The following is a 72,089-nucleotide window of genomic DNA, read 5'->3' as shown; positions in this document are numbered from 1 at the left end:
ATTTTCTTTCTCTTTCTTAGTCTCCCTTCCATTTATCCATCATTTATTTATCTATATACATGCATGTTACATACATTTATACTTACAAATATACATTTATACATACATACACAAATCTCCCATCACTAGGTAAAAGGAATTATTATTATTATTTTGTTTATTTAGAAGTCATAAATGAAGAGTGTAGATACTCAATAAGTCCAAATGAATTTAATATTATACCATCACCCTCTTCTAATTCTTAGGACTTCTGAAGTACTGAGTCATCCCAGCATATCTGCATGGAATGGAACTGACAATCTCACTTCACAAGTCCAGTTCACCACTCATTTTCCACATCCTAAAAACAAATTCACAAAGCAAATATCTATTGGCTTTTCATTTAATTCCTAATTTAATTGTATAACAATAATAAGTTGAATTGTGATAAATTTATAAATTTATCAAGGACTTTGATTTCTTTCTTTAATTAAAAATCCTTACTCAGAAGGTACTGATTCCATTTCACTTTCTTTGTCCAGAGGGAAGCTTAATAAATATCAGTAGATAGTGGTGATGTCTGCCACCTGAAAGTTTAGGATGAACTGGGAATCTTGTGTTTTCTTTTAGAGATTCTTCTCTAGGCATTTCTTTTGCAATAACCTAAGTTAAAAATAACTAAAAGTTTAAAAAAATGTGACCTTCTTGCATTAAAAATGAAACACATTTCAAATGTACTACATTTGAAGAATAAACTATATTTCAGAATCGCATGGTGTTTTGTATCACAAAATGAGCTGATAAGGTGCATGTGTCTAAATCTGTAACCACAAGTAGAACAGATGTTGTTTGCCAAATAATACTTCTTTGATGGCCAAAAAGAGACCATCACTCTAAATTCTGTTTTTCCATTAAAATTCAATTGAAAATGTCCATACAAATATATGGTTGAAGCAATTTATGAGAAAACCATGGAAACTGGTATAGATTTATGAGTTTCCCCACAGCAAAGTGTATTTGTAATGGCTGAAGCTTTGGGTTGAATTGATGAGATACATAGGGGAATCTAAACAAGTGACAATGAAAGAGTCCAAAAGCATACATTTTCACTGAAAATAAGACTAAAGGCCATGGCTGATGTGAAGGACACAATGGCTCTTGTACTAAAGCTTATGTATCTTATGAAAAGCACTGAATAGGAAAAATAATATCCATCCAGTTTTGGCTGCCTTCCTTGATTTTGTCAGAGTTATCTATTCTATACTTTCCTTCAGAAGTCATTATGATTGGTAGAACAATATATATCTGCTATCAGAAAGGGTCTCATAGTATAGTTTTTTACCTGTATATAATGAGACAAAGTACTTGTGTGCTGTAAAGTGGCACCTGCCATGGTGTTAAGTATTTTTTATAGAGTGCAGGGTGAGAATGCTATGAGAGACCACATTGAAAGTTTATTTCAATTATAAGTACGGAAGGTACCTTGGGGCAAAACAGCTTAGAAAACCATATAACTTTATAAGTTAGAAAAGATTCTGTTTCATTCAGTACACTCATTTTATAAAAAAGAAAATTGAAATTAAATGTCTTTCCTAAGTTCCAGTTTGAACAAATTATTTGCAGATTTGGGACTAGAATCTAGTTCTCTTTATTCTTGATCTATTCTGATTTCTATTATGCCAAGTTCCTTCCAGATTATAGTTAATTAACAATGTTCATGAAAAATTCTCTTCTTTGACTTTATACATTTAATTTCTGGTTTATTCTTAAGGTTTTATCTTCACTTTTCTAGATTGCATTAAAGAGGTGAAGTACTATTGAAATAAGTCATGAAAATGAGCTCATTTCAAATGTTCAAATACTTTACAAAAGAATTATATTTTATTAAGTAATTCCACAATGTTGAAATAGTGTGCATTTTCTTTTTCCTTTTTACATGTGTGTATATATATATATATACATATATATATATGTAGATGTAGATATAGACACAGACTAATTTCTCTGTATGAATCTATATACATAGACTTAGATAAATATGTGTTTATGTGTGTATATATGTGTGTGCTTATATCAGTCATTTCCCAATAAATAAGATATACTCAGAATTTTTCTATAACACCTAGTGTCAAAATTTCCTAATAGAATAATTTTGACTGTAAGTACATATCACTTTCTACTTTTGTGATTTACTTTTAATTAACAGAGAAAAAGAAAGTTATTGATTTAATTTTACTAATCTTGGTTTTGTTGTCTAAAATAGCATTGTAATCATAGCTTAGATCTGTCTATCTATCTATGATATACACAAACACACATACATACACACATGTTTTCATTGCTTTGATGAGCTTATATAGTTCTGTGTTTCTCAAAATTTGAATATTCAAAATTTCTTATGGATCAGTATATTATATTATCCTTTCCCTTCCCTTCTCTTCTCTTCCCTTTCCTTCCCTTCCCTTTCCTTCCCTTTCCTTCCCTTCCCTTCCCTTTCTCTCCCTCCCTTCGTCCTCTCCCTTCTTTCCTCTTTGCCTCTGTCTTCCTCACTCCCCCTCCCTCCCTCTATTCCCTTCCCTCCTCCCTCCCTCCTTCCCTTCCTCCTTCTCTTCCTCCTTCCCTCTTTTCTTCCTTCCCTCCCTTCTTTCATCCCTTCCTCTCTTCTTCCTTCCTCCCTCCCTTTCTCCTTCCCACTCCCTCCCTCTCTTCCTCCCACTCCCTCCCTCTCTTCCTCCCTCCCTTCCTTCTTCCCCTTCCTACCTTCTTTCCTCCCTCTCTCCCTTCCTTCCCTCCCTTCTTTTTCTCCCTCTCTCCCTCCCTCCTTTTCTTCCTTCCTACCTTCCTTCCTTCCTTCCTTCCTTCCTTCCTTCCTTCCTTCCTTTCTTCTTTTCTTCCTTTCTTTTCTCCTTAGCAGAGAAAATGAAATCAAATTAAGAATTAAACAGCTTTTATTTTCTGCCATCTCAGTCATACCAATTCCCTGCAGCAGTTTTATCCTTTCTTTGAGCCATCATCTTTCTTCCAGTACAGCTAAATACATACACAAACACACAGACACACACATAGTTTTATTGTCCATAACTTTCCTTACCAGCCAAAGCTCATTGTGAGCTTTTAGTATTCCTGACCCTTTTAATAAAGGATCTTGCCTTACTTTTTATTTATTATCTGTTCCCTGACCCTGCTTCTATTTTCTCTATATATCTTTTAAATTATGTTGGTAAATTCTTGATGTAGCTGGTGTATTGAAAAAACTCCTATTTTTCCTCCATATCAAAATAATTTCCCTCTGTACCTTCATCTTTTAATTCTTGACATTTCCTTATTTCTCCTGAACTTATTTCCCTTGTGGAATTGTATTCAATGAGCATTAATTAAGTATTTACTATTTGCAGACATTGTGCAAGTGCTGTGTATATAAAGACAAAAGCTAAACAATCCCTGCCTCAAAATACTTGTCCTCAATGGAGGACATAGCAGGAACATATGTAGATGTATTTAAGATACATACAAATCAAATACAAGGTAACATTGGAGAAAAAGATAGTTGAGGGAGTTCTGAAAGGAGAGGAGAACTGGGAAGAACCTTAGACAGAAGGTAGAATCTGAACAAAGTTTTGAACAAAACCAGTAATTCCAGGAGACCAAGGTTTCTTTTTCTAGGCTAGATGCAAGGATAGATTTAAGGGAATCCATATGAGCAATACATAGAACAATGGACCTGGAGTAAATAAAGCCTAAATTCAAGTCTACCCTCTTACTAGCTATGTCTTTTTTTAATAGCTTTTTATTTACAAGATATATGCATGGGTAATTTTTCAGCACTGACAATTGTAAAATCTTTTCCAATTTTCCCCTCCTTCCTCCATCCTCTCCCCCAGATGGCAGATAGACCAATACATGTTAACTATGTTAAAGTATATGTTAAATACAATATATGTATACATATCCATACAGTTATTTTGCCGCACAAGAAGAATCAGACTTTGAAATAAGGTACAATTAACCTGTGAAGGAAATCAAAAATGCAGGTGGACAAAAATAGAGGGATTGGGAATGCTATATAGAGGTTCACACTCATTTTCCAGAGTTCTTTTGCTGAGTGTAGCTGGTTCTATTCATTATTGAACAAATGGAACTGAATTGGTTCATTTCATTGTTGAAGAGAGCCACACCCATCAGAATTGATCATCATATAGTATTGTTGTTGAAGTATATAATGATCTCCTGGCCCTGCTCATTTCACTCAGCATCAGTTCATGTAAGTCTCTCTAGGCCTTTCTGAAATCATCCTGTTGGTCATTTCTTACAGAACAATAATATTCCATAATATTCATATACCACAATTTATTCAGCCATTCTCCAATTGATGGACATCTACTCAGTTTCCATTTCTGGCTACTACAAACAGGGCTGCCACAAACATTCTTGCACATACAGGTCCCTTTCTCTTCTTTAAGAACTCTTTGGGATATAAGCCCAGTAGTAACACTGCTGGATCAAAGGGTATGCACAGTTTGATAACTTTTTGAGCATAGTTCCAAATGGTTCTCCAGAATGGCTGGATGTTAGCTATGTCATGTTGAGTGAAGCATTAAACTCTTGTCTTGTTCTATTTTCTTGTCTATAAAATATGGATGATAATCACATTTGTCTCCCAGGGTTATGATAAAGATAAAGTGAAAATATTTGTAAAGTGTTTTGAAAACCTTAAAGCATTATATAAATACTATTATTAGTATTAACTTATAACTAAAATTTGACATTTCATTAACCTGAAACTAAAATTTAGAATTTACTTCCATTATGGGTGAAAACAAGGTATTGCAAGGCTTATTTTTTTAATTGTTCAGTCATTTTTTTAGTCATATCTGATTCTTTATAATTCTATTTGAGATTTTCTTGTGATTCACGTGATTTGACATTTCCTTCTGTAACTCATTTTACAAGTGATTAAACTGAAGCAAACAGGATTAAGGGACTTCTCAGGGTCACATAGTTGTAAATATCTGAGATTAGATTTGAACTCATGAAGATGAATCTTCCTGAATCCAAACTTGGTACAGTATTCACTCCACCATTTAGCTACTCCTCACTTGCTAAAATAATCGATTAAATTAAAAAAAAGTTTAAGAAACTTTTCAGTAGGTGTAAGAATGGATGGAGACCATTTAATTAGGTTTGGGTCCAGTTTTTTTGAGGGAACAAATATGGTGGCTGGACACTGGTGAGAGTAGAAAGAACACCTATATTGTAAGGAGCAAGTTATTTTTCATTTTTGGCTCTCATTTTCTTGCTGCCAATCAAAAATTCTTCCCATCCTTTTCACAAATCCTTTGAAATCTGTTCTTCCCAGGTCTAAATTGTATATCACCTTATCCCTGGATTACTTCTTTCTTTATCAAAAATTCTTCAAGATGGTGCTTAACTCCATTTCCCCACAAAAAAGTTCCATCATTTCCATTCCTGATAACACTACTCTCCTGTAGTGAAAAATAGATCCAAAATATAATTTTCTCTTATTGGTTTGTTCACCTTTTGAAGGATGAAATTATCATTAAGGTGAATTAAGAAGTTATTAGCTGCTCTGCTCTTGGCAGAGAGTGAGAGAGAGCTACAACAGATGTCTGTATAATTGAAGTCCCCCAGCATCACTACAACAATACTCTGTGCCAGACTCATAATATGTTTCCTCAACTACTCATCTATTTCCTCTTTCTGTCCAAGTGGTCTTGCTACATTCTGTGCACAAGGTCAATAGCTTTGGTACAGAAAGTTTATCTTCTAATTTTATTTTCTTTCTGTTTTAACATTTTATTCATTATTACATTCTTTCATTTGAGTTTTATCTATCTTTCACTACTTACAGATTTATTTAAATCTTTACCTTGTATCCCAAACCATTAATTCTCTTTTTTGAACTATTTATCAGACCTAATTTTATTCCATCTGGATGCATTTTATTTTTTTTTAGTCACCCTGGGTTTTTTTGGGTCAGTGTTATAATAACCATTCCTTTTCTTAGAGATTTCTCCTCACAATCCTTTATCTCATAATCCTTTATTATATTATTATGATTTTTTGATTTGCTTATTCATTTGTGTAGTCTTTTCTGGTATTCCTGTAGGATTTTCTTTTTTCTTTTTCTTTTTTCCAATTTCTTTTCCTCCCTTTTTTGTCCTTTTCGTGTGTGTGTATATTGTTGTTGAGGTGATGAAGAGGAGCTCACTTAAATCATGACTGCTCACTCAATTATATTTTCAGTACACTATAGTGTTAGACCTGAGTGAAGAAGATGACTTCAAGTCTAGCCTCAGATACTTATTAATTGTGTGACCCTGAGCAGATCACTTAATCTGTCTGTCCAAGTTCTCTCAACTATGAAATGGAGATAATAATAATAACACCTATCTACCAAGGTTGCTATGAAGATAAAATGATGAAATATTTTAAGTTCTTCACAAACTGTATAGTACTATATAAATATAATTTTCATTGTTGTTGTAGTTTTATAGACAAGGAACCTGAAACTCAGAATCTGGATCTTCTAAGCTCAATATGGTGTGTATTTTCATTTTATAACAAAATATCCAGGGGGTGAAAAAACATATATATATATATATATATATATATATATATATACATATACCCACATATATGCACACATATGTATATATAAACTTGTAAAGAATGGGGATCAGAGAGAGAAATCATAAAAGAATTCCTAGGACATAATGGAAGAGAAAAGCTTCAAAAAAAGGATGTGGATGGAAGGAATGCATGCTGGTCAAGAGAGAAGGCTATGGGGTGAGCATGTGGTAACAATTTCCCCAAACTTTTTCAATGGGAGTAGCACCTCAAAAGTTCTAAATGCAGGGAACCTTCTTTTAATGGTTCCTCTTGTAGTTCTGTCACCAATCTACTATTTTCATCATAGTCTCAAAGTTGTTGTTGTTGTTGTTGTTGTTTTTTGGCAAAATACATTTTAAAAAGTATATACATTCTTATAAAACCAGAACACTTTCTATTTGAAGGCAAAACATTTTGAAAGACTTCATTGCATAGTAGATAAATCACTGGACCTAGAATCATGAAAACCTGAGTTAAAACGTTGCCTTAACTTATTAGCTATGCATAAATTAGGTAGACAAATCACTGAAACTCTGTTTCAGTTAAGATAAGAATACTCTACCTCTCAGGATGTTGTGATGATTAAATGAAATAATATTTATAAAACTCTTTAAGGAGTAACTATAAATGTTCCTTCTCTCCCTCCTTCTTTCTTTCCCTCTTTCCTTCACTCATTCCCTGCATTTGTTATTACAAATATACATATTAACATCTATACAAATCTATATATATATGCACACATGCATACATTTAATTGTGCATATGTAATTTTCTTCAATAAACTGTAAGGTTCTTGAAGGCAAGGACTAATTCGATTTTTCCCTTGAATTCTTCTTGACACATTATAAGCACTTAAAAGCTTATTGAAGAAGTGCATGCATGAATAGGTGAATAGATATACACAAAGAAAGTTGAATTCATATATCTGAATATAAAATTTTTGGAAGAAATTTTTTATTTCCAATTTATTCAGTCTATTTTTATATTCTTATTTTTAATTCTGTTTATTTGATTTTTTATCTCTTTTATGATTATATCAGCTAATTATTTACCCATTTTGTTGATCTCTTAAAATTGTTCATTGCTTTGTTAACCTTTTCATTTAAAAATTCAGTTTTGTTTATGTCATTTTTAATTTTCAAGAGATCTTTTTTGTGCATTTGTTGTGTTTGTCAGTTTGGGGGGAATAATCATATTTTATCATGAATTCTCTTTTTCTTTCATTACTGCTAGTGTTTAGGGATGTAAACTTGAGATGATTTAGATGCATATTAAAACATATTGGATGAATTATCATTGTTATTATGTTTTATACAATTTCTCATTGTTACTTGGATTTAGTATTTGACCTGATCAATATGTAGTATGTATTTTGTAGTCTCTATTTAGCTCTGTATATTTGCTCATATTTCTTTTTATTATCAGTTTCATCATTCTATGATATATAAAACATGTATTTGAGTTTTCTGACTTTCTGCATTTTATCCCTCAATAATGTAATATAGTAGCCAATAAATCTAATGTGAGAGGTGCTGCTACTGTACTTTGTTTTGATTTCAGATTTCATTGGAGGAACATGTTCAATTCTATGCTTCACATTTTAAGAAGAATATGGATATATTATAGGGAAATGACCAGTATGTTAACATGGTTGGAAATTGTCATTGATATAAGATATAGGAATGTTAGCCCTAGAGAAGAGAACACTTAGTAGATAATTGTGTGTACTGTAGGGTACTCTTCCCTTTATTTTCTATCTCTTTATGGGGACCTCATCCTTTCATCTTAGGAAGAAGTCTTAGCTTCTGTCCCGAATTTCAGTCCGACATTAATTCCTTTTGGACATTTTGAATTAAATGGCCTAAAGAAGAGGTATCAAATACATGTTGACAGTGTCATAGTCCACAACACTTCTGATTGTGTCCAAAACAGATTCAAATGTATTTGGGGAATATCCCACAAAGTAAAAAAAAAATAGAATATAGATAATATTAATAGGTTGTTTTATAAATAAATAGGTGGCTTGCAGGTAACTTTAAGTGTGGTTTAGTGGCCTTGTTTCTATTTCAGTTTGACATCACTGTCCTAGAGGAATCTCAGACTCAACAGGTCAACATGAGGCAGTTAGGTGACATAGTGGATAGAGGGCTGGACCCGAAATCAGGAAGATCTGAGTTAAAATCCAGCTTGGGATAATTGGTGTGTGAACCTGAGAAAATCACTAGATTTTATCTAGCTTCAATTTCCTCACTTATGAAATGAGTATAACAAAAGCACTAGGAGTATATTTGCAACCTCAGTGTCATTTTTGCTTTCTCAATCTCACTTCACATATGCATATATCAGTTCCTAAGCCTTGTTGATTCTATCTCCACATTTCTTTAGTTCAGGTTCATTTCTCCATGCACACGATCACCATATTATGTCAGGGCCTTACCATTTTTCCCCTGGGCTATTTCAATAGCTTTCTGATTGGTCTGACAAATATGACTTTGATAAAATTCTTTCTTTATGAGGGAAGTATAGAACAGAGAAAGAGAACTAAATAACAATATCATCAATAAATATTGATGCAAAAACATTTTTAAAATGCACTACTTCCTAATGATATGAATCCCTGCCAATCATCTCTCAAACCCATTCCCTACTTCATTCTTCATCCTCATCCTCCTCAACCTTCCCACTCAAAATTTTCAACCAAACATCCATCCCATCCACCCTCTGGAACATCTGTTCTAGGGGCAACAAACATTCCTTCATGCTTAATCTTTTCCCTTTTCCATTTCCACTTACTAGTTATTCCTGAAACCTTGAGTTCCCAAGATAACACACCTCCATGACTACACTTTCCAGTATTGGCTACCTCTTCACTCAATTTCCTCAGCTCAAGAGCTGAAGGAGGGAGATGTAACATGGTCCATGGTCCCTATTGTCACTTCTAGGATTTCCCTCTACTCTTCAATCACTCAGTAATCTTTCTTCCTTTGAGGTTCTGGCTATTCATATTGACAATCCAATCAAATCCCCGGTAGTTCTTGTCTAGAGACCCCCAGATTACTCTTCTTCCTTTCTCAATAATTTTAGTAACTGGCTCAGAATTTTCCTTTCCTTCCCAACTCCCGGATTCATATTAGAAGCCTACAGCATACATTTACCCAGTTTCTCAACCTACTTGCTTCATGACATGTCTCTCTCTATCTTATCTTGGCCACAAACAAAGATGGTCATACCCTTGATATCATCATCACTCAAAAATCTGCCATTTCTATGTTCAAAAAATTTAAAATCCTCTTATCTGACCATAACCTATTTACTTTGTACCACTTAATCTGCTTTCTCTTACAAAACCCTTTTCTTCATCCATACTATGATTTCTAATTTCTTGATCCTTCAGTTCTCTTCTAGGTCATTTCCCTTGCATTAGCCATTCTCTCCTCTTTTTCTTACCTTCATTTCTTAATGAACCAATTCACACAATCTTCCTCTATTGAATTTCTAGCCCTTTTATCATATTGTTGATTACAATCTGCCAAGACTCAACTTTAGATTACTCCAATTTGTTACCTTTGTTCCTACATACATGCTGCTGAATGAAGATAGCTAAATTAGCTTTCTATGAAATTCTATAGCATTTATTTTCAATGCCACACATTTTGACACTTCATAATATGCCCTTTATTCTGCAGTTTCTTCAGAAATTCAATCTCCTTTATCATATTTTAAGTTATTTAAAATCAAAATCCATATCTTATATTTTCCTTGTATACCCCATAGCACACAACTGAATTCTGGCATATTCTAAAGTGATCAGTGAATACTTGTTTGATTAATTGATGTAAACACTGCATTTACACACACGAAATATGCTGTTTGTTATAAATGCCATTCATCTTGAGTTGCTTTGGCCAATAATAGAGACAATTGAAACATAAATACTCACATGTTCTTGCCTTGCCCTGACACAAGCAATGTTTGACTGTAGTCTACCTTATGGCCTTGGAAGATAGTTTTGTTTTTAGTGCTGGCTTTCAAACATTTTGCCAGTGCACAAATCATGCAGTGAAGACTTTTGAAATAATTTAAAAACTCTATCTTAAGAAATATGATTTTCCAACTTAGAAATTTAGAATTGCTTATTATGATTTTAAACTTATTGTCCTATTTGCTTGTAAATTACAGAATTATAGTTATAATAGAATCCAAGTGTCATATAAGTCCCCCCGCCCCCAAATGGCTATAAATGAACTGGAGTCTTTACCAGAAATGATGTGTATAATAAAAGATATAATTGAGGTTATATAACAACAAATTACCAGTTCAAGAAAGTATATATTAGTAGAAGAAATTATATTCATGTCCATCTTTATTTTCTTGTAGGTTGTTCTTTTATTTTCTGCTCTGTACCTTTTTTACTTTATTCTCCCCTCCCTCTTTTATCCCTTCCCACTCCCAAGTAGGCTATAATTAAGAAAGTATACATTTATGTACACATATATAAATATATACATACACACATATACATATGTATATACATACACACACACACAATGCCCCTGGCCACATACACATCTTTCCTATGCCTTCTAATCCTAATTCTGCTCCTTAATTTACATTTTTATTACTTAATCTCCATCCTCTCCCCCAGAAATCTTTTCCTTGTCTTCTTTCCTCACCCTTTTCTACTCTGTTTGCCCTTCCTTTTCCCCTTATTTCTTTATAGAATTTGAAGATTGCTATACTCTTCATGGTATATATGTAGAGTTTTCTATTTAATCCATTCCTGATGTGACTGTGTCCATCTTCTTCTGTACCTCATTTATACAACATGATTACCATTTTTACCTCAAATCTGCCCCAAACTTTTTTTTTGAGCTGCTGTATTGTTGATATCAATCTTAAACACATGGTATACATTTCCCATATATAAAACCGCCCCAAAACATATACTATTGGTAGATTTTGAGTTCCTTAAATTTATCTTTGATATTGTCTCTTATATGTTACATTTTCTATTAACTTCAGATTTGGTTGATAAAAAGTCCTGAAAATCTGCAAGTTTGTTGAATGTCCATTTTTTTCTCATTCAATATTATAGATAATTTTGCTGGACATATTTTTGGTTTCTAGCCTAGTTCTTTTCATTGTCAGTAAGTATGATTCTAGGACCTGTAGTTTTTTATTGTAGTTGCTGACAAGTCATGTACAATTTGAATTGTAATTCCTGTGTATTTGTATTTCTTTTCTTTTTTTTTTTTTTTGTTTCTTGCAAAATTTTCTCTTTCATCTGGGGGTTTCAAAACTTGGCAATAATATTCCTGTGTTTTTAACAAAATATCTAATTGAAGTGGTGAATGGTAGATTTTTTTTCTATTTTTACTTTCTCCTCATATTCTATCACTCCAGGACAATTTTATTGAATTCCTTCCTTCTTTCCTTCCTTCCTTTCTTCCTTCCTTCCTTTCTTCCTTCCTTCCTTTTTTTCTTTTCTTTCTTTCTTTCTTTCTTTCTTTCTTTCTTTTTCTTTCTTTCTTTCTTTCTTTCTTTCTTTCTTTCTTTCTTTCTTTCTTTCTTTCTTTTCTTTCTTTCTTTCTTTTTCTTTCTTTCTTTCTCCTGGCAATTGGGTTTTAAGTGACTTTCCTTAAGGATGCTCGCTAGGAAGTATTAAGTGTCTGAGACCAGATTTGAACTCAGGTCCTCCTGACTTCAGGGCTGATGTTCTATCCACTGTGTCACCTATCTGCCCTGCAATTCTAATTTTCAAAGAGTTATTTTCATCTTTGAGACTCTCTGTCCTTTTGTATTTGATTAACTTTTTTTCATAATCTTGTTTTTCTTGGATGTTTTTTATTTTAGTTTTTCCTCACTGTTTCTTATTCTTTTGAATATGATCTTTTCCTCTTTTGATATTCAACTGTCTAAGATCTAGGAAAAAATATGTCCAATAGAGAATGAAATTGATGTATGAGGTTTAAATGGGAAGAGAAGACATCTGGTGGCAGGTATCAAACAACTGACACTTCTGCTGTTGTTTATTCTCCCCTCTTCTTCCCCCCCCAAAAGGCTTAAAGTATTTCTTCTTTATCTTCACTTAAAAGCCTCTAAGGAAAGGATAGAGATTTTGGCTGTTAGTATTTCTTGGATGAATATTCAGTTCTTGCTTAGCAGATGATTAAAAGGCTTTTTCATCACTATACATAAGATGACAGGAAATAGTTATAGGATGATTGTACATCATCTGAATTGGGGAAGGAATACATCTGTGTGGGCAAATTTACTAGACTTACCTCAACATGGATTGGTGATACTGGGCACAATCTGGTTCTTTCCTACATTTCCATTCTTATTACATATTCCATTCCATTCCCCTACTCCCTCTACATACTCAGTGGTCCAGGACACCGGTCTTCTTGCTCCTTCTTACAGATGGCATTCCATCTCTAACTCTGCCTTTTCCCTGTCTATTCCCTACTCATGAAATGATCTTCTTATTCACCTCTGCCTCTTAGCTTCTCTATTTTACTTCAAGCCTTTGTAGCTGAAATTCTCTCTTCTAAAGAGATTTTACTAGGTCTTCTTTATCACTAACAGTTTCTTTTCATTATAATTATTCTCTTTTGGCTCAAATTTTTTTTATGGATCAACAGATGTTTATTTGCTTTGTGAATTTCATTAGATGCCTATCAATATTATGTTATATAGAATAATCTAGTTGAGGTATAGGTTGGATTAAATAGATTCTGAGATCACTTCCAACCATGAGATATTGTGAGTAAGGGTTCTGCTAAACTAATGTAAATGTATGTTTTAGAAGTAAATGTATTATTAATAAATTAATAACATATTAATAACACCCAAATAATACATGAATAATTAATAAATAGCTCACATTTATTTAGTACTTTAAGGTTACAAATCACCATATATGTTACCTTGTTTGATCCTCGCGTCAGTCCTGGGAACACTTTTAATTATTTTAGTTTTGAAGATAAAGAAATTAAGGAGAAAAATTTTAGTGACTTTCCTAAAGTCACAAAGCTACTAAATATCCAAAGTAGGATTCCAACTAAAGTTCTGATTACAGGCCTAGCCTACATATGTGTGTAAATATCTATACATATTACATACATACATATACATTTTCCAAATTACATGCTAAAACAATTTTTGACATTTTTAAAGTTTTGAGTTTCTAATTTTATTCCCTCCTCTTGTTACTACTCCACTAATTTTTTTTTTTATATTGGAGATTTTGTGCATGACAACTTAGCAATTTAAATCCCAGTCTCTAGATAGATGGTATATTTTTACTCAAAGACAGATCCCTCAAAATTTATTACAGATAAAATGCTTATTTGATACTATAGCAGCCAAGATTGGTGATGTGAACCAACACAGCTATGATGGGTACAGGAAGTTTAAGGGATTGCTGTGTGGGCAGCACTGCTGGGCCTGTCTCAGTGCCAGGAGTCAAACAGAGGAAATAGATGATTCAGAAGGAAATGGCACAAAGTGCTGCAGAAGTAAAGAAGAATGAACAAAGATCTTTTCTTTCATCATACCTTTAACATCAAGTCTTTTGAACTTAGAAAACAAGCATTTATTAAATGTTCTCTATCTACAAGAAATTATGCTAAATGATAACAATAAAAAAAATTAGTCTCTGCCTTGGAGAAACTCACATTCTAATGGGAGAGACAACATAAATACTGAGGCACGTACAACATCTATGTAGTATAAATGGAAGATAATCCAAAGAAGAATTCACTGGGGGTGGAGCGTGGAAGGGAAGATGATCACAGACCAGGAGAGACTTCCTGAAGAAGGCAAAATTAGAGTTGAGATTTGAAGGAAGTTCAGGAAAGCAGGAGGCAGGAAGTAGGAGGGGGAGCATCCTAGGTATGGAGAACAACCAGTATTTAGGCTCATGATCAGAAGATGAATTGTATCCAAAGAACAGCAAGAAGGCCAGTGTTGATGGATCAAAGAATGAATGGATAGGTGGAAGGGAGTAAGGTATAAGAAGACTAGAAGGGTAAGAAGGGACTGTTATTAAATACCTTTAAATGCCTAGTGGAGAATTTGAAATTTAGTCCTGGGGACCAAATGTCGGGAGGCAGGAGGGGCACAAGAGTTTATCACAGAGGTGAAATGGTCAGATTTATGCTTTAGAAAGATTAGAATCGCAGCTGAGTGGAATAGTTTTTCAAGTTTTTCAAAACTTTTAAGACAGTTTTCTTTCCCTGATCTTCTCTCTCTCTCTCTCTCTCTCTCTCTCTCTCTCTCTCTCTCTCTCTCTCTCTCTCTCTCTGTAAGCAAAGTTCTTTTCTCCTTGTTCCTATGACCTATCCCTCTTCTTAAACTGATTATATTAGTTAATATGTGAGACTAGGTAAAAATGCCAAGAGAATGTATTTTTGAAGAGTTATGAGGGTAATTCCTTAAACTCCACCTGAATACCCATTTCCCCCACAAAATAGGAAATATGTGACAATGTAGAACTATCTCTTCTCATGGAATTTGACTATCTACTGACTTCTTGATTTCTTGGTGATCATTTTAAATGAATCAACTAATTGTATATCTATTTCAGAGTTGCATTTTTCCATCTAGTACACTCTAATGTTTTAGGTAAGTTAGGCAATATAATAAGTATTAACAAACCAGAGATTCCCTCTAATGGACTCATGGTGCTTAAAAAACTCTACATAGCAAGTTGTAGATTGTTGTGATGAAACTGTATGGAAAGGTTTACTGTTCAGTTAGAGCTTACACAGCAGTTGTGGAATGCTAATTATTGACCAATCAATTAAGAAGCCATTAGTAAGTGCTTATATGCAAAAATGATACAAAAGGAGTTAATATTCTCCTGAGGGCAGCAAATGTTCATAGGTAAGAGCATAGTAATAATAGTAATTATTATTATTGTTAATAATAATTTTATGTAGAAAAGCACTAACATTGGAGGAAGTGAGATGTCTAAAAATGCCCATTAAGAGGTACTTTTTGAGCTGAGCCTTGAAGGGAGCTTCTAAGAGGCATAGTTGAACTTTGAGACTCTTCTAGGCATGAGACCTATGCAAAGTCATGTAGGTGAGAAATAGGATCTCAGGTGTAGGTCAGTTTGGTTGAAATGTATTGTGTATAAGGAGCATTGATATCCAATTAGCCTGGAAAAATAAATCAAAGCTGGATTTTGTATATCTAGCCATGTCAAACAAAATAATGCACATTTTGTTTCAGAAACAGTAGCCACTGAAACTTAAGTAGTGGAATTATATGGTTAGATATTTATTTTAGGAATATGTTTGGCAACATTGTGGGGGATAGATTGGAGAAAAGAGAGGCTACATGCAAGGGTACCAATTAGGAGATTTTTCTAACAGTTGCATATTGGTGGTGATGAAGGTATGAATTAGAGTAGTAGTCATGTGAATCTAAAAATAAAAAGATGCATATAAAAGATATTGTGGAAGTAATAGAAAAGATCTGACAACTGATTGGAGGAGGAGGTCTGAGTTAGATTGAAGAATTGAGGATGACTCATTTTTAAGTTGTGAATCTGGGTGATAAAAAATGGTGGTGGTCTTCCAAAGGGAAGTAAACAGGAGAGTGAGTTTAGGAATAAGGATGATTTCTTTTTTAGATCTGTTGAATTTGAGATGATCTTGAGACATTCAAGAGTATATGTTTTATATTGGACTACTTGCCATCTAGGGGAGGATGTGGGGTAAGGAGAAGGGTGTATCAGAACACAGGGTTTTGCACTGTTGAAGAATTTGTCCATGCATATGTTTTGAAAAATAAAAAACTTTAATAAAAAAGAGTATATGTTCACCAGGCTTTTGAAAATATGGGGTTGAAGCTCAGGAAAGAGTAAAGTCAAGACATATATATGAATTATTTGCATAGAGATAAAAGTTGGATACTTACCAATAGAGTAATTGTAAGGAAAAAAGGGAAAATGCCCCCAACTAGAGAATTGGTATACAGTCCCACATGGAGATAGAGCATGGGAATGATCCTAGAAAGACATTTTAAAAGGATAAATCAGACAGATAGAAAGAGAACTATAACAAGGAAATGTTATAACCATAAACAGAAAGATGAAAGAGTTGAAGTAACAGTTGATCAACATTGTTGAAGGCTTCTGTGAAGTAGAAAGAATACTGAAAAAAGACCATTGATTAGTTTTAGCCAAAAAAAAGTATTATTGGTAACACTTTAGATCAATCTTATGTCTATCTGATTATTTACAAGATTGTCTTTCCCTTTAAAATGTGAGTTCTTTATACATTTAATACTTAAAGTTCCAGGCATATTTTAAATGCTTAATAAATGCTTTTTGACTGATGGCTGATATTTGATTCAATTGACTTTGGAGAAAGCAGTTTCATATGAGTGTTTGGGACAGAAGCCAGACAGAAATGTATTGTAAAGTTAGTGAGAGGTAAGAAAGTCAGAGTCATTGATCTAGAGAGTTTTTCTCCCCCTGGAGGTTGTGAAAGTGAAGATTTATAAATGATGGTAGTTTAAGGGGATAGTCGGATCTAGTCAATATTTTTTTCTAAGGATGGAGGATATCTGGGCATATTTGTAGGTAGCAGTAAAGGAGCTAAAGTATAATCAGAGGTTAAATGTGAGGGAGAGAGCCTGGAGGTTGAGCCCCAAAGATCTCTTTAGATCAGGATTTCTTATCTGCAGTATTCAAAGCCAATTGGATTCACTAGGTCTGCCATCAATATAGTGATCCCCAGGAGCAGAAGATCATTGAGTTGTCTAAGGAATGAAAACTGGCCCAGGTCATTCTCTGTAAAAACTGGGTAGTGAGATTAGCTCTTGAGGAGATCCCTTGAATTTTCAGCATGGATGGGACAGGGAGACTCAATATTAAAAAAAAATAGATTAGAGGTTATTATCCTTTTGAGAAATGATCCAACAATGTATTGGTAGGGGGGGTAGGGAGAAGAAATCAAAGGCACAATTTTTGGATGGGCCTTAGCAAAAAGAAGAGCCAGCTCTTTCTTTGAGACTGGTGAGAAGGATAAGAGAATCAGGGATGGTGTTGAAGTGATTTAAAGAATGTAAATGGGAAAGATATTTAGCTCTTGACAGGTGGATTTAATTTTTTTTTCAGTGAAGTATATGATGAAATTCTTTGTTAAGAACAGGTGAAGAGAGGGGGTATATGTTTCTTGAGAAGAGAAGTTCAACAAATCCCTTGTTGGGAGTGAGGGTCATTTGGGAAAGAATATAATAATTGGCACATAGCAATTAGGACCCTATTGAGACAACAGGATTATTTAGAAGATATAATTTAGCATGCTTGTGTAATTTCTTCCACTGGTGTGCTGTAACATTTGAGCTAGGAATGGAAAAAAGTAGATGGTAGAAATAATTCAAGGCTGAAATTTAGAAACAGATGAACTCTGATATGACAAGTGAACAAAAGATTAAAGAAAAGAAGTCAAAATTGACCTGAATAATTAAAGATTTAAGATTTTTAAAAATGGAATTAAAAACTACTCACATTTTATATAATACTTTAAAATTTAAAAAGAACTTTATATACATTATCTCATTTGGTCCTCAGACAAACTCTGCAAAATAGCCTGAGTATTAAATTATTTCCCATTTATAGATATGGGAAAGCTAGGTGGTTTTTTAGACAGCACTGGACATGGAATCAGGAAGACCTGATTTCAAATTTGGCCTCAGACTATGCATGTGACACTGAATGATTCACTTAACTCAGTTTGTCTCAGTTTTCCCATATGTAAAATGAGCTTGAGAAGGAAGTAGCAAATTACTCTCTTTGCCAAGAAAATGTCAAGTGGGTCCCATCGAGCTGGATAACTTAGATGATTCAACAAGAACAACAAATTTATAGATGTAGAAACAGCTTTGATAGGTTAAGTGTTTGACTCAATAGCAAACAGCTAGTAATTTCAAAACTGTGCTGTTTCTTTGGGTTTCCTTCTGTTCTTTTTTGTTTATCTTCTATGTGGATATAAGCTCCTTGAAGAACCTTTTTGGTTTTTCTTTACATTATTTGTAGCCCTAGAACCCGAGTAGAAGGTGCTTAATAAATGCATATTGAATGATTTACTGATTCTCCAATTAGAGCCTATCTGTCTCTCTCATACAATCCAAGTGATTCTTAATTTATATCATTTATACTAGCACTTAGACTTAGTGACCACGGTGATTATAGTCCTGCTCTAATTTCCTTTAATTAGACATCTGAAATATTTTGTTCATTTCTTGGAACCACACTTTAAGAAAGACATTGATAAGCTTTAGAGCATCCTAGCTGAAGGTAACAAAAATGTTCTTCCTGCAAATCTTTCCTGATTTCCCTAGCTTCAGATGCTTCCACGTTATATTCCACCCATTTTGTATATATCTGCTATGCACATTTTTTTACACATTGCCTCCTCATTACAAAGTGTGCTCCTTAAGGGTAGGCAGGGACTGGTTTTGCCTCTCTGTGTATTTTCAATGTTGCTTTGATCAAAATATAAAATAGGCTAAATTAACACTAAGTATAGTACCTGACACAAAATAGGTACTTAATAAATATATATTTATTGATAAGAGCTAGTTGACTGCTCAATTGCCTGGTTGAAGGCAATGAAGTTGAAGTTCATGACCTATAAGGGTCAACTGAAGGAGCTGTGAATGTTGGAGAAAAGTAACGTAACAAGTGCCTTCATGTACCAGAAAAGCTGTCATAGGGGAGACATATTAGCTATATTCTGTTCAATTAGAAGAAATAACTAGGCTTAATGGGTGGAAGCTACAAAGAGAAAGATTTATACATGCAACCTGTTAACAATAAGAGTTATAAAATGGAATATATTGATTTGTAGTGTGTTCCCCTTCACTAGAGATCTTTGAGCAAATATTGGCTGATCGCTTTATAGATCAGGAAGTGGCTCCCTTATAACTCAAAAATTCATATAGCTCACACTTTCCCACTAGCTTATAGATTCCTTTTAGAAAGATAACTTGTCATACTCATTTGTATCCCCTTAGTTTCTAGTTTAGGAGCAGAATGGTTGCCCAATATCTGGAGGGAGTGGGCTTGGACTTGATTTATTTTAGTATTGGTTCCACCAAAGTTCAAATGAGGTTTGACTGCCAGATGTCCTATTCTCAGATACTATTAGACTGGATTCCCAAAGTTGCTCTCTTTGCTCCTTGGAGGAATTGATACTGGACCAGTTATAAAACCTGGCAAGGATGCAACTTTTGTAATCTTGATCTTCTAGGGGTTTTTACTCTTCTGACTTTTCAAAGCTTAAATTGGCTGGGCTTCCAGATTAGTCTCCTCCACCTGAAAGAGAAAGACAAATATTGAGATAAAAGACTGAGACCTATTTTTCTAGTGTCATTTAGCCTTATAAAGAGATATGGTCCAAGGCGTCTTGCCTTTATAGCATTATTTATCACTACATGCCAGCAGGGACATAGTCAAAGAGCAGAGATTCATTAAGAGAGAACCACTGAGAAGAATGGTCAAGGCTCTCATCAGTTAGTACCTTCTGATTCTGGCTACTGTGTTATCTGAAATAATTTCTTCTAAATATGTGGATTGTTTAACATCAACAAATTACATAATACTTACAGATGCTCTAAAGTCTGCCAAGGCACCTATATTACATATCATTATTCTCCTGGATGCAGATTCCTCTTCCATGTGGGGATTTGCACCATCAATACTCTGAACAATTTTTAGCTCTCCACTGTTTAAATATCCAGTGTATATGCCATGAACAGCATTAGAAAGGTATTTGGGGTAGATTTCTCTTTATAATCTGATTTACCTTTGCCATTCTATATATATAAGAAATAGCCCCCCATAAGTATAGGTAAACATTTAAGCTCCTGAAGCTGAGGTCAGACATTAAAAAAGTTTTGGGGACCTTAGCCCTTAATGTGGTACTTTTTATAATGCAATTGATAGACTAACAGAAGCTGTGTCAATAAACAAATAATTCAAGCAAATTGTTGGCAGCTATCCAGTAAACTAAGTCACTATAAATAGTGTGACTAATTAAAGTTCCACATTCTACTTTTTATATTTATTTGATAGAATTTATTTGGGTAATTCATACAATATGCCATTTGGTATAGTGCAATAAAGGGACATAATCCTTCTTGGGATAAACTTTTGAATTAGATGTATTATAGGGTTAAGTGAATTGAAGAAGTCAGGGTGTGAGTGAGTTAGAGTATGTGTGTGTGTGTGTGTGTATGTGTGTGTGTTTTGAAGAAACTGCATAGCTCCATCTTGAGCTGTTTTTTATTTAATTTTAATTTTTTAATTTTTTTCTTTTTTTATTGATGTTTTTAATTTTCAAAACATATGCAAGGATAATTTTTTAGCATTGACCTCTGCAAAAACCTTATTTTTCGATTTTTTCCCCCTTTTCACCCTAACCTCTCCCCTAGATGGCAAGTAATCCAATATATGTTAAATATGGTAAAATGTATATTAAATCCAATATAGGCATACATATTTATTCAATTATCTTGCTGTACAAGAAAATTCAGATCAAAAAGGAAAAATATGAGGTAGAAAATAAAATTCAAGCAAACAACAACAAAAGAAGTTAAAATGATCCATACTCAGTGCCCACAGTTCTCTCTCTAGGTGTACATGGCTCTCTTCATCACAAGATCATTAGAACTGGCCTGAATCATTTCATTGTTGAAAAGAGCCAGTTGATCTGTTTTTTATAGACAGAAGTTTTTAAGTCATTTATGGATCAGATTGAGTATAAAGGATCCTTACAACAACAACAAAAATCATTCCTGCGCACTTGCAGTTGATCATAAAAAAAGGTATTGAATTGGTTAGCAATATAAAGACATAGAAAAGTTCATTTATTTTTTAGCAGAGCTTGAGGATCTACTTAGATAAAAAACAACAACTTTATAACATGGAAAGATCATTACTAGGATGTTGGATTTGAACAAACACAGTAGATTTTGGTGATTATCTTTTCTTCATTTTAAGCTCTTTAATAGTTCATAATCCCTGCCACGGAATGATCTTTGCTTAGCAAATTGGATGAATGTCCTTGATACAGCCTTGGAATGAAAACAAACTTGGAGTTCAAGCAAGCTCAAAGATTGGTCACATTCCTATCAAGTTAACAATAAACTTGTTATTTATTTATCTTTTGTTTTCAAAGATATCTTAACTTGGGAGTGAATTGAATTTAAGTGAGGTTGGATTGCACAAAGTCATCAGCTTCTCTCTTTCCCTCTGTCTCAGCTATTTAAGTCTAGTGGCAAGATAAAAATCAAGATGACTTTGATGGTTCTGGCATTGTCTTTGTGGCCCTTGGAACCAATTGTTTGTATCCACCCAAATCTCCAGGAGAAATCTTCTCATGCTAATAAACATTCCCTTAACTGTCCTATGGCCTTGAGGTCTGTTGGTTACTCTCAAACTGGTTTAACTTATCTGCCTAAAGGATTTTACAGGATATAGCCACCACACATACTACAGCTACTTGGAACCACAGCAGAGAGTTGGGTAACAAGTGGACACCAAAGGGGTCGCTACCTTGAAAAGGGTTCAGCAATCCTTTTCAGATTAATTTATTTTAGGGAAATATTTCTGTTGATTTAGAAAGATTGTTGATATTAAAAGCAATTCAATTGGATAGAAGTACTAGAAGATAAATTTTGAGAATCAGAAATCACTTTCACAATAGAATTGTAGAACTTGAGAACTGAACTTGTGCTATTTCATTCCAATCCATATAGGAAAGTAGTCCCTGTTATAATATTCCTGATATTCTCATGAATCCCTTTAGTGAGAGGGTGCCCTTCTTGAGCAGCTCATTCCAATTTAGAACAGCTTTAATTACTAGGAAGTTTTTCCTGATGTGGGGGCAGAAATAAATGGGCCCTGTTTTTTCTCTTTCGTGACTTGACAGATAGCATTTTCCAGCCTTCACTTCCTTGTATTTAGGTTTGCCCATAGTCCAATCTGCCTTAAAAACTTAAGGTTATCACAATAAAATTTTAATACATACATCTAGTCTTTCAAAAGAAGGCTAATAAATAAGAATATAATCGTAAAATATAGCCTTCCAAGCAGTCTGGGGAAGGAATAAATTCAAACACAGAGATGTTAATATAACTTGCTCAATTTACACCGAAATGAATCCTACTTTAAAGAGGGAGTCACTTGTGCCAAGCGAAAGAAAATACAGGGTTCCCTCCTCGTTAGCTCTACACTAGCATCAAGACTAGATTTGTCTCTTTGCAATTACCATCCATTATTCCTGATTCTGAAGACTGGAGCAGAACAATAATTCTAATCTCCTCTACCATACAATTGACCTTCAAATATTTGAAGTGGAAATCACTTACCCATGAATGTCTTCTACTTTATACTGAGCATCTCCAATTCCTTCAACTTATTTTCACATGTCACTGATTCAGTATAGCATCATCCTGTTTATCCTCCTGTGGTTAGTTTCATCTTGCCATTGTACATCCTAAACTGTGGTTTTCAGGGCTGAACATTTTCCTTCATATCTAATCTAGCCAAGGCCTATGTACAGTGGAAGCATGACCTCTTTTTTCCTTGAAGCTGAGCCTATAAATGCCGTCTAAAATAAAATTACCTTTTTTGGGCTTACATCACATTGCTAAATTATATTTAGTAAGCAATATGGTGAGACCTCTAAAACCTTTTCAGTAAAATTGCTATTTAATCAAAATTTCTTCCTTGTATTATAAAGTTTATTTTTTTTCCTTTTGGACAATTAAAGACTTTGCTTTTACTCAGCACTTAAATATAAAAATAAATCTATGATGTCATCAATTTGGAATTTTCTCTGAAAATGCAGATTGAAATTCTCCCAGTTTATATTCTAAAGCAGCGGTCATCAAAACCATTTGGTACTGGCTAAGAAACAGAGTACTTGATCAATGGAATAGGTTAAGTTCACAAGACACAATAGTCAGTGACTATAATAATCTAGTCTTTGATAAACCCAAAGACTCCAGCTTCTGGGATTAGAATTTGCTATTTGACAAAAATTGCTGAGAAGATTGGAAATTAATATGGCAGAAACTAAGCATTGATCCACATCTAACACCCTATCACAAGATAAGGTTGAAATGGGTTAATGATTTAGATATAAAGAGTGATATTATAAACAAATTCTAAGAACAAAGGATAGTCTACCTCTCAGATCTATGGAGAAGGAAAGAATTTGTGGTCAAGAAAGAACTGGAATACATTATAGAATGCAAAATGGATGATTTTGATTATATTAAGTTTAAAAGTTTTTGTACAAACAAAATCAATGAAGACAAGATTAGAAGGGAAGTAATAAACTGGGAAAACATTTTACATTCAAGGATTCTGATAAAAGCATCATTTCTAAAATATGTGGAGAATTAACTCAAATTTGTAAGAATTCAAGCCTTTCTCCAATTGATAAATGGTCAAAGGATATGAACAGACAATTTTCAGATGAAGAAATTAAAACCATTTCTAGTCACATGAAAAGATGTTTAAATCACTATTGATCAGAGAAATGAAAAATAAGACAACTCTGAGGCACCACTATACACCTCTCAGATTGGCTAAGGTGAAAGGAAAAGATAATGATGAATGTTGGAGGGATGTGGGAAAACTGAGACACTAATACATGGTTGGTGGAGTTGTTAACTGATTAAACAATTCTGGAGAACCATTCTGGAGAGCAATCTGGAACTCTGCTCAAAAAGTTATCAATCTGTACATACCCTTTGATCCAGCAGTGTTACTACTGGGCTTATATCCCAAAGAGACACTAAAGAAGGGAAAGGGACCTGTATGTGCCAATTTGTTTGTGGCAGCCCAAAAGGTAGCTAGAAACTTGAAAATGAACGAATGCCCATCAATTGGAGAATGGTTGGGTAAATTGTGGTATATGAATATTATGGAATATTATTGTTCTGTAGAGAGGCTTGGAAAGACTTACATGAACTGATGCTGAGTGAAATGAGCAGAACCAGGAGATCATTATACACTTCAACAACAATAATGTATGAGGATGTATTCTGATGGAAGTGGATTTTTTCGACAAAGAGAAGATTTAACTCAGTTCCAAATGATCAATGATGGACAGAATCAGATACACCCAGAGAAGGAACACTGGGAAATGTGTGTGAACTGTTTGCATTTTTGTTTTTCTTCTCAGGTTATTTTTACCTTCTGAATCCAATTCTTCCTGTGCAACAAGAGAACTCTTCAGTTGTGTACACATATATTGTATTTAGGATATACTATAGAAAATTTCGATTATACCAAACTGAAAAGTTTTTGTACAAACAAAACTAATGCAGACAAGATTAGAAGGGAAGCAATAAACTGGGAAAATATTTTTACAGTCAAAGGTTCTGATAAAGGCCTCATTTCCAAAATATATAGAGAATTAACTCTAATTTATAAAAAATCAAGCCATTCTCCAATTGAAAAATGGTCAAAGGATATGAACAGACAATTCTCAGATGAAGAAATTGAAACTATTTCTAGTCATATGAAAAGATGCTCCAAGTCATTATTAATCAGAGAAATGCAAATTAAGACAACTCTAAGATACCACTACACACCTGTCAGATTGGCTAAGATGACAGGAAAAAATAATGATGATTGTTGGAGGGGATGCGGGAAAACTGGGACATTGATGCATTGTTGGTGGAGTTGTGAACGAATCCAACCATTTTGGAGAGTAGTTTGGAACTATGCTCAAAAAGTTATCAAACTGTGCATACCCTTTGATCCAGCAGTGTTACTACTGGGATTATATCCCAAAGAGATTATAAAGAAGGGAAAGGGACCTGTATGTGCACGAATGTTTGTGGCAGCCCTTTTTGTAGTGGCTAGAAACTGGAAACTGAATGGATGTCCATCAGTTGGAGAATGGCTGAATAAATTGTGGTATATGAATATTATGGAATATTACTGTTCTGTAAGAAATGACCAACAGGATGATTTCAGAAAGGCCTGGAGAGACTTACACGAACTGATGCTGAGTGAAATGAGCAGGACCAGGAGATCATTATATACTTCAACAACAATACTAGATGATGACCAGTTCTGATGGACCAGGCCATCCTCAGCAATGAGATCAACCAAATCATTTCCAATGGAGCAGTAATGAACTGAACCAGCAAGCCCAGAGAAAGAACTTTGGGAAATGACTAAAAACCATTACATTGAATTCCCAATCCCTATATTTATGCCCACCTGCATTTTTGATTTCCTTCACAAGCTAATTGTACAATATTTCAGAGTCTGATTCTTTTTATACAGCAAAATAATGTTTTGGTCATGTATACTTATTGTGTATCTAATTTATATTTTAATGTATTTAACATCTACTGGTCATCCTGCCATCTAGGGGAGGGGGTGGCGGGTAAGAGGTGAAAAATTGGAACAAGAGGTTTGGCAATTGTTAACGCTGTAAAGTTATCCATGCATATAACCTGTAAATAAAAGGCTATTAAAAAAAAAAGGATATACTGTAACATATTTAACATGTATAAGACTGCCTGCCATCTAGGAGAGGGGGTGGAGGGAGGGAAGGGAAAAGTCGGAACAGAAGTGAGTACAAGGGATAATGTTGTAAAAAATTACCAATGCATATGTACTGTCAATAAAACATTATAAATAAAACAAACAAACAAAAAACAAAAACAAACAAACAAAAAACAATTCTGGAGAACAATATGAAACTGTGCACAAAGTGCTATCAAACTGTGCATACCCTTTGATCCAGCATTGTTTCTACTGGCCCTATAGATATCCAAAGATATCATAAAGGAGGAAAAGGGACCCACATGTGCAAAAATGTTTGTGGCAGCCCTTTTTGGAGTGCAAAAAACTGAAAACTGAGTGGATGCCCATCAGCTGAATAAGTTATAGTATATGAATGCTATGGAATATTATTGTTCTATAAGAGATGACCAGCAGGATGATTTTAAAGAAACCTACATGAACTGATGCTAAGTGAAGAGATTAGAACCAAAAGAATATTATACACAGCAACAGCAAGGTTACATGATGATCAATTCTGATGGATGTGGCTCTCTTCAACAATTAAATGATTCAGGCTAGTTCCAATTGTCTTGTGATGGAGAGAGCCATCTGTACCCAGAGAGAGGACTGTGGGAACTGAGTGTGTATTATTACTCTTTTTGTTGTTGTTTTCTTAGATTTTTTTTCTTATTTTTTTTTCTTTTTTGATCTGATTTTTCTTGTGCAGTGAGATAATTGGGGAAATATGTATAGAAGAATTGCACATGTTTAACATATATTGGATTACTTGCCATCTAGGGGGGTATAGGAGGAAAGGAAGGAAAAATTGAAACACAAGGTTTTGTTTGCAAGGGTGAATGTTGAAAATTATCTGGGCATATGTTTTGAAAATAAAAAGCTTGAATAATAATAATAATAATAGAAATTCATCCAGTGTCTCCATTCTATGCAACTCTTATCCACATTCTCCAGTGAGTTGTTGTAAGGTTTGGAGGTTTTCATGAACTGTGCTGGAATTCTTCTTTGATTTTTTTTGACATCCCAATGGAGTGAGTGGAACATTTTATATAACTTATCATCCCCCTCTCTTATATTGTGTGAAAAGGAGCCAGACCTACTTCTGACCACATGCCCCCTACTATTTTCTTGGAATGCCCTGAAGGAAGGTAATAAAAAGAGGCTGGTGTCTTCCATCAGTCCCAAATCAATGACTTCCAACTGTGCTTAAGGCAACTTTCATCTCTTGCAGCTAGCCATTCTAAATGAGATGTGGGTGCAAAGTCAATGTTAGACTTTCCAAATGCTGAGTCACCTGTCCCTTGAAGGAACTGGGAAAGGAAAATTGGTGTGGAATACTACTTCCATCTTTAACTATCTCCCTTTCTGCCTAATCTTCAGTCTTCAAAGGGAAGAGTAGTGAAGCAGGGCCTTCTTTCTGACAATTCATTTGAGTGTATACTTGTTCTTATCTCTAACATGATCTCCAGTCTTATTTTAGAGGAAGAACGGCAATGCTGAACATTCCTATACCTGATTATATCTTGCATATCCTAGTGATCTTGAGCCCTTGTAAACTGTAATTTAAACATCATTTCTCATTCTCTACCACTTGATTCCTTATTTCCATCTCCCTCAATCTTCTCACCTAAAGTTCCTACTAAAATCTACTGGTAATTTCTACTATATCTTCTGGAATACATCTTCCATAGGCAACAGACTTCCCTTCATCTTAATTTTTTTCCTTTTCTGATCATACCATTTTCTAGATATTACTGAAACCTGACTCCCCTTGATGACATAGCCTTTATAGTTATCCTTTCCAGTACTGGCTTTAGCTTCTTTCATTCCTCTTGCCTCTCTGATCACTGCGGAGAAGTTGGAATTCTCTTTGCTCTCCATTGCCTCTTTGTGGTTCATGCAAATTATATCTAACACCCAATCAAAATCCTGGTAGCTAATTTTATAGACCTTTATGTTACTTCCTTTTTTCCTCAATGAATTTGATACAAGGCTCAAAATTGTTCTTTCCCCTGCAGCTACTGCCCTTAAGCATTTTGATTATTCAACTCTTTAACCTAATCCTTTCCTATGACCTGCTTTTTTTTCTTTCAGTCACATTCAAAGATGACATAATCTTGATCTTGCTGTCTCCTACAAATATACCACCTCCATATTCAAAAATTCTTCAGTCTCCTTGCCCCACCATAACCTATTGCCTTTTCACCTTCCCTTTGACTTCCCCCAAATGGCAAATCTTACCTTTTTTCACATCATTACCTCCAGTCTCTTGACCTCTTGATTCTTTCTCAGGTTTCTCCAGTTTTAACCACTATCTCCTCTTCTATCCATTTTGACCCTTTGGTAAAACAATTCAACTCTATTCCATCTTCTTCTCATTAACCTCTAGCCCCTTTGTCATTTTACTGATTGTGTCCTGCCAGACTGCAACCTTGGATCACTCCTACCTTCCCTGCCTTCATTCCTACATATGTACAATTGAACGAAGATGGATAAAATCACACAAGAATTCTGACTGAAGATCCACTACAAATTTATGCTACATTAACTTCCAACTGGATCTCACTGCTGCTAACTCCAACTATACCTTCCTAATCAATTCACTATCCCATTCTTCAAAGCAGTTCTTCCTAACTTCTTCATCCTTTCCTATATCTTACGTTGTTCCCCCTCCCTCTACCTTCTCAGATGAAAGCTTCGCCTAATATTTTATAGGAAAAAAAAATGACACTATGTGTTGTGAACTCTCTCTTGTTCCTTCTTTCATATCTTATATCATTCATATGCTTTTTGACACTATTTCTTCTTTCATCTCTGTCTCATATTATGAGGTGGCCTTTCTCCTTACTAAGACTAACCACCCCAACCTGAAAAATCAATCTCATTTCATCCCATCTGTTCCAAAAGATTGGCTTTTTGCCATTATCTCTATATCATTTATTTTCAAACATGCTTTCTCTATTAACTTATTCTCTATTGTCTATAATTCTCTATTGCTTCCAACCTGGAAAAACAAATGAACAACAACTCTCATTTGATCCTTACATCTCTGCTATTATCATATGTCTTTTCTTTTCTTTGTGGTTAAACCCCTCAGAAAAGATGTCTACAATAGGCATTATGATATGAAAACACACAGTAAAGTTTAAATCACCAGACCAGATTAACTAGACTAAAGAGCATTGAAAAAGAACAATAACAACTACTAATGAACACAATTAAATCATTCCTTCTTATGATCATGTTATTTTCCTACTGAATCACATTCATTGAATCTCCATTGTTTAATGAATAATGCAAAATTTTGACTTACATTTAAGGATGTCTACATTCTGAATCTAACCTATCCACCCAGAATAATTTTTTTTAACTTATCCTTTTATCATTTTCCCAGTGTTCTTGATTCTTCCTCTGCTACCAATTAACTGTTTTCTGCTTTTAAGCCAACAGCTCTAATTCAGATCCTCATTTCTTTTTGCCTAAGCTAATGTAATAAGCTGTACTTTACTCTTTGCCTTCATACTCTCCATGTCCTAATTTATTTATCACACAATTGCAATATAATCTTAATGTACAAGTGTTTTAAAGAAACAAAAAATATAAGACAAAGCAATAACTACAAACCCGTACCTAGATTGGTATTCTTAGGCATTAAATCAACATAATTATAAGAAAATTCAGCTTCCTTTCCTCTGATCACAACTTATTTTAGACAAACTTTTCTCTAGTTATTCCTATCACTCTATGAAAACACGTTGTGTAATTTATGCACTTGCCTATTGACAGTGTCTTTTCTGCCATTTGAGAAAGATAAATATTTTACCCATAACAGCCTCATCTTGTAATGCTGGAGAAACCGAGGCAACATAGAGATTAGAGAGTTTTTAATATTTTATTTGAGCAGGAAAGATTGTACTGGGGGCATGTTGCTCCCAGGGCTAATGTCTGAAAGCATCCAGCAGTGAAAGTGAGTTCTCAATGACATATATACATGTAGCTTCAAGCTCAGGTAGACAAAGGAGGGGTGAAGTCTGGTGAGTGGGAATCTGCAGGCAGGGACCATTAGTCCAGTTCTGACAGGTTGGGGTAGAACCATAAATTCTTACAAATTGGGAGGATTTAGGAGGTGTCCAACTAGAGCCAGGAAGTCTAAAACTTAGAGATATAAACAATGCCAATTAGGCTGATGAGATAGGACATCTGAAGTCTTATCTTTGATATGCCAGATATCCACAGACCTAATTATCTCAGTTCTAATGAACAGAAAAGGGGGATTACAACCAGAGGCAGAACAATTCAAGCAAACTGAGGGAGAACATTTGAGGAAACTGAAGCAGAACAATTTAGGGAAACTGAGGCAGGACAATAAAGGGAACTGTGGCACAACAATCTGATCATTGCCCATGTTAATATGTGCACCACACATTCAATAAGAAATTAAATTCATTTTGGATGATATTTTTGGAGATCTCATATCTTTCGGCCCCAGCCCCCAACTCCCTATGTTGGAAAAAATATTTTTTAAACAAAGGAACAGAAACATTCATACCAGATAAGCTAAATTCCACTTTGTAGTGCAGTGAAAGACATGACCTTTCTGTTTGTCTGTCTTCTAAAGGCAGTAGGGAGTTTTTATAATTATGTACCAGTGGCCTGGACAGCTTTCTGGAGACCCTGGCATTTAAATAGTGACACCTAGACCTCTAACTACTCATTTATTTGCCAGGTCAAAACAATTGTTAGGTGAAGCTCTGATCAGATCTCAGTAGACATTTATTAATTTGCTTCTGGAAGTCAGCAGTCTAAGAGTGAAACAACTTCAAAGAAAAGAAGTCAGTATGATAAAACTTCTTTTGTCTAATGTTAAAAAGATAACTTCGAGAAAGAGCTTACTTTTGTGGAAAATTATGTCTTAATAATTGAACAAGCAGTCAATTCCAGAAGTGAAAAATAATGATGACCAAAAGAAATCAATTCAATGCTATTTTGAAAGAATGAAGCAGTATTAATTGGACTTTTGATTGGTTATTTTGATGGAGGATACAATGCAAGTGTGGCTGTTTCTTTGTTCTATGATTGTTTAAATAAAGAAGAAATGTATTTGAAATAATGTTTTGCTCCTCCAGGTTTTAATATAGCTAAAGAGAAAAATGTTTATTCAAGTGTAACTACTGAAATCATACCTTCTTAAGTGTATATGCCATCCTAAATGCAACAGAGTTCCATTTTTCCTTGAAAATATCATGGGGGTGGGAGTAATAGAAAAGGAACCTAAGTTAAGAGAATGACAAAGTCTCTATTATGTTTCTAGAAGTGAAGGTAACAGAATTCAGTGAAATAAAATATTTAATTGTTGATTCCCGTAGATTTTTGAAACTCTCTGACATTCTCCCATGTTTTACCCTTTTTACCACCTTCCATTGCTAATCATGATTTTTGGTTCTACATTTGCAAAACATCAATTAAAATGTATGGTTGAGATGAAAACCCACATAATTCTTTTCTATTCCTTTTCATCCATATTCAGAACTATTCTTTGATAGCTTAGCTCAATCTTTTTTCCTTTTCCACACTTAAGTTGTTGCCATATTCAGTGATTGCTTCATTTCTATTCTTTAGGCTTTTGCTTTCTTTGCTGTTTCTTCTGAAAAAGGTTCCTCAAACGTTGTAACATTAGAAAGGCTCTGTAAACATTAAAATGCTATATGAATCATCATCATCATCTTCATCATCATTTTTTTTCTTATCTACACCTGCTTCTTGGATTATTCATTTCCTTCTATTTATTTATTTATTTTTTTTTTTGCCTTCTTCCTCCAACCTTTCTGTGTATTGAAAATGCAAAGTCCTTTGTCTCAAATGTACCACTGTTCTTGCTTGATTTACTCTACTATTACTTTCATGGAAGGGATTTGACCAAACAAATGCTATTCTATTATTAAACATTTTCCTTGTATCCGATGTGTACTGTTGCTGTGGGGACACAAAAGTAGAAGTCATAATTTCTGCTTTCCAAGATTTTACATTAAATTGGCAAGGTGGGAAATTCATCTGTGCAACTACTCAAAAAGGTTATATGATAAAACATTATTGAGCCAGATTATTTATAAGGTTTCACATGTGGGCCAGGTGAGCCTTTATGTAGGCTTTGGAATAGAGAGAGGATATGTATTAATGCAGAGAAGTATAGAGGTCCTATTAGGGAGGAAGATCTCATGGACAAAATAATGGAGATGGGATTAACATGGTATATGTGTGTGTGTGCATGTGTGTGTATGTGCATGTATAGTGTGCATGTGCATGTATGAGGTGTGTATATGAGAGAGAGGGAGATAGAGAGAGAAAGAGAGACTGAGAGAGAGAGAAATAGAGAGAAGGGAGGAGAGAGACAGAGAAGAGAGGAGAGAGACAGAGAGAAGGAGAGAGACAGAAAGAGAGAGGAGAGGAGAGGAGAGACAGAAAGACAGAGAGAAAGGGGGAGAGAGAGAGAGAGAAACAGAAGGACAGAGACAGAGACAAGAAAAAGAGAGACATACAGAGACAGAGAGAAGAGGGGGAAGACAGAAAGTGAGACAGAGACAGTGAGAGGAAGGGGGAAAGAGAGACAGAGAAGGAGAGAGACAGAGAGACAGAGAAAGGGAGAGAGAGAGAAAGGGAGAGAGAGAGAAAGAAAGAGAGAGAGAGAGAGGAAGAGAGAGAGAAAGAGAGAGAGGGTGGGGGGGGGCGGGGAGAACCAGTATAGTAAAAAGACAGGAGAGGAAGTTCTCTAGTTCAGTTAAATTATTTTTCAAATGAACATACCAAAACCCAGAGAGGTTGTAATTTTCTCATTATGACATTGGTAATAAATGATAGTCAGGATTTGCAATGCCCTTCTTGCTGTCCTAGAAGGGGAATTGTTCAGGGACCAGTACGTTTTTTGGAAAAGCTTATGAACAAAGAACTGATGTGATTTCTGCTGTGTTATGAAGAAGAATGATATGGCTGCTTATATATTTGTCTTTTTTCTCACATCTTCAGAGCATTCAAACCATAATGTTTCCTAAAAGACATGAATGTGAATGGTAGAATCATGATGGCAGGCAAACCAGCACATCACCAAGTCTGCTTCATTAATCTATAATTATGCTGGTCAGGCCATCCCCAGGAAGTCAACTCACAATGCTACTAGACTCTGTTTGTGTTGGAGAACTTTCGAGGGTGATTATGGCAGGTGTTCTTCACAGTACACTGAGCCTTGTCTTGGAATAAGAAATGGAACTTTAGAGGTTTTGTCAGGTTATTTTGTGGAAACTTGCTGGTAAAATAGGAAAGTTAGTACGGTGATTATATCTATATATCCATATGTATACATACATATGTTAAATGCATATGATAATCTATATATCTATATCTATATCTTCCCCCCCCCCCCAACTCCTGGTTTTTGTCTCTGCAATCTGCTGCTCTGTTTATCTGCCAGCTGCTTGGCTCGGTGCTCCATTAATCTCCCAGCTGCTGTGACTCTGGTGTCTCATATATCAGATGAAGCATTTAAGCAAGAACAGAGAAATTGGTGCCCTGTGCCATCTCTGGCCATAGAAGAGAGTTTATAGAAATAATTTTACATGAAATCCATGAAGCTTAGTTGCTCTGCCCATAATTAGAAAGAGGTAATTTTAAAATAATAATAATAGCTCCATTTAAATAACACTTTCTGGTTAAAGAGTGCATTACATACATTATCTCAGTCGGCCATAAAATAGCTGACATTTCTATAGAGTTCTGCATACTTTACTTTTACAACAATGCTGTGAAGTAAATAAGTTAGTGGAGTTTTGCAGAGGCCCATAAATGGAAGGGCTCTAGGAGGTGATTTAGTAATCTTTAATAGCTTTTTCCCACTATTGTCATCCTTCTTGACCTCTTTCAGCTTTTGACATTGTTACCTTCTTCTCCTCCCAAATTTTCTCTCTTCTCTCAAGGTTCTGATGACATTATTCTCTCATTCCTCAATTTCCTTTATTGAATTATTATACATGTCACAGTCTTTGACTGAAGATATAGCCTACATCATTTTGGGGAGCCTTATTTTCTCTGTCTACACTCTCTTACTTCATCAGTTCCCATGGATTTAATTATCTCTATGTAGATGATTCCCAGATCAGGATATCCTGTCCTCTTCTGACTCTCCTGAATGCCAGATATATATTATCAATTGCCAGCAAGACATTTCAAGCTGGATGATCTACAGCTATCTAAAACTTATGATGTCCAAAACAAAACTCATTATCCTTCTCTCTGAACTAACCCCTATTCCAAACTTCTGCATTATCATAGAAGATATCACCATCCTTCCAGTTTCCTGGTTTTACAATCTCAGGATTATCCTCAACTCATTCATATATCCATTTAATTGTCAAATCTTGACATTTCTGCCTCCACAATATTCACATCTGTTATACTTTACATAACCACCTTCCTTATTCAGGATCTCATCAGATCTTAACTGGTTATTACATTTTAGTCTCCTTTCTTCCAAATCCCCGCTCCAAATCATGTTTTAAATAGCTTTAAATGTGATTTTTCAAAAATAAAGAAAGATCGGTTGCAATCAACTTAAATGGATTCTTTTTGCCTTTAGAATAGAATGTAAACCCCCAGTTATATATTAAAAACTTTTTACAACCAGGTTCTAACTCATTCTCCAACTTTATTACACTTTAGTCCTCTTCTCACTCATCCAGAGGTTGGTCTCATCCAGAGGTTGTAGCCTAATAAAATTGAAATGTGATTGGAAAATATTTAGCAAAATATACAAAAATACAATGTAACATAAATAATGTTAATTTGTAATTTTCTAATTTGATGGGACTTTTAGGGATATATTTCTATTTCATTTTGGTTCCACTGGCTCTAGTCAAACTGATAATATTTCTCCAATATAACCCTTCACTTTCTATGCCAGGGCCTTTGTAATCACTGTCCCTTATGCTTGGAAGACATTATCTCCTAAACTTTGTCCCTTATAATTCCAAGTTTATTTCAGTGTTCAACTCAAGCACCATGATGTACTTTAGACTTTTCCTGACCCCTGAAATATTAGGCCCAAATAACCTCTTATCTATTATCTGCAGGTATTTGTATATGTGGGTGTATATATATATATATATATATATATATGTGTGTGTGTGTGTGTGTGTATATATATATATATATATATATATATATGTATGTAAATTTGAGGTCCTTATCTTAACTCCTGAGGCACTGGGACAATGGTGGTATATCACTGATTCCATTAGAATTTCAGATCTTAATGGATAATTCTAAGAATAAACAAACAAACATCATTTAAACAATTAATAGCAATTAACTTTTAAAATAGGGATAGTAGTTAAATATATAAAGCAACGACAGAAAGACAAATATATCCACCCCTCTCCTCCAAAGAACAAGCAAACAAATAAGCACACAACTCAGAAAACAAAATAGGAGACACAATCTTTCCTATACCCCCATGGTCCCTTGGAAGAGTGGGTTCTGACTGAAAATGGTTGTTAGAAAACATATCTTTAGCTACTTTATTTCTGAGTATAACCAGTCTCTGGTTGAAGTTTCTCCCTTGTTTACAGTAGACAAGTTCCTCAGTGTAGATTCTTCTCTGTATTGAGTTGGGTCAAGCAAGTCATTTGAGAGTTTTCTTTTTACCAGGCTAGGCTGATGCAAACTCTGGCAGGATTCCAGGTTTTCAGCAGTCTTCTGGTACCTTTTTGGAACTCACATATTAGCAGCCTTATTCATTCTATCTTCAATACTCATTCACCTAATACAAGGAAAAGTAAAAACAACATAGCCAAAACCAACAGCAAGACTATGTGCTCATGAGTCACTACAAACCAAGAAGGTGAATAAGCCATTAACATTCACTCTCTCTTTCCACTTGAAGGTTTACAGAGTCTATGGATCCTCACTAGAATGCAGCCTGGTAAGAAAAAGGAATGTTTTTTGAATCACTGATAACTTGTATATACATATTTCAGTTCTATTGAGCTTTTCAGAGAACCTCTTTGATGTCCCTCAAGCAACATGATATCCTCCATGTTTTTCCTTACCTTTGGTGACTAAACTTTTCATCTGAGGATATACTTCATTTCTATGGTGGCTAAACCCTGGTCACAGATCTTCCATATCTCTTCAATAATAATTAATCTTTCTACAGGGAAGAAAGTTGATGCTCTAACATAGTCATATCCTAGGTAACTACTATCTCACCTCAGTTCTGCTTTCTTATTCAAATCATTCCCTAGTTAAAGCTATGACTCTATGCTATGATGACAATATAGACCTTTCTCAAAAAACCGTATCTTAAAATTGCTCAAAGGTTATCTCTAAAGAAAACTTTCTTGAGAATTTTTACCTGCTCACAATTGCCCTAGAATTTACTGTGGATCCTTGGTAAGATATTAATTGTATTCTGACTACAGAGAAGAATCACCTGGAGCTATTCTGAATCTTTGGCATCTTTTGAACTAGAAGTGAACTTTGTCCTGAAACTTCCTGTTTCAGTTAAATTTAATCAATGATTCAATTAAATTCAAGTTAAGTCAATGAATATTTTAGAAATGCTTACTCTCTGCCAGGAACAATGATAACTGTTAGAGTTGAAAAGACAAAAAAACCTAATAGTGAGTAGAATACTATAGACACAGAGTAAAGTAAAATACTAAAATGTAGTGTAGGTAGCAAGGGAGAGAAGGCAAATATGCTTTGGGAAAGTTGAGGATAGGTTTTGATGATGATGATTAGTTACCTTTAACTTTTCTAATATAAATTCTTAAACTTGGTGTTTCCCTGTGAAGCCTATTAATATCATAACTCTTTGAAAATTCAGAAGTGACATCAGAAGGTGACTTAAGTCACTGAAATGGGGAGATGCGTGTGGATGGCTTGAAGGACTAAAATAATGGTTCGTTTTTTTATCTCTTTTTGGTAGCAAATGTTATAATTAAAAAAAAATGATGTTATATTTTAGGACCCCTGAAGGATGTTGTTTTCTTGGTTTTAGGACTGAGTTGAGTTGGAAAAAAGATGGCTGAGATTCTATTTTTAGTACCTTTTAGAGTCCTTATACAACATGGGAAATTGTACTTTTCAGGTTCTCAAGGGAATAACAGTACTAATAACCTGCTGTGTCAGGCCCCTTCAAAGATTAAAATGTTTATATTAGCCTGCATGCTGCTGCCTTGAACTCCTTAAATGAAAAATATTCAGTAGACATTTTTGTTCGTTTTTTCAATGTAAAGGGAAATATTTCTCTCCACAGGGTATTTTAAATATCCCTTTTTGTGGTGATAATGGTACACAGTAATGTCTTCCAGCAAAATAAAAATAAAGCTTCTCATCTCTGCTTTACAAACCTGTGGTATAACTATGTCCTCCTGTAGGCAAAATGGCAAAGAATAAAGTACACTCATGAAATTATACAGATGTCTCACTTAATAGAGTTTCAAAAGACTGTTTTTAAAACACATGGGAGTTTGTGAAAGAGATCAAGTAGCAATCAATTTTATTTTTTGCAACAAACATTTTAATTTTTTCAGTAGAAAGATTCATCTAGCAAAAGATTTATAAAACTTGCTGAATTAAAAAAAAACACTTCCATCTACTTCCACTCATGTAAATAGTTCCATGTTATTATACTTATTGCACAGTTAACAAAGGAAGAAAACTTTAAGGCCAGTCATAATTAATTGTTTTTCTTCCTGATGCTTGTGAAAGATACAGGAATAAATATCCCAGGGATTTTTATGCTGTATAATTAAGAAAGCTAAACTGTTACCCATCCCATAACGCCATATTCTACTTTTTAAAAATTATAAGGAAACTGTTGGTGACTCTCTTCAGAACTCTTTGCAGAAATACAATAATGATTGTCTTGATAAGGTATGTATACATGCCTTGGAACCCAGATACAGATTAACTTCTAATTCATCCATTAGACAAAGAAAGTTTTCTGATCAATGAGAAGGAAAAACCCAACTCTATTGATTCTTTCAGTGCTTGGAACATCATTTACTTTTTTAAAACAGAATGGCATTTTCCAAAGAAAGGGAAAGAATTTGCATACTCCTTGAGTCCACAGAGGAATGAGATGATATATTTGTAGCTTTTCCATCTAACACAAATCTTAAAACTTGAACCCAAGAAACTAAGATGAAAAAAAATAGGCACCCATTGAAATTATTCTAGGAAGCATGCTAACAATATCAATATCATCCTATCTTCTACTAATGAGTTTGTGTTTCTCCATCCCATTAGGCTGGGATCTTCTGTTTTTTCCTGGTACAATGCAAATTCAATTGTAGGAAAAACAGTAGGAATCCTGTCAAAAATCCAAGAGCAATACTGGCACTCCATGGAAGCACCCAAAGATGAGAATAGAAAACCACACAGGATATGGTTTCCTTGGAGGATGGATATGAAGAAGGGATAATTCTGAGAAGGGCTCCACATCCAGAAAACCTCCTTCCTCATGTATATGCAGGGACAGAGAGGCATTTTCATTATTGTGACCCTCACATTGTTTCACACTTGTATTTTTCCTCTAGTCTCATAGCCTGATCTTCCCAGACATATTTGCAAGATTACTCATCTTGTAGGACTCAAACAGATGTTACAACTGAGTTACGGAATAAGTAGACAGCTTTTTAGCCCTTGACTTTAAGGCTTCAGTGATGGCAGATCAATAGTGAAGACCTTGCCAGAATGGCTCCCATTGTACAGTACAGGGCCCTGGGTGACAAACTGTTGCATCAATGTATTACTGTTGGTCTCAAATGTCTGCTGATGGCTAGTCACTGCATTTGTTATAAGGACCCTTCTGAACAAGCCTGCTTTGAAGCAATTATTAGCTTATAGGTTCAGACACCATGGAGATAATGGAACAGTGGAGATCTTAACACTTCAAAGTCTTCTGGCCTGGGGTTGCTGAAAAAGGAAGCAGGAAGTAAAGTGATGTACATCTGCAATGGCCATGAGACAGAGTAAAACATGAGAATTTGAATGAGTCAAGAGAGGTCCAGTATACAAAATTTATCTTGTGGTTGATAAAGCAGAAGTTGTCATACATCTCCACAGTGAAAACCTTGGTTTCTATACCACTAAGGTTGCTGATACCGTACTTGCAGTCTCCATGCTCCACATTATTAACTGTGAATACCCTCTCTTGGGCATTGTAAGCCACTATAAGTTTAAAGTGATCATTTCCAACAGCAGATTAATCAGGGCTTTGAATTTCCATCTTCTTTCTCTGCATGCAGTTTAGATATAATTCATGGACTAGTCGGCAATAATTGGGATAGTAAAGCAAATATGACTGCCTTTTATTTAACAAAGATAATAAATTCAACCCAATTCTGGTTATTTTCTTTCTTTTTCATATCCTCTTCTTTTAAAAGCTTCAGTTTTCTGTTCTCTCTCTCCTGGGGTTGGATGATATCCCTTATATGGGGGTTGCAGTTGTTATGTGTAGGAAGGAAGCAGACATAACAGTTCTTTTCAGAATCAAAGTAAAATCCTGGCAATACTGCTACCAAAGAGCTTGCAATTGAGCTAGAAGCTGATGAAAAGGCTCTAGTATTGCTGTCAAACCTTTGAGAATTATGAGATGTCTCTGCTCCATATCTTTCATTAGAACTTTGTCTTCTGTTCCAAGGACAGTCACTGCTCTTCCCATAATTGCTTCTCCTATATTTCTCCCTGATATATGAATCTCTTTTCTTCATGTTAGTTGTGTTATCCTGGCCAAGTCACTTAAATCTGATGCTCAAGTTCTTCATCTTTAAAATGGGTTGTTCCAAGCTATTCTAAAGATCGAATGATGTAACTGCTTCACCTATCTGGACATGGGCTCCCCTTCCATGTCCTTGTTCCTGTCCAACCTACATATGAATCTCTCCCATCTATTCTACTCCCTCTTCCCCAAGATTGGACTTTGTGGTCTTTTCTCCCCCTTCCCAATTTTTCCTTCTTTCTCCTCCATTTCCAGATCCTGAGAAGCTGGGAAGCAGCTGTCACTCCTGAGAGAATAGGAGTGAACTTGGGGAACCCAGTTTACTGGCTCCTGCAAACCCACCTGGGTTTCAGATATAGATCTTTGGGAAAGCCCTAAGAAACTATAGCAATCATTTTAATAGAAATAAACAAGTTAATTTAGAGAGTTAATAATCGAAAACCTTTCCAGTAGCTACTGATTCAGGAATTGGATTATTAAGAATTCAGTAGAGAATTCACTAGACTGGGTACTAGATGTCTGTCTGAGTTAGTGATAAAACACTAATCCTTTAGCACGTGTCACCAAGAGAAAATCAATTTTCTGAGAGTAAAAGAGAGTTTAATATTATACTAAGGCATTCTTTGGTCTTGGAATGTGAATGGTATGTGAACTCTGAGATGAATGTTGGGACTACCAGCACTAGGTTATTATAATTGTATAAAGACAGACACTTGATTAGGAGCAGTTCTAAATGACTATATAATTAAATAATTTGAGATAACTATATCAGCCTCTGGTATTCAACATGGCAATGACAAAAGGATATATAACCATGAAAGATGCTTAGAAGAGGGGAAACAGCATCTCCCTGTCCAAATGAAAATGATTAATGTTGAATGATTATAGGTAAATCTTGGACATGTACTGGATAGGGTAATATTATTAAGCTAAACATTATGTGAGAAAAGATGGGAAGAGGCTTATTCAATAAAAAGCTTATTAATCCCTTTTACTACCACTTTTATTCTTATTCTGAGTAATATGAGAACAATTATCATGCTTTGAGAATTCATCTATTTATCTAAGTACTTAATTTTCTTCATTGTTTCCAAGACAAATAACAAATACGCAATTTTTGTTGCATTTTAACCATTTCTAAAAGACATTTATGTTCAAATATTTAATTATCTTTAAACCTCTTACACTAACTTCAACAAATCAGCTCAGCAATATAAAGCACTCCATTATTTATCAGCATTGGGATGTGTTATGAAGAATCCCCCCAAATTAGGCAATATTAAGGAATACACATCTAGTTGAGGGTATGGGTCTTCAGATACCCTAAAAAAAGATTAGAGAAATGTGAAAGCAAATATATAATTAAGTATGGTCAAGAGGAGAAGTGATTCTATTCCAGAATGAAAGCAATCAATGAGGACTGAAATTTTCATAATCGGGTATCAAAGAAGTGGTGAGAGTTCAGGTGGCAGTGGTGGGTGGAGAGGTTTTGGATTTATTTTGGATGTCAGAACACTGTGGCTAGTCATTAGGTGAGTTACAGGAGGGCAGCCTTATAATGTAGTCCTGTTTGTGCATCTCAGTATGATACTCATTGTTATCTTAAATAGGATTAGCTCGGTGAAGCACACATACATTCTCTGTGTGTTACCCAATACAGCTAGGCTGGCTATCAATATATCCTACACTTTCATAAGTAGGTTTTCTTTCAGTGAACCACTTTGCACTTCTTACTTGTGAACTTTCTCCTGTTTCACTATTTCTCCAGCACACACACACACACACACACACACACACAAAACTTTTGGGATTTTATTTCGATTTTCCAGATACTTATAATTACTCCATGATTCAACTGAACTCTATTGTTTGAAAATTTAATATATTGGCAAAAAGTTGCAAATTATATTGGAAAGAGCACTAGAGCACTAGATTTTTCCTCAGGAGAACCATATTTGGTATCCTATCTTTTAAAACTGAATTGGCAGTTACACGGACTTTGGATAGAATACTGACTGGAATTCAGGAAATCCTGAATTTATAGTTGCTTTAAACAATTTCTAGTAAATGAGATGTCCTGGTCAAATGAGGTCAAATTTTTTTTGTGAACACTGGTCATGAGGCTAAATTTCTAGGTTGTAGGACACTAGCCAAGTCAGTTAACCTGTGTTTACCTCAGTTTTCTCAACTGCAAAATGAGAATAGTAGTAGCACCTATCTCCTAGGTTAATTTGAAGAGAAAATGAGATTATTTGTTTAGTGCTTAAAATAGTGCTTATCATACTACATAATAAATGTTTAATTTCTCTCCTTTCTCCTTCCTTAATAGCCTAATAACCTTGGAGAAATAAGTTAATCTCTCTGAATCTGAGTCTCATTTTTTTCATCCATAAAATGGTTATAATACTATGTGCTTCACTAGATTAGAGAATCCCAGAATTCCAGAAATGAAAAGCATATTAATGGTGACCTGATCCTATCCATAACTGAAAAAGAACTGCAAACTCAAATAATTTGGGATGTGAAACACACTGTAGTAGCATATGTTCAAACTCCTAGACTAAAGGAGTTTACACTATACGATGCTCTATAACTATCTGGGTTCTGCTTGAAAACTTCTAAGACCACTCCTCAAGGCAAACCATTTGATTTTTGGTCCCTTCTGATTGTTGGCATTTAGACATCAAGGCAAAATTCTCCTTTATCCAAATTTTGCCTACTTCCCCTTGTTTTGTCAGCTCATCATATTTTTGAATAAAGCTGTGATCACTGTTTCCCTCCCTCTTCATTCCACTGGAGTCTACTTTTCTTTATTCTTAGTTTTTATACCAGTTCTTTAAATGGATTTTCCATATCCTTGCTATTTCAGGATACTTGGATAGATTATTATTGCTTTCTCTAATGCATGGAGTCAAATCTCATCATAGTCCATTAGGTATGTTCTGACCAGGGCAAAATGCAATGGGGCTATTATATTTTCCTTCTGGGAACCCATGGTTTTCTTAATGCAGCCCTTTATCAAAATATCATATTAGCTTTCTTGGATACTAAATCATACAAGAGACTGGTGTATTTTTATTTATTTACTTTTAGCAGACCTATAATTCCATTAGGATAGAGATCTCTCAGAGAAGAAACTGCCTGTTCCAAAGCAAATTGACACCTACTCTGACACTTACAGTTTTGGAGAGTAGTCTGGGACTTGTTTAAAAGACTTGGTCAAGATCACATGGCTAGGATGTGGTAAAGGAGCATCTGAACTCAAGCCTTCCTTACTATGAGACCAACTCTCTATTTACTATGCTATGCTTCTTTTCTTTATTGAATTTATAATCCTTTAAAATACCAATTCTTTTAGGGACAATTTTCTCTCTAGTCAAGCGTACCCCAATTTGTGCATGTTAAGTGTTTAAAAAAACTATTAAGTATAACAGAAAAAACAAGATCATGTGATGATTAATTCTGATGGACAAGGCTCTTTTCCACAATGAAGTGATTCAAGCCAGTTCCAATAGACTTGTGATGGAGAGAGCCATCTATATCCAGAAAGAAGATTGTGGGGACTGAATGTGGATTACAACATAGTATTTTCACCTTTTTAATAGTTGTTTGCTTGTTTTTTCTTTCTCATTTTTTCCCTTTTTGATCTGATTTTTCTTTTGCAGCATGATAAATGTGGAAATATGTACAGAAAAATGGGACATGTTTAACATATATTGGATTATTTGCTATCTGATGAAAGGGGGGGAAGGGAAGGAGAAAAATTTGTAACACAAGATTTTTCAAGAGTGAATGTTGAAAACTATCTTTGTGTGTATTTTGAAAACAAAACGCTATTAAATCAAAAGTATAAGACAAAATTTATTCCTATAAAATTGTATCTTATTAAATTCAGTCAGTGTTCTAGTTGGTCAAAATATTTAGATCTTACCTAAGTTAAACATGCACCAAAAACAGATCTCTGGGAGATTTCACTGAAGGTATCTTTCAAAGTTAACATTGAATCATTAATGACTAAGCTTTGGGTTAACCACTGAGTCATGAGGAAGGTACTTTGTCAGGCTTCAAGTTTTTAAAGTCAATTAAAGCTATTATTATGTTCTGATATCCTCATTTATGTGGAAAATAGAAAAACATTTACACAATTTTAAGGCTGACAAAAATGTTCATTGAAATTCAAGAATGAGTAGTGTTTGTCCAAGTGTGGCTGATTTATTGCTTACTTCTTTTAACAAAGATATTTTGACTTCTTACAATGCCCATAAGCTTTTTACATGCTATGGAGGAGAAATATCACTAAGATGAGATCACTAATCTGAGGTTACTTCTAGGGAAGAAACCCATCTATAAAAAATACAAAAATGCAAGTCAAAAATGTGGAACTTTAATCAAAAAAGGGCACTCAAGGCATATTACTTATGTTTGGGAAATCAGGGAAGATTTCACGGAGGGAATGCCATTTCAACTAGTTCTTAGAGGATGAGTAGGAATTAGAAAAAAAAATAGTTGTTAATTCTAACTCTTTCATTAATCTAGAAAGTGATTATATTGGATGAGCTGGCCTTGGAGGTACCTTCCAATTCTAGGTCTATGATCTAATGATATCATTGAAAACTGTGTTGCTTACACAGAGAGGATTTCCTCTATTCTTTGATCCCTAAAAGTTTCTATTTGTCACCACACATTCTTTCTTCTATGAATCATTTACTGGGAAATTGGGGTTGTATGGAGTATCTGGAGAGGACTAGGATCTCTGCTGTGAGGGCTTCTGAGCTTTTCAGTTCTGCTCATTCATCTTTGGTTTCCCCCTCTCATCTAACTTTCATCTGTGGCCCCAGAAACTGTAATATATCCAGAGGCCACACCCTATTACAGTGGTTCTCAAAGTATGGTCTAGAGAATCCTGGGGATCTCTGAAACCCTTTTAGAGGGTCTACAAATTAAAAAATAGTTTTTATTTCCAATACAGTAAATGTCTATAAATATAATCCAGATAAACAAAAACTCTTTGGAGAGATCCTCAATAATTTTTAATAGGATAAAGATACTGAAAACAAAAGTTTGAGAACCACTGCCCTATTAAAACCATCTTGGCAGGAGGGCTAACCCAAGTTGAGAATAAACAACAGGCAACAAACCCAAAGATGAGATGGGAGGATATCCACCCTAAGCAATAGAATTCGCAGAGAACAATTTGTTCCAACAGACATAAAGTTGGCTGAAGTGGGCAATGTGGAGCACTTAGAGACATTCAAGATGCAAAGGTCATCTACTACATACTGGTCCATCACCATTCATCTTGACTTTTGTCTTGCTACTAGACTTCAGGGACTCTGGAAAATAGAGTGAGATTGATGATTGTGCAACTCTGCCTCACTTCAACCCAAGTCACATCCAAGTCAAGTCGAATAAGGTCTAATAACAACAACCAGGAAATTGATAATTACTTTTCTGTTACAAATATCCCTGTTTCGCCCTATATTCTACATTACTTGTGTAAAACTCAAATAGAAACATATCTCTAAGGTCACATATTGACTTAAAAAACCACAAATTAACATTATGTTTTATTGTATGTTTCTTTATTTTGTTAAATAATTTCTAATTGGCAGCACCCAAAAATTTTGGTGAAGTCAGGCAAGTCTGCTGATTAAAAAATGATTTCCCTGAAAATAAGAATCTAAACCAGTTTGTAGGCAATGAAAAAATTAAAAATCTGGATGCTATAAAGCTCAAGATAATGTTTCCCTTATTTTTATGTAGCCAGATTGAATATTCAAATGTTATGGAGACTGAGATGTCTTGTAATGAAAGACTTTAAGTGCTACAGAATTTTTATAATATTTTTCATATTAGTTTGACTTTTATATTTTTTACTTTCCATTTTCTAGCACATTAAAGGGTAATCTGGGGACAGACCAGCCTTTACTTTGAAGGAAAAAGAAATGGAGCTATGTGTTTTTGACAAAGAAATGAATTGAAAGTATGATTGCCCAAATCCAAATTTATCCCAAGGGATTTTGGTTATATATATATATATATATATATATGTACATGTATGTATATATACATATATATATGTGTGTGTATGCATGTATGTATGTATACATACATATGTTTTAAGGAAAGCAGCTTTTAATATATATATTTCAATCCCTTTTCCTTCCTTTCTACCCCATCAAATCAGCAAGTTTGTAGAAAAGGCAGTTAGTACTTTCTTAGACATAGAAAAATGAACCAACAGATTTCTTCTTCCTGATGTATTAATTATTTGTGCTTGAAATAAAAATAGGAACTGACTAAAAATGTGCATATTCTTAAAAATAGACTATTGCACATTATACCATTTAGTTCCACAAATTGAGTCTACATTACGGACTTCATACACTTTAGTAGTTAGACTTCTTGGGTGACTAGATGTAAAATTACATCAATGTGTGACCAAATTTTTGGTAATGAGTCTTTAGAAGCTTTGGTAGGCTCGGACTTGAATGAGAATACACTACTAAGCCTGTATTAGAGTATTTCTAATTTGATAAAAAAAAAAAAACCTATCAAAAATTTTAATTGCTGGTATAAGCTTTAAAAATCCAGAATTAAAAACTAGGTATTGAAAAACAACTTAAGTAAAGTACTTTACCTAAAGTATAATTTTTTTAGAGTTATCACATTTTTACAAAGTACACTTGAGTTAAATTTGAGCCTGAAATTCTTTGATTTAGTTTTGTTTTAGGCAACATTTGTTGGTTAGTGAATAAGAGTAAAGATAGTAGGAATGTATTTTATATGTTGAGTACTCTATTTTGATCGAATGTGATTTTTTCCATTTAACATCAATTGAGTTATATAATTTATATAATTCAAAATTATACAACTAACTATAACTATACTTACATAAACAATTATATATTAGGTTATATTATATTTCATTCTATCATGTTGTATTATAATGTAATATACTTATATCATTAATTATACAGAGGTTCCCAAAAGTTTGCATAGCTTAAAAAGACCAAGATCTTTCACTGCATCAGAGCAATCTCTATTCATCCTTATCTATATCTACCCAAATACTTCCAGAGAAGAAAATGAGGGTGGAGACTTTTCACAACCCACCCTCACTTAAATCCAATTCACTTGCATGTCATGGAATCATATCTCGGATATCATGGTCCTCTTCAAGAATGAAGGAAAAAGAACAACAAGATTTGCTTTTCTTTCTTTTTCTCTCTTACTCTACTATGCATCTCTTGACTTGTTATAATAAACAAGTAAGGTACATATTTTATCATTAGTGATTTGTTGACTTTCAACCAAACAATGAATTTGATATCCACTGCCTGAAGGTCAGGAGTGTTTTTATTTTACCCATTCTCTCCAGAATATGCTGCTTTACCACAGAGGAGTTGGCCTCCATATTCCATGAATATAATTCTCCTGTTCCATTATTGCTTCATTTTTGTTGAGGCTTTCCTACTTTTCTTGTTTTCCTTCAGTTGACTTTTCATGATTCCATTTGGCAAATATATTGGAATGGTTTACTATTTCCTTCTCCAGGTTATTTTATAGATGAGGAAACTGAGGCATTTCTTAGGATTTTTTAAAACTTTAAATAAGAATCTGCTTATTTACAACTTTGAATGTGCTACTTATAGTTTTTTAGGGCCAAGAAGAACAAATGTGATAGTCCCTCAGAAATTGAAAGAATGCTATCAGCAGTATCATGGAGAAGTGAAAAAGACATCAGATAGGACTCAGGGGTCCTCAAACTACGGCCTGCGGGCCAGATGCAGCAGCTGAGGATGTTTATCCCCTTCATCCAGGGCTATGAAGTTTCTTTATTTAAAGACCCACAAAACAAAGTTTTTGTTTTTACTATAATCCAGCCCTCCAACAGTCTGAGGGACAGTGAACTGGCCCCCTATTTAAAAAGTTTGAGGACCCCTAAATAGATAGTCAGAGGTACTGGGTTCAAGCTTTGCATCTGTTGCTTATTAGCCATGTCTTTGGCAAAGTGCCTTGAATTCCCTGTGCCTCAGTTTTCTCAGATTTAAATTAAGAGGCTAGTTTAGATGACTTCTAAACTTCTAAACCATAAATACATGAACAATTATTGTTTATTATGTGCCAAGCATTATGCTAATCTGGAGATACTAAGAAGAAAAAGAAAAATCATCTCTGCCCTGAAGGAATGGAGGAAATAAAATACACAGAAAGGGGGAGAATGTCAGAAGGAACCAGATGATGGTAGAGTTGAAATCACCAAAGCAGCTAGAGATATGAAAAGATGGCAAGGATTCTGACCCTCTCTAAAGAAATGCTAATGGGAAGAAGTTTTTGCTTTCACTACCTTTCAACCCTGCAGTCAGGGGAGGAGAAGCAAGAAGAGTCCTGATGATTTGTGAATGGCATAACAGAAACAATCTCTATGATGATGAATTTCCTGCTGATGAGTTAGTTAATCCTGAGCTGGGAAGGAAGAAGATGATGGAGTAAAACTAAGCAAATCAGTTGATGCCAAAAAAATCCTCCAAAAATAAGCAAGCAAACAAACAAACCCTGCTTTATATTTTGTTAGTGCTTTTAATAAATTATGATATTTGGAAATGGATACAAAAGATCAGATATAAATTAAGCAGCATAGAAGAAAGCCAAATATTCTCACTCCTAATTCTGGATTTTATGGTCTTCTCAATGCTGCATAATATTGTATTAGCTTTTCTGGCTACTCTTGATTCATATTGACATTTCAGTCCACTAAAACATGCAGATCTTTTCCATATGAACAGTTGTCTCACTATGCTTCCCATGTCCTGCAGCTGTTCAGTTCATTTTTTAGCCCAAATGAAGAAGTTAACATTTTTTTTCTCTATTCAATTTCATCTTATTAGACCTGTTTTTATCGCTTTAGCTGGGTAACTAGGTGGTACATTAGATGGAAGCTGTGTCTGAAGTCAGGATGACTCATTTTCTTGAGTTCAAATCTGGCCTTAGACACTTAGTAGCCGAGTAACCCTGGGAAAATCACTTTACCCTTTTTTTTCCCAGTTCATCTTTAAAATGAGCTAGAGAGGGAAATGGCAAATCATTCCAGTATTGTTGCCAAGAAAACCCCAAATGGGGTCATAAACAGTCAGACATAACTAAAATACGACTCATCCCTATAGTCTGCTCATGTTTGTTGAGAGATCTAATCTGCCATCAAAACGTTACTTATCCTTTCCAGGGTAGTGCCATCTTCAAATCTGATAAGCAATCCACCTTTGCCTTCATTTGAGCCATTACTAAAATATTTATCTGTACAGGGCCAAAGAGAGAGCGTTATAAAAAGATGAGGTCAGATCACACCTTCAGTATTCTATTGAATGTTGGATGTCATATTTTGGGGTGGGACAGATAAAAGTCTTGGAGGATTTTCTGTCAATTATATATAAAGAAGAAATAAAGAACAAAGAAATGAAGCAGAGCTCAATTCAGCATAATTCCATTTGGATTTTGTTGTTCTTGACTTTCCTTTTCTATTTCCATGAGAAATCCATAGTGTCTCTTGGGGGGCTAAGCACAGAACATAGGAACAAATACAGAAAGTCATTGGCTATTTGTTCAAAGAGTCACAGATATGGAACTTTATGGGGTCTTAGAGTCTATCGTGTATACTTCCTTCATTTTACATTTGTAAAACTTGAGACACAAAGAATCCAAAGATTCTGCCATGTGTCATAAAGCTATTAAGTATCTAAGACAGAATTTAAACTCATTCTTCCTGATTCTATATCCAATGATGCAAGTTGATGATCAGGAATTGGTGGAAATTAGAGGGAAATTTCTATCAATAAAACATACAGGGATCAGTGTGGAGCCAAGATGTTGGAATAGAACAGCAACCTCAATGAACCTTCCCAACATTCCCTTCCAGACAACTTTAAAATAATACCTTAAATTAAATTGTGGTGCAGCAGAACCAACAAAAGGTGAGACTGAAACATTTTCGCCTTTAAGATATTATATTAGCAGGAGAGGTCTATGACACTGGAGCACAGGCAGAAACAGAACTTAGAGTGGACTACACTTGTCTCTGGATCACACTACCTTGGAAGTACCAAAAGCTTCCCAATCCTCCAAAATACATTTGAATACAGCAGCTTGAAAAAACTTAAGGGTTAGGTAGGAGAGTGTATTCTCTTTCTCCTTTGAGCAAAGGCCAATGTTAATATAAAGTTCAAAAGCAAGAAATAGGCTAAGAAAATAATGACAACAGCAAGAAAAGAATTTTACCATAGAAACTTATAACAATGGCAGGGACAACTAAGACCCATAGTTATCAGCAAAGCCTCAAAGATAAAAAAAAAATAATTGGGTGCAAGCCAACTTTTGTTCCTGGAAAGTTTAGAGAAAGATATGAATGGTAGAAGAAAAATTAGAAAAAGAAATTAAGAATGTTGCAAAAAATAAAAAGAGAATTAAGGAAGATTTTTGTGACAGAAGCCAAGATGACAGAGTAGAGGAAGCACTTGGATGACTTCTTCCAATATTCCCCAACACACCACCTAAAAATAACACCTTGAATCAATTTCTGGATTATTAAAGGCTACAAAAGGTCAATGTGATATTATTGAGCTCAAGATAACTTAGGAAGTTTGTAGGAGAGATCAGTGATAACTTACCAGAGCCCACATGAATGCAACATCAGTGATAGGACTCAGAAGCTTCAGGAACTTTCAAGCCAAAGATGCTGAGGGGAAGGGGCAACTGTCAAAGGACAAAATGTATAAAACATTTATAGCTACTTTTTTGTAGTGGCAAATAATTAGAAATTGAGGAAATTTCTATTGATTAAGGAATTTCTATCAAGTTGTGGTAGAAATGATGAGCATGACAATTTCAGAAAAATCTATGAAAACTTATATAAACAGATGAAAAAGGAAAGGAGGAAATTGTACACAGTAATAGCCATATTGTAATAATGATCAACTATGAAAGACTTAGTTATTCTGATCAAGACAATAACCTAAGACAGTTCCAAAGGATTCTTGATGAAAAATGCTAACCACCTCCAGAGACAGGACTCATAAATTCTAAGTAGATTGAAGCATATACTTGTTACTTTATTTTTCATTGTACCTGTGTTCTTTCTTTTACAACATGGCTAAAATGGAAATGTTTTTCATAATTTTATGTATAATCACTATCATAATGCTTACTTTCTGAAAAGGTAGATGTAAAGTCAAAAGGAGAGAGAATTTGAAACTGATTTAATGGTAAAATTAAAAATTTACATGTGATTGGGAAATATTTAGGGAAATAAATAAAGTCTATTTTAAAAAGAGAATTCATAAAATTAAAAAAGAGCTTGGTAAAAGAGGTACAAAAATATTGAAGAAAATGCTACTTTAAAAAACAGAATTGGCCTAATGGTAAAAGAGGCATAAAAGGAAAACTGGCCAAATGAAATGATTACTGAAGAATACTCAAAAAAGTAATTCTTTAAAAATTAGAATTGGGAAAGTAGAATGTAAATTCCATGAGTCATCAAGAAAAAAATAAAACAAAGTTGAAGAAATGAAAAAAAACCAGAAGGAAATGTGAAATTTCTCACTGTAACAATGGTTGACCTTGAAAATAGATCTAGGAGAGATTATTTAAGACCTATTAGACTATTTACACACACACATATATACATCCACACACCCACACCCCACACCCACATATATATATGTAAATGTATGTATATATGTATGTATATGTGGCCTAGACATCACATTTCAGGAAATAATAAAGGAAAACTGCCCAACGTCATAGAATCAGAGGGTAAAATAGAAACTGAAAGAATTTACCAATCATCTCCTGAAAAGAATCCCCACTCCCCAAACAAACAAACAAAGAAATCCCAGGTATATTATAATCAAATTTTAGAGCTCCCAGATCAAGGAAAAAATATCACAAGCAGCCAGAATAGCAATTCAAATATTGAGTAACTACAGTAAGGATCACATAAAATTTAATAGCTTTGAAATGAAAGGAGCTATGGGCTTGGAATATGATATTCTAGAAATCAAAAGAGCTCAGATTACAACCTAGAATAACTTACACAGAATGTAATCTTTCAGGGGAAAAAGAATATTTAACAAAATAAAGGAATTTCAAGTTTCCTGATGAAAAGTCCAGGGCTAAATAGAAAATATGGCATTCAAAGATGGGACTTGAGAGAAACATAAAAAGGTAAACATGAAAAAAAGAAATTATAAAAGACTCTACATAGTTAAACTATTTATATAACTGTATGGGAAAATGATATATGTAACTTCTAAGAACTTAATCATTTTTAGTACAGTTATTAGTCTACATAGACAGTAGGTATGGGTATAAGTCATTTATGTTGGGGTGATTTTTTTAAAAATAGGGGAGAAAGAATGATGGTTTGGGGATTGGGGGATGAGAGAGAAAGAATGGACAAAATTATCACCAAAATAGACAATTAGGGAGAGCCTGCACAAAGAAGGAAGAACATATACATATATATGTATATATATGCACATATATATATACACATATGTATATATATGTATGTATATTTACACATAATGCATGCACTTGGTTGGGTATAGAAATCTTTCTTAACCAACATGGAAGCAGGAAAATGGGAAATATGAAGAATAATGTGATAAAAGGAAGGGGAGATAAAGGGAGACAGTGAACAGGAGCAAATCATACTTTTGAGGAAGCACAGAATAAAAAGAGAGAGAGGGGGTAAATAGGAAAAATAGATTGTAGTAAAATTTACAGTTAGTAATCATTAGTATGAATATGAATGGGATGATTTCACCCATAAAATGTAAGTAGATAGCAGCATGGATTAGAAACCAGAATTCAATAGTATGTTTTTTATGAGATATACACTTGAAATTTAAAGCTATAAATACAGGGAATTAAAATAAAGGGCTATAGCAAAAGCTATTATAAATCCACTGAAATAAAAAGGCAAGAGTAACAATCATTTTATTAAAAATAAATTTAATTAAAAAAGATTATTGGGAATACTATATTTTCCTGAAAGGTATTAATGCCAATAGATTAATATATTAAACAAAACTATTATGGTAAGGTTTTTAGAGACATCTTTTCTCAAATATGTAGAGGACTTAGTTATATTCATAAGAATACAAGTCATTCCCTAATTGATAAATGGTCAAAGGATATGAACAAGCAGTTTTCACAAGAAGAAATCAAAGTTATGTATAGTCATATAAAAATGCTCTCTGTAACTATTAATTAGAGGAATATAAATTAAAATAACTCTGAAGTATAACTTCAAATTTATCAGAAATGATAAATGCTCAAGGAGATATGGGAAAATAGGAATAGTAAATGATGGTAAGGTTGTGAATTGGTCCAATCTTTCTAGATAACAATTTAGAACTATTCCCTAAGAACTATAAAATTGTGCATTCCCTTTGACACAGCAATACTACAACTAGATTTATATCCTAAAGAGAACAAAAGAAAAAAACAAAAGAACCCATATATGCAAAACATATTTACAATAATTCTTTTGGTGGTAACAAAAAAATGGAAATTGAGGGGATACCCATCAATTAAAGACCAGGAAGTGAGAAGAATCAGGTGATTGTTATAAAAATTAATGAACACTTTCAGAAAATCCTAGGAAAATCTATAATTGCTAATGCAAAGTGAAGTGAGAAGAATCAGGTGATTGTTTACAGTAATAGCAACATTTACTGATACTTGACTCTCAAAGACTGAGCAACACTGATCAATACAATGAACCAAGATAATTTGGAAGGAATTATGATGAAAATTGTTATCCACATCCAGAGAGAGAAGTAACAAACTGTGAATGCAAATTGAAGAATAATTATCTCCCTTTAACTTTTCTAACTTTATTGAAACATGACCAATATGTAAATAGATTTTTGCTAGATTTCACATGTGTATGTGTATTATATTATTTTTTTTGCTAGATTTCACATGTGTATGTGTATTATATTATTTGCCTTTTCAGTGGGTAAAAGAGGAGCTAGAGGGATGAAAAGACCATGACACTCAAAATTTAAAATTAAAAAATATTAAAAACATGTAGGAGCTTAGTCTGGAAATATTGTTCCTGGTAAGCAGTATATAAGAGGTTTAAAGGCAAATTAAAAACCTATAAGCTAAATTCTGTGACTCACAAAAGCCTTCTAGAGAAGGCTCTCCTTTGGAACTCTCCTTTTGGAAGAAAATATTGTATAATGATAAGATTATGAGAATTAATAGTCTTTACCTTATGTAAAGAGAAGAAATAAATGATTTTCTTTTTACTTATGTATTAACTCACTTTTTACCAATATTTTTACTAGAATTTTTGCCCCTCCTCCATTTTATCTCTCCATGGATTTGTATTAGGATACTATTTGTCTTAAATAAAAATTTTGGTTGGTGGAATAGTTGCTTTAGTTTAAAAAAAATGCAAATTTGCAGCTAAATGTCATTTGAATATTTGGTGGAATTTACTTGGGCTTTGCTTTCCTGTTTTTTTTTTTTTTTTTCTTGCCCATTGAAAATAATGGGCAATTTATGACTTATTCAATATATTTTTGATAGCAGATTATTTAATTTGCCCATTTCTTATTTTGATAAAATAAGAACTTTTATAAATATATCAAGTATATTTGTCATTTTAAAAGGCATAACGAGACAAAATCATTGCTAACAATTTCTTTTGTTTACTTTTAATTTATTTTGAATTCTTTTTCATATTTGATTATGAGCTGATTCATCTGCAAACAACTATAAAATAATAACTCAAAATTAATTCTGTAAGAGTAGAATAAAAAAAAACATAGGGTAAAACAATCTTCCAACGCAACCCATCTTAGAGGGTTGACAGAAAAAAATTGATCTCACTCAGATAAAGATGCAGTGTAGTTCAATGCATGGCACACCAGCAGCAGGCTGTTTCTCAGCAAGTTAGTGACCCAAGAACAGCAAGATAAATCCTAAACGCATTGGTACAATAGGTCAGTAGCAAAGCTCCATGTCCCTATCTCAAGAAACTTTGGAGAGTGCCCTCTCCATTTCAGGAGTAAAGCCAACTTTAACATAAAATTGAAAGTTACTAAATAGGCTAGAAAAATAAACAAAAAGCAAAAATAAAATCTAACCATAAAAAGTTACTGCTGTGACAGAGATCAAAATTAAAATTTTCTTAGAAAGAGGATAACAGTGTCAAATGGCTACACATGAAGCCTCAAAGAAAAATATTAATTGGTATCAACTTCCTCTCTCCCACACCAAAAACCAAAATAAAATTGGAAGAGCTGAAAAAGAATTCTAAAAAATCAAATAAGAGAGATAAAAGGAAAATCGAGAAAAGAAATGACATTAATGCAAAAACAATCATGAAAAAATAGTTGACAACTTATTCAATAAAGGACAAAAATAGGAATATATGTGCAAAAATTAATTAGGGAAAAAAACTTCTTAAGAAGAGGGCATAAGTACAAGTCAACATTGATGGGATGATATCCAAAACTCCCTGAAAAAAAACAAAGTTAGGGGGTGAGAAACAAAGATTTCACTGGGGAAAAAAGAAAAGTAGAATGGGATAATTGATCTCATGTGAAGAGGTATGAAAGACCTGTTACAGTGGAGGGAAAGATGGTGATGGATATAAACCTTACACTCATGAGAATTGGCTCTGACAATAACAAACACCAAATGAAGGTGGCCTAGCTGTACCAGACCTAAAGCTATATTATAGTTTTATATATATAAATATATACTATATATATCATATATAATACATAATATATTATAATATATATAGAGAAGTAATATATAATACAAATAATATATTATTTAATATATAATACAGTATATAATATATAGATATTTAATACAGTATATAATAATATAAATATATCTATATTTATAATATATATTATAATTTTATATATATAAGCAGCAGTTTTCAAAACCATTTGATATTGGTTAAGAAATAGAACAGTCCAGTGGAATAGGTTAGGATCACAGGACAAAATATGCAATAAATATAGCAATCTAGTGTTTGATAAACCCAAAGACTCTGAGATAAGAACTTACTATTTGACAAAAATTGTTGAGAAAACTGGAAAATAATATGACAGAAATTGACCAACAACTAACATTTTATACCAAGATAAGGTCAAAATGGATTCATGATTTAGACATAAAGAGTGACACTATAAGCAAATTAGAAGAACAAAAGATAGTCTACCTCTCATATCTGTGAAGAAGAAAGGAATTTGTAGCCAAAGAACTAGAGTACATTATGAAATGTTAAATGGATAATTTTGATTATATTAATTAAAAAGTTTTTGTGCAAACACAACCAATGTAGACAAGATTAGAAGGGAAGTACCAAATTGAGAAAAAAATTTACATCAAAGAGTTCTGATAAAGACCTCATTTTAAAAATTTGTAGGGAACTGACTCAAATTTATAAGAATTCAAGCCATTCTCCAATTGATAAATGGTCAATGGATAAGAACAGACAATTTTTAGATGAAGAAATTAAAACCATTTCTAGTCATACGAAAAAATGCTCTCAATCACTATTGAGCAGAGAAATTCAACTTAAGACAATAAGACAACTTTGATATATATATACACACACACACACATACATATATATACACATAAACATACCTCTCAGATTGGCTAACATGACAGGAAAAGATAACAATGTTGGAGGGGATGTAGGAAAGCTGGGACAAATACATTTTTGATGGAGTTGTGAATTAATCCAACTATTCTGGTGAGCAATTTGGAACTATGCTCAAGGGGCTATCAAAATGTGCATACCCTTTGATCCAGAAGTGTTTCTACTGGGTCTGTATTCCAAAAGATCATGAAAAATTCATATTAAAAATATTTATAGCCTCGCACTTTTTGTAGTGGCAAGGAACTGGAAACTGAGTGGATGCCTATCAATTGGAGAATGGCTGAATAAGTTATGAATGTTATGCAATATTATTATTCTATGATCAGGATGATTTCAGAGAGGCCTGGAGAGACTTACATGAACTGATGCTAAGTGAAGTGAGCAGAACCAAGAGACCATTATACATGGCAACAAGATTATGAGATCATCAGTTCTGATGACATGGCTCTTTGCAACAATGAGGTGATTCAGGCCAATTCCAATAGACTTGTGATGGAGAGAGCCATCTGCACCTAGAGAAAGTATTGTTGGGATTGAATGTGGATCACAACATAGTTTTTCCATGATTTTTTGTTGTTTAATTTCTTTCTTTTTGATCTGATTTTTCTTGTGCAGCATGATAAATGTGGAAATATGTATAGAAGAATTGTACATGTTTAACATATATTGAATTACTTGCTGTTTAGGGGAGGGGTGGGAGGAAGAGAGTGAGAACAATTTGGAAAACAACATTTTGCAAGAATGAATGTTACAAAGTATTTTTGCATATATTTTTGAAAATAAAAAGATATTAAAAAAACTGAATTAATCTCTTGTAACCCTTTAGACATGGTATAATTCTGTTATAATACTATGTTATAACAAGTTATTACTTCTGAAAATTATTTATTAGGAAGTATTGGTATAGTGAATTATAGATTTTAGAAATGATAGCTTATTTATTAGTTATTCATAAAAATAAGCCTCACTGGATATAGATCTCCATCTTACTTTATAAGAAAGTAGGGGAAGAGGGAAATAAAAGAAGGGTGAGATTAATAGAAGGGAGGACAGATTGAGGGAGGCAGTGGTCAGAAGCAACACACTGGTGAAGAAAGAAAGATAGAGTGAAAAAAATTAGAAAAAAGGATTAGGAAAAAGGATAAACAAGGGAATAGAATGGAGGGAAATACACACTTAGTAATGATAATTGTGAATTTGAATGGGATATCCTTCCCAGCAAACAGAAGCTGATTAGCACAGTGGCTTAAAATCTTGAATCCTATACCATATTGTTTATAAGAAACAAATTTAAGCAGAGAGACATACACAGAATATGGGTAAGGAGCTAGAACAGAATGCTTCAGCTAAAGTAAAAACAGCAAGGATAGTAATTATTATCTCTGACAAGGCAAGCAAAAATAAACCCAATTTAAAAAGATAAGAAAAGCAGAAATATAAAAAATCCTTTTCAGATCATAATGCAATAAAATAATATTTAATAAATGTTCATGGAAAGATAGGATAAAAATTGATTGGAAACTAATCTAACTTTAAAGAATGTATGGCTCAAAGAACAAATTGTATAAAAAACCGTTTCATTAAAAAGAATGAGAACAATAAGACAACATATTAACATTTTTGGGATGCAGCCAAAGCAGTACTTGGGGAAAATTTATACACTATATTCTTGCATTAGTAAAAAGGAGAAAGATCAGAACAATGAACTGCACATGAAATGAAAAACAAACAAACAAATAACCAAAAAGAATAATTTAAAAATCCACAATTAAACACCAAATTGGAAACATTAATAAAATCAACAATAAGAACAGCTTTGAACTCATGAATAAAACTAGGATCTAGTTTTATGAAAAAACAAACAACAAATTAAAATAGATGAACCATTGGTTAATTTGATTTACAAAATGAAGAAAAGTGAAAAGGGTAAAATCACCACCAACAAAGAGAAATTTAAACAATTATCACAAGATATTTTGCCCAATATATGCCAATAAATCTGACTATTGAAGGAAAATTGATGTTTTTTCACAAAAATACGAATTGCTCAGATTAACAGAAAAGGAAATTGATTATTTAAATAACCCTGTCTTAGAAAAATAAATTGAAGAAGCCATCAATAAATTACTAAGAAAAAAATCACCAGGGCCAGACAGATTTACAAGTGAATTCTACCAAATATTTGTAAGAACAACTAATTCTAATATTATATAAGATATTTGGAAAAGTAGGCAAAGGAGTTCTACTAAAATTTTTTAATAACACAAATATAGTGCTGGTATACAAACCAGGAAGGCTGAAAAGAGAGAAAGTATTTCCCTAATGAATACTGATTCAAAAGTTCAAAACAAAATACTAATGAGGAGGTTACAGCAATATATCATTAGGATCATACACAATGGTCAGGTGGAATTTATAACAGGAATATAGTAATACTGGAAAAACTATCAACACAATTGACCATATCAGTTACAAATCTAAAGAAATCATATATCATCTCAATAGATGCAGAAAAACCTTTTGACAAAATACACTACCCTTTTGAATTAAAAACACTTTGGCCTTAGGAATAAATGGAGCTTTCCTTAAAATCATTAGCAGAATCTATTTAAAATCATCTGCAAGCAAGATCGATTATAAACTAGAAGCCTTACCAGTAAGATCAGATATGAAACAAGGATGCCCATTACAAAAATTAATCAAAATTGCACTTGAAGTGTTAGCTATAGCAATAAGAGAAGGAAAAGAAATAGAAAGAATTAGATACCCAAGTATAAAACACAAATATCACTTTGCAGATATGATTGTATGGTTAGAAAATCAACTAAAACCTAGTTGAAATAAGTAACAACTCTAAAGTTGCAGAATATTAAAAAAAAAACCCACATTAACTACCAGCATATCTAATTGCCAACAAAGTCCCTAAGGGCAAGAAATAGAAAGACAAATTCTATTTTAAATAATTGTAGATAATACAAAGTATTTAGGAGCTTTTTGGTCAAGATAAATCCGGGCACTGTATTAAAAAATTTTCACACAAATAAAGTCATATCTAAACAATTGGGAAAATAATCATTGCTCATGAATAGACCAACCCAATATAATACAAATGACAATTCTACCTAAATGAATTTACTTGTTCAGTGCTATACCATTTAAATTCCCAAAAATTCTTTTATAGAGCTAGAAAAAAAATTAATAACAAAATTCATCTGGTAGAACAAAAGGTCAAGAATATCAGGGAACTATCAAAAGATTCATGATATAAAATGCTAAGCACATTCAGAAGAATTGTAGTTTGTAGCATACTTTTTTTCACTTTATTTTTCATGTTTTTTTAAACTTTGATTTGTTTCTTCTTTCATAGCATGATTAATATAGAAATGCATTTTATGTTATTACACATATATAATTTATATCATCCTTGCTGTTTAGGGGAGGAATGGAGAAGAGAGGAAGAAAATTTGGAACTTGAAATAACAAAGAAATAATATTTAAGATTTTTACAAGTACTTGGGAAAATAAAATACTATTAAAATTATCAGGGGAATTATTGAAAAAAACATGTATAGGAAGTTGGTCTAGTCATAGCAGATGTCAAACTTGTTATTAAAACAATTTTGTTGTAATCATCAAAACAAAATTGTACTGGTAAAGAAATAGAAAGGTAAATCAGTGAAATAGATTAGATACACAATACCTAGTAGTAAATAGTCATGATAAACTAGTGTTTGATAAACTCAAAAACCCAACAAGAACCACTATTTGCAACAAGAACCACTATTTGACAAAAACCGTAAGGAAAACTGGAAAATACTATGGCCAAAACTAGGTATAAACCATCTTCTTAAATCATATGTTAAGATAAATTCAAAATGGATAGATAATTTAGAAATAAAAGGTTCTACCATGTCATGATTATGTTATCATTAACAAATCAGGAGAAAAAAAAAGTGTTCCTCTCAGATATATAGAGAAAGGAAGAATTTCAGACCAAACAAAAGATACAGAGTAGTACAAAATATAAAATAGATAATTTTGATTATATTAAATTTTAAAAATTGCACAAACAAAACTAATATAACAAAGATTAGAGTGAAATCAGAAAGGTGTGAATTTTTTAAACAGAAATTGTTTCTGATAATGGCCTCATTTCTCAAATATATAAAGAATTAAGACAAATTTATAAAAATACAAGTCATTCCTTAACTGATCAACAATGAGTGGATAGAAACAGGTAGTTTTCAGATGAAGAAATCAAAGCTATCTAAGTCATATGAAAAAAATGTCCTGAATCATTATTGATCAGAGAAATACAAATCAAAACAACTCTGAGACTTCATCTCATTCCTATCAGATTGGCTAATATGAGAGAAAAGGAAAATGATAAATATTGGAGGGGGCGTTGGAAAGTTGAGACATTATTGCACTATTGATGGAGTTTTGAAATGATCCAACTATTGTTGAGACAATTTTGGACTTATACCCAAAGGACTATAAAACTGAGTATACCCTTTGATCCATCAATACCACTATTAGGTCCATATCCCCAAAAGATTTAAAGAATGGGGAGGGAGAAATGACCTCTTTGTGCACAAATATTGCTAGCAGCTTTAGGAATTGAGAGGATTCACTGGGGAAATGGTTAAACAAATTGTGGCATATGATTGTAATGAAATACTGTTGTGTTAAAATAAATGATAAACAAGATGATTTTTTTTGGAAAAACCTAGAAAGACTTTCACAAACTGATGCAAAGTAAAGTGAACAGAACCAGAACATTGTACACAGAAACAATATCATATGATAACCAACTGTCAGTGACCTAGCTATTCTGAACAATACAATGGTCCAAGACAAACTTAATGGACAAATGATGAAAAATGCTATCCTCTTTCAGAAACAAAGAGCTGATGGAGTTTGAATGCAAATCAAAGAATGCTGTTTTTCATTATCTTAATCTTTTTGGTGAAGGCTTCTGTTTTCTTTTATAACATGAGTAATATAGACTCATATCTTCTAAGATTATAACTGATACAAAATTGCTTACTGTCTTGCCAGGAGGTAAGGGAGGAAGAGAGAAGACAGAGAATTTGGATGTCAAATAAAAAAAAAGAATGTAAAAGTTGTTTTTATTTGTAATTGGGAAAAAATAAACTAATATTCAAACAATAATTTTAAACATAAACTGAAATTAGCTCATCATTCATAAGTATTGTTAATTAAAACTATTTTATTCATCTATTATTTGTTTTTAGTTTTGGTTATATCTAATTTGATTTTGGAAATTTCTATTTTTTATTGGAGAATATCTGGTTTACTCCTTTATTCATTTTTAAATTTTATATATATTTAAATTAATTGATCTATTCTTTATTCTTTTTTCTATTGATAAGACAATTTAGAGTTAAGGATATTTACTAAAGACTTGCTTTAACTTTATTCCTGAAAATAACGATATGATGTTTTTATTTTTGCAACTATCCATAAAATTCTTGTTTTTATCATCTGTTTTTGACCCTTTTTGGAGATTATGTTATTTAGTCATATATAAGTTTGATTCTTTTTCAAATGCCCTTTATGGATTGCAGTTTTAATGTGTTATTATCAATAAAATACTGCCTCAACACTTCTCTTTTAAAAATTATGAAGTTTTTATGTCTTAAAACTTGGCTACCTTTGAAATATGGGTGAGACAAAGCTGGAAAATATTTATTTCTTTTTATCTTTATTTAGTGATTACCAGATTGCAATGATATTTAATTTTTTCTAGGATGATATTCAGGTTCAGATACACTGAGAAACTTATAATTTTGGTTTTGATTTCTCCCCTTAACTCCATTGGATTTTTCTTCAAAAGTCAGATGCTATATTATTAGCTGCAAATGCTGATATTATTTCATTACCTATGATGTTTTTAAACATAATGTGGTTTAATCGCTTATATATTAAAACCATATTTATTTATATAGTTATCTTGCTTGTGATCATGTTTGCCAAATTCACTTCTTTTTATGTTTACAAAGTTTAATTAATTTGGGTTCAGCTCCTCATTTTCAGTCTATGAATTTTTGTGATTTATACATATACACATATAGTTGTGTTTCATTAATGTATATTTCATTTATATTTATATATCTTAAAAATTTTTATGTTTCACATATATAGCTTCACAATATGTTTCTAATATACTCTGTTCCCTTTCTCCATGTATGGATGGATTCAATACTCCTAATCTCATGGTTATGATTATAAATTTTTTACCTCCATTTTATCCTCTTATTAGTATTTTTTCTCTCCCATCCCTTTCTTTTCAAACAAAAAATAAAGTGCATAAAACACAGAAGAGGGATCAATACTAGCAATGGATAATTGGAGTTTTCTGATTATAATTATTTGCCTTTATTTTCTTCACTCAGCTCATACAAAGATCATTAATTCTTAGATTTCTTGCTCTTTCTTTAATCTCTCTTTTATTATCATTCCTTCATAATTTCAGTTTCTTAAAATAAATATTCTGTTTTTTGACTTTTTCATATACCTTTCCCTGACTTGTTGCTGAATTTACTATATTTCTTAAAAAAAACTTTGCTTGTATGTTTTCCCAAGATCTTAGTTCTGATAAGTGTTAGGTTCATAAAATTCTTGTTCTCTTGTCCCTAACTCCAGGTTTGTATGTTATTTTTTCTGGCATGCTTCAAATCTGAAAAAATAGTAAGAATAATAAATTCATTTCCTTCTCCTCCTCTTCCTCCTCTTCCACTTCATTTTCCTCCTCTTCTTTATTCTTTTCCCCCTCATTCTCTCCTCCTGCTCTTCTTTCTCCTTCTTTTCCTCTTCCTTCTTTTTTCTTTCCTGTTCTCTCATTTTGTTTTTCTTTTTTTACCTGTGGGATCTAAATTCTTTTTGCAAGAATGTGAATATTTGGTTATTATATATATCTTTATGATTGTTTAAATAGATTTACTCTTAGTATATCTTAATGCCTATGTTTATTTCCCAAAGATTCTACCTATTTCTGTTTGTCCTCTATTTTATTAAAGAATGTCTCTTGCTACTTTCCCATTTTATAAGATAATTTTTCATGGTTATACATTTTTTTTTTTGCCTTTTGCTATATCACATCCCAAGGTGTCCCTTCCTTTATGGTAGTTGAAGCACATTTTAAAAACAATTATCATTGTTGTGATTATATGGTCATCGAGGTGGCACAGAGTATACAGTGCTGGACTTGGAGTCATGAAGAGCTGAGTTTTGATCTGGCCTCAGACATTTACTAGCTGATCTATCAAGTAATTATTTTTCTGTATGTAAGAGAATTCAGACCATTCCCCTCATATAATATTATGTAATATTTTTTATTTTTCTAAAATTTTCAACTGGACATCAGCAACAACAATAACAATTGTTATTTGTTAGGATTTGAATTATTAATTGCTTGCAATATTTTTTCTTTAATCGTGAAACTGGATTTGGGCTATGGCATTCCTTATTGTTTCCCATTTGGATTTTCTTTTAGGATGTGATTGATAACTTCTTTCTCTTGTTATTTCACTCTCTGGCTCTAAACGCTCAGGAAAGTTTATTATTATTATTTGCAATTATGTCAAACATTTCCATGTTAGTCATTTTGTACAAGAAAACTCAAAGGTGGGGCAGCTAGATTGTAAAGTGGATAGAACATCAGCCCTGGAGTCAGGAAGACATGAGTTCAAATCAGATCTCAGTCATTTAACACTCTTACTCACAGTTTTTCATAAAAAAAAAAAAAAAAAAAAATTTCTTTGAAGTATGGCAGACAGTTGTTGATTTATTCATTTTATTCACTGAATACAATGGTTCTTAAATTCTTTCTCATTGGTCCATTATTAATTCAAGCAGCATCCAACAATATTTCATTTTAATCCATAACTACTGGCCTTCTCACAGATTTACTTGACATTAAGACCAGGGACTTGCATTGGAAAGTACCTGCCCATTCTTTTCTTTTCCCCTGAGGCAATTGGGGTTAAGTGACTTGCCCAGGGTCACACAGCTGGCTGCCCACATTTTTTGGAAAATTCTAACCATTCTTTTTTTAAACTTTTTACTGACAAGTCAATTTTTCACTGATATCATCATCATGTGCATGTCCTTGACTCCTACTCTCTTGAATATACTTGAGGTTCTGAAAACATAATCCAATTAACTCTGCTATTGATCCTAAAAGAAGTATGTTAGGAGACTCACAAATGGGCCATTGTCTCATTATTTCTTCTTCTTTCTCTTTTTCTTCTTCACCTTTTTTTTTCTTATCCCCCCCTCTCTCTGTCTCTCCTTTGTGTCTCTGTCTCTCTGTCTTTGTCTCTATTTCTCTCTCCCTCTGTCTTCCTCCACCATCTCAGTAAATTTCTGGACCAAAGTGTTGTTTCTTGGTCATTAATCTCTGTTTATTATCTTATCTTCTTAGAATATACGATCTTTGAGGACAATGACTATCTTCGATTTTTTATTTATATCTTCAGAGTTTAACACATAATAAGTGATGATTAATTGCTTTTTAATTTAGTTATTCAGAGATACAATAAAACCAGTTCCTCTTTAGAACATTTAATTGTAAGGAGATCAATGACTATATTGCAACTGTTCTATCAAAATTTTGATGAAACATTTTCCCCAGAAATGACTATATCTCTTTCAACTCTAAATCAATGATGTTATAGGATAATGGAGCTATCACATTTATTCTTTAAGAGAAATGATATTAAATAAAACGAAAATGAGAAGAATCTTTAGACTAGATTAACTATGCACAAATAAAGTCCATGTAAATGTGATATGAATTTGAGGATGCTGTGATATTGTGTCACACAATATTTGAAAAAAAAAAGAGAAAATACTCAAATATTTAAGAGAGTTAGGTGGGACAGTGAAGAGACTCTGGGCAAGTCACTGAACTCTGTTTCCCTCATCTTCTTAATCTGTAAAACTACCAGAGAAGAAAATGGCAACTCATTCCACTACTTTTCTCAAAAAATAAAACAAAAAACACCCAAATGAGGTTACAAAGAGTTACAACTGAAATAACCAAACAATAGCAGAAAATCTGGGAAAGATTATGGGCTTAGAATTAAAAAAAAAAAAAAAGGAAATTGAGTAGGCACTCCAGAAGAGTAGGAAGCCTTTATTCCAGGAGTAAATGTATTTATATTTGGATATTTTTAATCTTTAGGAAGTTGCACCCCTTCCCAATCACCTTCCCCTCCTTACAAAAAGCATAACCTCTTTGGAACTTGAACTTACCATTTTTTAGTATAACTCACCTAGAATGATTTGGAAACAAACAAATTCCATCTCTCTCCAAAAACTCATACTTGAAAGTACTGAAACATAATGAAAATAAATGTTCACTGTACTCATCATTTAAGTACCTTTTAAAAATTGTAAGCAAGTGAACTCAATTCAGCTGACTTAGTTTGACCTTGCTAGTAGTCAGATAAAACTGAATCCTTTATTATGCTTAAGAGTTAGAATTTGATGGGAGTTAGGTAGACATTTTCAAGAAGTGTCACTAGGAGTTGTAAATTAAGTACTGATTGCTTTGATTCTTCTCCCACTGTGTTTTGAGTAACTGTTCCCAGTGTAGTATTCTCTAGTATTAATATAGGAGAGCTGGAAAGCAAGCAGTGCTAGGCCAAAGGAAACCCATCTTCTAGTGCATAAGAAATCCATTTAAACACAGTCCCTGCAGTATAGTTTGCTTGGGCTTAATGTACTTCAAAGGCAAGGCTATCCTTACTGGAAACTTGACTTTATATGTCAAAAGCTATCCACAGATTTCAGGCTCCCTTGTAGATCTTGACATTTTATAATAGTGAGAATGAAATAAAAAGTCATATACAATCTGTCTCTTTTGCATGTATGTCATGAAAACCAGAAATAACCAAAGCACTTGGAAGTTTCAGGTCTATTTTTCCTTAAGACATTTATGATGTCCAAAGGATATGAGAGGGTATCTAATCCAGCTCTCTGATTTTATTGATAAGGAGACTGATGCCCAAAGAGTTTAAACAAACTTTTCCAAGATCACTTGGGTAGTATCAAAAGTACAATGTGAATCTAAGACCTGTAATTCTACATTTACTATTCTTTCTTTTGCATATTGATCTGAATACAGCATATAACAGAAACTAGGTTGGGGGGAGGCAGTTGTGGAATAATGCCTAGGTAGATAGTCTAGGTTAAGTTCTGCCTCTGCTACATAACGTGTGTTTCCTGAGTATGTAACTTAATCATTCAAGGAACTGGGAAACATTCTAAGATTCTAAGTTGCATAACAGTTGCTGATCTACATTGTGAAATCTTCTGCAATAGGAAATCCCTATATCATTGAAATCTCTGGTCTAGGTCAAAAAGTGATTGAGGGGAAAAAGAAGAGGAATCTAGGCAGGCTTGGAAATATTTGTTTTTATTCTTCATACTACTATAGATTCTTAGGGGTGACTCTGAACAATTTCACAGCTTCTCTATGTCCAATTTACTCACTAAGTTAATGGCCATAATATTGTTTTCTTCTGTAGAAGCAACAGATGGACAGGAGGAGTGACGTAGACCTTGAATTCCACATGTGTGAATTTGAAATCACATGTATCATATTCCTTCCATGTCTTCTATATTTCATAAAAGTGGAGTACCATATGCTGTGTAGCTACATAATATGAGATTCTGTTTATAGTAACAAGAAAATGTAAGGTATTTAATTTTGTATTTTGTAGACATAATATCTAGGAAAGCACTTGTTTTCTTTTTTCCTCATGAGTATATCTTTGTAGACTTTTTCTCACTTAACATACTTTTATGGAACAATCATCAGGAATATTTAAAGAAATCTCATGCTTTGTTAGTATTATATGAAGAATAAAATATTGCATACACATCATTCTGGGAGAAGACTTTTCTAATAACAGTAATGTCAATTACTTTACCTGCTACTCTCTCTCTCCCTCCCTGTTTCCTCCTCTCTCCCCCTTTCTTTTCCTTCCTCATTCTCTTCTCTCCCCCTCCTAACCTTCATCCTTCTCTCTCTCTCTCTCTCTCTCTCTCTCTCTCTCTCTTTCTCTGTTATCATTCTCCTCCTCTCTTTCCATTTTAGAAAATTAGAGATACCACTGCTATTTTTAAAGGGGTGACTATGACACAGAACCACAAGAGATCCCTAGACACTTTGTCCATGGAAATTAGTGCCAGATGCTCTTATCTGCCCTATATTCACACTTGACTCTCATTTGAACTGAGACATCTGGTACTGGGTAAATGTTACCCTGGCTTTATTGCTCCCTGAACTTCCCTTTTTTTTTTAACACGATTGGATTCAGCCTTGGTTGAAAAGAAATTTACTTTGATACTCAACTCATCTTTCACTTAAAGTTGTTCACCTAATTTGTCTATTTGTTAGCATCCTTAGATAGCTGATATCTATAAGACTACTATGATGGAGAGCTGGAGTAATAAAAGTAAGTACCATCTATCTGTATATAACCAAAATTGTTTTGCTTTAGGTCAATAATCTTGTACACTTGTCAGAAAGCTTTGAAAGTGTAACCAAATGACAACTGATTTGTCTGAAAGAATTTATTTATCTTCCCCTTCTTGGAAGTTTCTTTGCTGAGTTACCATTTTGACTTTTGATACATCTGAAGCACAGGACATAGTTATATCAAATTTTTATTAAAAAGACTGGTTAAATTTTCAGATTACATACAATAGGATGAAAAATCAGATCTAGAGAGGACTTTTGAGTTCACTGAGTCCAATGCCTCCTGTTTGCAGATGAGAAGCTGAGATATAGATGATCAGCGTGATGCAAAATCCATTCCTGTGATATTTCATATTAGAAGTTTAATGGATTGATTTGGTATAACTTCAGTTAAGTAACTTTCCACAAAGGTAGTAACTCTCTGAAGCAGAATTTGAATGCAAGTCTTCCTAATTTTAAGATCAGGCCTCTATCCATAGGACCATGTTGCTATCATAGTGTGGCAAACATGGGGATATAATTGAATCAGATTTTTGGAAGACATATCATAAAATCACTAAATTATGGAGTGTTGCTTGGGAAAGTGGCAACATATAGAAAACCAGATGGGAGACCATATCTAGAATTTTCATTTTGTTTGCATTGCTAAATAAGGGGTCATTCAATGTTGTTCTGAAGGATTGAGTGAAAAACTGATTTTCAGTGTTTAGGACCAACAGAGGATCTTTTGGATTTTTGACTCATCGACAAAGGGAATATTATGTAACGCTCCCCACCACCTCCTCCTTGCTTGGGAATTCTGAAATAGCAACATGCAAGAGCGGGTGGTAAAATTGTCTAATATTTAACAGTGAGGCAAAGCTGCTTTACATTCCTTTCTGTGGTGGCAAATTATTTTGGGAAAGGAGTTATAATTGACATCTTCACCGCAATAAGCCTATATTCTAGCTGAATTTAACTCCCTCTCCTCATGCCAAACTAATCTAGTGTTTTTATGGAACAATGCTGACTTCTCCCTGGAGTGAGGAAATACATGCAGATAAGCTACTTATCCTCTGGCAGACCTCTGTCTTGGTGGAATGGACAGAAGAACTTGCCAAATCTTTTTGTTCAGTTATGCACCTATCACATTAGTCACTTGCTTATGTCAGATGCTCTGAGTAAATACCTGGAATTCCACCAAATAGGTAAAAGTGTCCCATTCTCAATTTCCTCCTGACTAATAGCATTAATTTATGTGATGGGAATCAGGTTAATGTAAGAAGAAAAAAAGTTGTTTTCTTCTTCAGAAAGGAGAAAGGGAAGGGAAGAGAAGATAATACTACAACTAGCAATAGCTATAATAACTAGAATTTATAGTGTTTTAATTTTTAGAAAGTGTTTTCACATTTATTATTCAATCTGATCTTCACAACTACCTTGTGAAGGAGGTACAATTGTTATCTCCATTTTTTCAGATGAGGAAACACTGTGCTGAAGAAATGTTTAAAATGGGATTTGAATTCACATCTTCTTGACTCCAAATCCAATATTATATCCACTGTACCACCTACCTGCCTCTGAATATTTGCCTTAATTGAACACCAACTGCAGACTCTAAAATTGTATAATGAGTGGGAAGCAAAATCTATTCATAAAATATTTTATATTAGAAGTTTGATGAATTGATTTCATATACCTTAAGTTCTATATATAAGGAGGCAAGCTTTAATAACTGAAATGCTCTAACAAAAATTTAGATGACTAATAAAATGACTGAAAAAGAATTCTACTTTATATAATGGGAAATCACTTAAAAAAGCTTGTTGATTTCAAAAGTTAAAAGATAGAAAAATAATTTTTCACACAACTTGCTGAGAATAACATTTACTAGATATTGTGGTAAATAAAAAAAATCAGAACAATATTTAAAGGAATGTGAACACAAGTATTCGATTACTACAAATTAGATTCATTTTAATTATATTTTCAGAAATGTGCAAGGTTAAAAGAAACATGGAGGAGAGGGGAAAACAAAACAAAAGAATATAAAAAAATCTATTTTTAACTAAGAAAACCATAGAACATAGGCTTCATGCTGGAAAGTACGAAATTCAGTACTTTAGTAATGAACATTTAATTGTTTAATATAATCTGCTTGCTAACAGAAGCTCTGCAATTCACCAAATTCTTAAAGATTTGGTTTTTACCTTGAATATTTCTTGACATATCTTGAAATTATTCAACTTTGTCTGTTACCCTAGGCATCTTTAGACAGTATTAACAATAATGATGCTGATGATAGCAATAGCTATTATATTGCTTAATAATTTACAGAGTTCTTTGTATCCATTATTTCATTTTAATCTCAGAAAAATTCTGTCCAATAGGTAATTTAGCATGGTAGAGCATAAGAGCCAAGTATTTCAAGTCAGAGGTCAAAGTTTGAATCTGTGACTTGTATCTTACTTTCTTTATCTATAATATAGAGGTTTCATTAAATGGTATTTTAGATGCCCTATAACTCTAAAATCGATAGCCCATTATCTTCGCCTTATAGATTAAGACACTGACTCACAGGAGTCCAAAAACTTCTACAGAGTGTTATGCCTCAAAACTCCCTAAAAGCAAAACAAAACAAAACAAATAAACAAAAAAATTCCCTATGAATGCTTTCCTCTAGCAAGGAAAGATCTTAAGCTTCATTCTCTGAATCTCTTTCTTAGACTTTCTATATATTTTTTCTTTTATGGACAGAAATTTAAAGACAAAACACACTAAGTTCTGTATTTGCCCGTTTGATTTCCCCACAGACTGCTCTTCTCTCAGGCAAGAGAAGGCTTTGACTCCTGACTGCTATTCAACCTTAGATCTTTGCTCTTTAAAAATAGAATTTATGAGGAACCAAATTGTATTGAATACTTACATTTATGCAATAAATATTTCCTGTTAGTAATAGTTCTAGTTTTAGTAGCTACTATTTATTTTTAAATTTATAATTTCTAAAGCTTGTTGCTGTTCAGCACTGTCCAATTCTTTATGACCCCTTAGACCTCATTTTTCATAGGGTTTTCTTGGCAAAGATACTGTAGTGGTTTAGCATTTCTGACTCCAGTAGATTAAGGCAAACAGAGGTTAAGCATCACACAGCTAGTAAATGTCCAAGGCCAAATTTGAACTAATTTTCCTGATTCCAGGTTTAGGATTCTATTCACTGAACCATCTAGTTGTTTCTAAAGGTACAATTTCACTTGTCCCTTAGAAATGCTGATATATATGTATATATAGTTTTATGTCCTTTTGTCAATACCATCCCAACTTCTACCTACCCTGCCCCAGATTGAAGTCTGACTTCTAAAAATGAAAACAATTAAATAAAGCCATCTCTAAACAATTATTGCATCTTACAGTGTATATCACATTCTGTCTTAGGAATTTTTTTTGTTGTTCAGTCATTTCTATAATGTCTGATTCTTCACGACCTCATTTGGGGTTTTCTTGGCAGATCTACTGCAATAGTTTACCATTTTCTTCTCCAGATCATCTTCCAGAGAAAGAAACTGAAGTAAACTAAAGGTTAAATGACTTGCTCAGGATCATATAGCTAGTTAAGTGTCTGAGGCTAGATTTCAATTCAGGTCTCTAAGTATGGCATTTTCTCCATTGCAAAACTCAGTTACCCCAGAAGTACTGCACATTTTTGTTGTGATTAGGAAGGTACCTCCTATCTATAGATATGGAACATAGCAGGGCCTTTAAATAGATATAAATCCATGCACTACTTCAGTCAGTGATCAAATATCTATTGAATGCTTACTAGGTGCAAATTTTTGTAAGCACAATATGAAATTTCTTATTTTTTTCACAACTTTGTTACTTCCCTTACTTATGTGGCATTGATTTAGAGATAGTAATCCGACCCACTTTTCAATTA

General features: G+C 33.5%; 1 pseudogene; it reads right to left on the bottom strand.

Moving 5' to 3' along the window:
- Window positions 1-38,522: 38,522 nt before the first annotated feature.
- Window positions 38,523-39,951, bottom strand: LOC100917754 (annotated as a pseudogene).
- Between the last annotated feature and the right edge of the window lie 32,138 nt (window positions 39,952-72,089).

The sequence above is a fragment of the Sarcophilus harrisii genome, chromosome 1, assembly GCF_902635505.1.
Source record: "Sarcophilus harrisii chromosome 1, mSarHar1.11, whole genome shotgun sequence".
NCBI lineage: Eukaryota > Metazoa > Chordata > Mammalia > Dasyuromorphia > Dasyuridae > Sarcophilus > Sarcophilus harrisii.
The sequence above is the reverse complement of the archived record's forward strand: the minus strand, read 5'-3'. Positions and strand labels throughout refer to the sequence as shown.